The sequence below is a fragment of the Pithys albifrons genome, chromosome 8 (genome assembly GCF_047495875.1).
Source record: "Pithys albifrons albifrons isolate INPA30051 chromosome 8, PitAlb_v1, whole genome shotgun sequence".
NCBI classification, from domain to species: Eukaryota; Metazoa; Chordata; class Aves; order Passeriformes; family Thamnophilidae; genus Pithys; species Pithys albifrons.
This window is the reverse complement of record NC_092465.1, coordinates 6,108,002-6,179,940: the sequence shown is the minus strand read 5'-3', so window position 1 is coordinate 6,179,940 and position 71,939 is coordinate 6,108,002. Positions and strand designations below refer to the sequence as shown.

General features: G+C 43.7%; 1 protein-coding gene across 3 annotated transcripts; it reads left to right on the top strand.

Moving 5' to 3' along the window:
- The first annotated feature begins 19,766 nt into the window (after nucleotides 1–19,766).
- On the top strand, nucleotides 19,767–63,848 carry LOC139674985 (histamine N-methyltransferase-like). Of its 3 annotated transcripts, XR_011698394.1 has the most exons (8): nucleotides 19,767–19,863; nucleotides 22,673–22,855; nucleotides 23,773–23,825; nucleotides 27,082–27,189; nucleotides 30,568–30,698; nucleotides 31,241–31,334; nucleotides 60,327–60,421; nucleotides 63,674–63,848. XR_011698394.1 is itself a non-coding variant. In XM_071562100.1 (7 exons), exons 2-7 carry the CDS (start codon nucleotides 22,719–22,721, stop codon nucleotides 60,350–60,352), a joined length of 549 nt encoding a protein of 182 aa, XP_071418201.1. In that variant the 5' UTR covers nucleotides 19,767–19,863; nucleotides 22,673–22,718; the 3' UTR covers nucleotides 60,353–60,433. The 3 variants fall into 3 exon arrangements, 2 of the variants coding, with proteins under 2 accessions (XP_071418201.1, XP_071418200.1); XM_071562100.1 differs by lacking the exon at nucleotides 63,674–63,848 and having other exon boundaries at nucleotides 60,327–60,433; XM_071562099.1 differs by lacking the exons at nucleotides 60,327–60,421; nucleotides 63,674–63,848 and adding an exon at nucleotides 33,671–34,912.
- The last annotated feature ends 8,091 nt before the right edge of the window (nucleotides 63,849–71,939 follow it).

Here is a 71,939-nt window from a genome sequence, read left to right as displayed (position 1 = left end):
TGGTCTGTCATCTTCTGCTTCCAAAATCAGGCTAGAAATAATTTCACAATAATCTGCTGTTAAAAATCTCTCATTTGGCCTTTTAAATATGAGAATGCAAAGGGGAGTACATTTTTGTAATTAAGGGCCAATGCTGTTCCCAGGGGTATCTGTATCTGCACAGGGCCCTGCCATGGCTTTCCGATTCTGGTCATGATCCCTTCATCTTTCTGGGACCCAATTTTCCATCTTTAAAACCTTCTTTCCTTTCCTTTCCTTGCAGGCAGGTCATGAGGCTGGATCCATTACTGTAAGTGAGAGGCTTTATTACTGAGGTGATAAGTGTCATGCCAATACAATAGTAATAATAAATAACTTCTCTAAAAGTGTAAAAGGGTCTGACATTATTAATTGCATTTCAAGCACTTGCAGTGTGTGTGGATTGTGACTGAATGCAGAACAGAACAAAGTTTTTTTTCTTCTTGCATTTTTGCTCTGTGGAAAGAAATGGCTTTTCTCCAGCCAAAATGTCCTTGGTGCATTGACCCTGCAACAAACCTCTCAGCTGTGCAAGCCCCATCACTGTCATGAGGGTTCAGATGGCCCTGCTGGGGTGCAGAGGTGGAGGGACACCCCTCTGAGAGACACATAAAGTCTTGCTTGGTCCTGCAAGCTTTTCAGTTTTAATGCCTTCAGAATTGCTTCCTCTTTTCCTTCCACATTTGTTTCAGTCCCTTCATCTGTGGGCACAGGTCACCCAAGTGAAAGGTTCCCAAAATCCTCCTGTCAGGGCACACAGGTGGAGACTTCTTGCACTGATTCCCCAGGGCCTCTCTGAAATACCTGCCCACAGGAGTCACCCAGGGCTTCAGCATCAAAGCCCTGTCACCTGCTTGCTCTGTGTGGTGTCACCCACCATGAGACACCTCTGCCTTTCTCAGCCCTTTCCATTTTCATCCCATAAGATGGAAATGCAGCCTTTGGCTAACCTGCACCTGGGGTAAACAGGTAACACTTAAATGCTTCATGTTAAGATCTGCAGAAGTAAACCTCGCAGGAGCAGGGTACACTCCTCCTTGTGCAAGGGACACAACTTGTCCTCGAGTGTCCCATGCACCAGCTGACATTTACTCCCTCTTCCGAGGGCTCCATCCCTCCCCTCCAGCCGTGCCAGCAGAGCCACTTGCCACACCTGAGGCTTCTTTCAGCCCTTCAGGCACATGGTGGTCCTCTGGTAACACCTTGTGAAAGCATCTCTCTCCCTCAACTGGGACAACCCCTCCCCACCTCCCCCCATCCCCCCCAGTTTTCCCTTTGCCTCATCTGGAAACGTTTCTATAACCCAATCACTCAATACCACCCTCCTGCAGAATAACCATTGCCCCGGTGATGACCATTTTTACCTTGTGATGGAAGTTCTGAAAGTATTTGTGTGATTTTATTTTTTTCTGGTAAAAGATTAAGCTTAAAGACATTCCCTTTTGTTTTCAAGCATTCCAGAGGCACTTGCTGTCAGGATGAACTGGGCTTGAGAAATTTCAGCTTGGGAAATAAGAATTTGGGAGTTCTTATTAAAGGTGGCAGTTTTCTCCTATTATAACCATGTAACTTAAAAGACATGAAATGCAGCCTGCTAAGTTGCAAGAGACTTCTGAGGTCTATTTTTTTTTCTTCCTAAAATATTTTGCATCTCAGTTAAATCTCATCTGAAAGAGAAGGAAATTGCATTATGAGGTTGCCATCATGGTACAGAAGAACCATCCTGTTGAAATGTTAGGCAAGTACAAATCAAGCACTTTGCAATGTCATTTATGTAAAAAATGGTAAGATCAAACCCTCAGCAAAGTCTGAATTTCATAGGACTGGTTGCACAACAAGCAGGAATACAGCACTGGCACCAAACTCTTCCTTTTCTAAAGAGTTGGAAACTTTCTTTTCTTTTTTTACTTTAACAATAAATGCAGATGCTCTAAATCTTCTTGGCACTAAGTAAAGATGGGGTGGGTTGACTTCAATACCAGGCAATGCTTTAGATACTTACAAAAGTTGTGTTTTCCTGCATCTCTCCTGCTGGCTGTTATTCAGTGATGACTGTGCAGAGCCACTCACAATGCCCAAGAAGGGACTGAAGCTCTTGGATAAAGGCAGAATTTGGTCTCAGCTGCTGCAGCACAAAGCCTGGCACGAGGCTGCAGCCCACCTCGTACATCTGAGCTGAGATGCTCACAGATACGTTCACTGAGCAAAAGCAGGTCACATCAGCAGATTTACTGTGTCCTTTGAACCCCTGGTACCTCATTTTCTGTCCTCTGCTGTAGCATTTATCTCCTTTTGATCATTGAGAAGAGGGTGGTTGTTTCATTACAATGGAAATAAAAATAGTTGACACAAAAGAGTGGTGTTTTGCCTATTCAGAATGACAGTGGAAAGTTGCACTCCCGAGTTGGCTTGAATAGAGTGAACATTATTAAGTACTGACATGAAAAAGACCTCTCAAAGGAGATAATGCCTTCACCCAATTAATCCTTCCTAATGAACTTACCCTTCGGAGGTGGGTAGAGCAATTTCAGCGTGAAGTTTGCTTCCTGTGATCATTTGTGCCAATAAAAGTCTTTTGAGAAAGCTGATGAAAACTGATGTGAAAGTGCCTGAAGTGAATTCATTTTGATATTTGACTTGTCAGGAAAAAAAAAAACGTGGTTTGTACTTTTCAACCTGCTCTGCTATCAGGCTCTCTCCTGATGATTCCTATTTAATAACTCCTCAAATTATAATAAGGCTCCTAGGTATCCACTTCCCTTTGAATTTGCAGCTGAGAAAATTCCATGTTTGAAATACTTGGAAACAGAATTTTATTTGATAGCCTGTATTTTTGAGGTGGATAACTACTTTGCTGAACACCTTGATGGTTATTTCAGTAATAGTAGTCTGAAAATGCTCATCTGCCTCTGAGAAATTCCGACTGAGGAAAGAATCCTTTTTCCAGCCAAGCTATGTTATAATGACACACTGCACTTAGGCAGGTTCTTTCATCAAAACATGTTTTATTCATCAGTGCACCAGACCCTCAATTGGTTTTGTTTAATTGTGACTCTCTTTATACCACATAGGCTTGGAAGTCTAGCTGTGGCAGATTTTTGCTGCTTTTCTCTGTGCCTTGGTGAACTTCAGAAAAAGTACCAGAAAGGGGAAAATAAGTGGGAAAGTTCAAAGAAAGCAGGAGGTGTCAGACTAAAACAAATCCAGAGGGAGGAAAAAATTCAGAACAATTGCTAAGAAGATTTTTGAAATAATGTATTTATGATGTGTTGATTCTTTCATGGAACTGGGAGCTCCTGTTGAACTGCCATTAGAACTGGTTCTAGAACTGGTTCTAAAGCGAGACCATCTCCAAATGAGGACACCTGAAATTATCTCTCTAGTTCTTGCTTCTATTTCAGGAACTCATATTAGTGATCTGATTTTCACATATGCCAGTGAGTACTTTTGCAGCCTTGAAAAAAGAAAACATCCCTGAAAATTAGGACTTAGGTTGATAAACTGAAATACCCAGATTTTAAATGCTGGCCACTGCAGCTTGTCCACTGCTATAAAATGATTCAGTAAAGTCATCATGAATAGCAACTGTAAGTCTTCCCTATCTCCAATTTAACAGCAGAAAGGAGATATTTAATGAGGACAATGGTTCTAATAGCTGGGGAGAAATTATTTTCCAACTGCTACATGGATTTGGGGTCATGATAAAATTAGCCACTTTGAATTTATGCAGCCCAGTTTCATAGCTCAGACAAAGAACTGGGGTCATTTTTGAGCATTGCAAGCTGCTCTTACTTCTCATACTTTTTTGTGGCTGGAAGGACTAGTTTTTAAATTGCACTTTGTTAAATATGGTTGTAGAAAAGCCAGTGTATCAGGTGATGGGCACTGAATTAATATTTCTTTCTGTATTCTGGAAGAGTCTCTCAATCAAAGCGAGACGTTACAGCCTGTTTTTAATTTCACAGTTATAAAGATGAACATGCAACTTTTCCAAAGAAATAATTAGGTATCACAGAATAAAGCACTTCCCTATCAAATAATAACATTACATTTAATTAAATGAAAAACTAGCTAACAGATTTTACCATCTATAATTTATTTCTAGATCAATGGGTATTTTGTAGTCCACCATTCCACTAAGTATACTTAGTGTATATTAATGCTTTTCTTAGTTCTTTCTGCTTCTGTTCCATGTAGACCAGCAACTACTTCATCCTTTTTTTCAATTAATGTCTTAATATAATTTTCCTCTAATGAAAACATATTTCCTTTGCTCATTTTTTCCCAGATATTTAGCCCTGGGACTAAACCAGCCAAAATGCATCTTTCTTTCCCTGGTGGTCTCATTGACACGGTTGGGTCAGAGAGGGTGCTTATGTGAAAAGAAAACACACATAATCACATGTAATTGCTTGAAAACTGGTAACAGATTAATTAGGGCAGACTATGGTCCTGAACTGGCCATGTAGGCAGCGCAAAACCCAAACCTAAGACATTATGAGGTTTAAAAAAAGAAAAGGATATTTCTGCTGGCCCCAGTCTTCAGGCTTCTGTGTTCCTCTCTTATGGGATCTCTCCCTTAGGAGCACTTTGGGCTTGTGCCTTGGAGCAGGAGGAGGAAAATGCTGCTGTTGTCTCCAGAGCACAAGCAGGTTGGAGAAGACACGTTCCCTGAGCTTGGTTTTAAAAGCTTAGACATGCTTTTTGGCTTGTGCTTGAGCTGATGCTTGAGTGACTTCTCTGATCATAAAAGACACTGATGCATCAGCACCAGCCAGTGCCAGAGCCATCCATTTACCCAGGGAAGTGCAGCAATAGATCAATGTTAAATGCTTATTTGCGCTTCACTGCTCCAAGGCACAGAAACTAATTACCAAAGATAAATTAGCCCTTGTGACAATGACTAAGAAACACACGTCCCAGGACAGACCACCTTGACCACAAACACACATAATTCTCCCTCTGACGAGGAGTGGCAGAGGGTTACAAGGCGCATCCTTCAGCCAGAACTCGCTCAGGGTGGAGAGCTGCTACTTTGTCCATGTGCTGAAGAGCTGACAACCATTTTCTGAGCCCCTGACTCTTCCTTTTCACTCACTTGACTCCTCCTTGTCTCTGCTAGCCCAGCTGTGGATTAGCAGCAGTGATAAATAAAATCTTATACAGATACCATAAGATCCAGCTTATGGCAACACCTCTCCAAGGGTTTTGTGTTAACACATGAGCTTTACCTTTACACCTTGACTGCTCAGGAACCACATTTGCCTTTCTCTGTGTCACCTGTACAGCAGTGGGTAGAAATTTGAAAGCTTTCCCTGTTGGATCTGCTTGCAAAGAGTTTTTCTAGCAAAAACCTCTTGGTGGTTCTCATAGCAGCCACAATCAGCAGATGAGAGCTCGGTGTTTAACACCAGACCAGTAATTATTGGGTCAGAACCACCCAGTGAGGTGTGTGTGTGTGTGTAGAGAGAAAGGGATGGGTTGAACCTCATGGATGTGGGGTGGCCCCTATCCCTCATGGCAGGTCCATGGAGCCCACACAAGGAAGCCCTGGAATAGCTGTCAGTGACAAAGAGCCCAGGAAAACTACAACACTGCACAGTTCCTGGAGTCCCTAACGCAGGCTCAGATTGGCAGGGACAGTGAGAACACTGTCCTCACCCTGCCTTGGAACCCCACAGTGACCAGTGGCTCAGAGGCCCCACCTGGGGGGTTTGGCTATGGGGACCAGAGCAGATAAAATTAGGGGCACAGGGGTGTCACCTGTCACAGCCCTGTCATCTGGATGTATGAGAGCTGGTCTGCCACAAAGTTCAGTGGTAGCTCTGTGATCTGTCTCTCCCTCTTTCTCCTTCTCTCTTCTTCCTCCCTCTGCTTCTCTCTCTTTGCTCCTTTCTTGGTGCCTTGGGTGGCTTGGAGCTGGAGGGATTGGCTTTTGACTGAAGTGTTGTGGGTTGGTACGTGCTGGGTCAGATTTCTGGTGGAACATTTTGTCTGGCTTGTGTTGTGCCCCTTTGAACTTATGCCAGCTCCCTTATTTTCTCTCCTAAATTATTCATAAAAAGTACCTCTTGGGAACAAGTCTGTGGCTTACTCTCTTGATGCTAACTTGAGGCATTAAAGAACTCTAAGCATATATGTTGAAGTAAAACTCCTGGCTGAGCCCATGAGCTTGCAGCTCCTGGGGCTGGAGTGTTGCACTCATTCAGGATTGCAATAGGTTTGTAGTGCAACTGCTCCAGTTTTACCTCCCCTGGTCCTTTCGCTTCTCTCTTCTACCCTCAGGAGCTGTCAGATTTGGTGGGTCTGAATCCAGAAGCATCTACCCCATCTTACTCCCTTATTCTCTATCTGGCAAAAGTGTCTGGAGCTGAGTGATGCAGGATGCATCTTCAGGAATGCCTGGGAGGCTGCAGAGCATTTCTCAATTTCCCTGCTAGCTGTTTCCATTAACTTTTTGCTGCTGAGCCCTTACAAAAGAGCTTGCCAGGCTGGGCACTGCACATCCCACAAATTGTGTCAAACCAGAGTACAGGCTATAATGGTTTCAACCCTGCACACTGTGTCCATTGCAACAAGCTCAGGGGAGACCTGCAGGACTGCAGTGGGAATAACTGGAGTGGTGAAATCTCCTGGAACTGCTTCAGGAACGATTTCTGGAGGTGATGTGGCCCTGCACACTCACAGTGCTTGGGGCAGCAAACCCAGCCTGCCTGGGGGTGGGTCATGCTGGTGTCCACTTCTGCAGGAAAGCTCCTCTGCAACCCAAGTCGACCAAACTGCAGCCCTGAAATAACTCCAAAATGACTGTACTCTTCCCTGTCTCCCTGGAAGGTACATCTACACACTGATATATCTTGGCATTCCACTTGCCTTTTTCAGCTGCCTGTATTACTGTGGCACCACAGGCCCATCTCATGCTGCAGCAGAGCAATCCCTTGCCTGTTCCCTTGTGCCATCCCAAATTGTATTTTCAGCTCTCAAAGACATCCCTTCCTCTTAATGTCATATGCCAATTCTCCTGTGTACTGAAGGCATCCCCTGGGTTTGTGGCATCAGTATATATTTTATCACCACACAATTTATTAAGCCATGTGACTGACCCATGAGGAAGATCCTTAAAAACACCTCTGAGGCTGGTGCTCCTTTCAGCACTCCTCATTGTTGGACCTCAAGTATACTTGAGATGAATAACTTGTATTTTTATAATTATGTTCTAAATATGAAAATCTCAGTTCTACCTGAGTAGTTAAAACATTACTTCTGGTTCTGTGACGTCCTCTCTCCATCTGTTTTCCCAGCCAGCAGAGCAAAGCACTGAACCAGTTGGTGCAGGCAGTCTTGTGAGACCTGCCGTGCTGGAGTCTCAGAGGTGAGGACACAGCCCTTGTCTCTGCCTGCCACCGGAGGCAGCCAAGCGTCAGGAATGGGTTTGGCCTCAACTTGTAACCCGGCTGGCTTTTACAGCATCTCCTGAAGATCTGATTTGCAGCCTGAAAGTACAAACCTGGGCTCATTAAAGGTAAGGTGACACAGAAATGATGTTACACCTGGGTGGTGTTACACTCACTCCATCAAAGCCACCTGGCCAAGTTAGTGCTGTCACAGGTAGTTTTCCTTAATTTTTGTTTCTGGCAGCAGAGGTCAGCATTGCCCTGCTGATGGACAGCCACATTCCCACCTGCAGGGAACAGGAAAACATCGCAAAATCAGTTTTTATTAGTCCTTGTTCTTTTGTTGTGATGAATTGTGTCTGACCTACAGCAGCTACTTGAGGGGCAAGTGACCAAGCTGTGTCTCAAAAGAAGTGGCAAGGGAGGCTGTGAAGGAGCTCTGCACATGTTCGGGGCTGTTCAAGGTGCCTGGGGACAGCAGTGACATCCTCAGGGTGTCGCCATGAGACCTGTGGGACAGCTGTATCCACCCAGAGTTGCAGCAGGAGAGAGGCTGATACTGCCAGCACCACAAACATCCCCAGACATGGACAGGTGACGGAGCCTGGGAGTCTTGGCCGAGGATGGGATGTTCTCTTGGTCCTGTTTGTATAAGGGCTGTATTTTGTCAAACTGATTCACATCTCGTTAAATGGCTGAGGGATATTATAAGCATGTGACTGTCCCAACTGCCATTGCATATACATAATGTTAGTACTTCTAAACAACATATTGGACACTCTAGTTAGTTCATTAAATAATTGCTCATTCTTTCTGCTTGTACTTTTGGCATAATGTGGGTAGAGGGCCAGAAAAAGAGATGTGAGTAGATCCTCAGGGAAACTACATAATGCTTTGAAACCCCCTCCAGCACTGCCTGCATGGGGTCAGACAGAGAGAGGAGTTGGCTCTGCTGGGGGAGAAGGGTCTGAGTCCTTCCGTTTGTGACTGAGCTGTTGGATGGACAAGCCTTGTTCTGAACCATGGAGTAGAGAGGGCAGTAAATCTTCCTAGGCCTAAATATACCATGTGGTGCACTCCTGCACCACGGGGTTTGCTCACAATTCCAATCCAAAGAAACAGCTTTGTGTATCGAGCTAACACTGGGCAGGCAAGTGATGGAAACTTTTATGGTTTGAATGTGTGATTTCTAAAAGAGCTCTGGAACTCCCAGGTTGTCTGGGGCTTTTAATACAGATATTTGGTGGTTATGCTTGGACAATGCTCTGTGTGTATGAACACCAGGCTGTCCAGCCATCACTTTCCTGCTGCCTGCCTTTGCCTGGTGCATGTGGCTCCAGCCCATGGTAGATTCCTCCCTTGTAAATGTAGCACTACAGAAGTATTGTAAAAGCTGCAACACTTTTAGAACCATCAGCATGGCACCAGGCAGCCCGTCCACCAGACAGACAACTTAATTGCTGTCCAATGTCCCTAATATTTGTTCCTGAGCTAGGAAATTTATCTTTCTGATTATGGGTAGTCTTTATTTTGAAGTCTTTGGTTTTTTATCTACATTTTGAGGGATTCAGCCAGGCATTTTTTCATCCATATGTTCTGCAACATGCTAAGGTTATACCAATCTTGGCATATAATGAAAATACTGCACATCACCAATCCAGCAGCTGTGCAAGTCAAATTCATTGCCTCAGTGTTGTTGCTTTCATCAGCCAAAATCCCAATCTCATAATAAACCCCAGAGGTTCTTGACAGGATCAGTTTCCATCAGACTGTCCATGCTGTCTGGCATTTATTGTGTGTCTCCTCCTGAAGCAGAGAAAAGGCACAGTGCAAAGCGCCCCCTCAGAAGCCTGAACAGCCCATGGGGACAGCACTGGCAGCCCTGCAAAGAAAAGTGGCTTTGATATCTCCATGGATGGCCAAGGTGCTAGACAGCTTTTAGTCTGGGTTGAGGAAATAGGCTTCTACCTTCCTACTTGCTCTCCAGGAGATACAAAATTTTAGGAGGTAAATTTGGGCTGAATAACTAACAAAAATAAGTAATTTGAAGGTTGGATTCGGTGTATTCTGGTAATGAAAAGGAAATTTATGTGTAGCGGTAAACCTGGTGAGCTTGGCCTTCAGCACTGGCTATTGAACTAAAGATCAACATGAAATTACCTCTAAACTGTGTGTGATGTGACAGACTTTGTGGGATTGGCCAAGTGAAGCTGCCTATGGAGCTCAGCACTGAACTCTGTTAGATGAATGAATGAACTCTTACTGCCATTCCCTCAGCAACCCTTAGACAGTTACTGTGTCTCATACATTTCCATGCTTTCTTTAATTTTATCTCTTGCATGTGGTTGCAATTTAGCAGGACAGACCCATGGAAATCCTACATTAGACCCCAAATGAGGAGTATACCGGTGGGATAAGGACTAACACAGCAGTTTTGGTCTCAAGACATTAGGATGCAGTGCCACATCGAGATGAAAAATCCACTCTGTGGTTGGACCAGCCTGGACCTGGGTGCTCCCTGGTCCCCCCAACTCTCCACCCTGTAATTTCAGAGATATTTTCTATTGAGTTCATAAAAGAAACACGACACAGGTTCCCCTGGACGTGGCAATAGATCCAATCAGTCTCAGTCCATTAGTTTAACTAATCAATAGCTGTAAGTGCCATCATGCTGTCTCCTACTTCATCACAAAAGCTGAAAAGTTACAGAAGGCCACATGTAATTACGGGCACTCTCTCTCGTAACTTCAGGGAAATTAAACAGCCAGTATTTGGGGGTCTGGCAGGTTACTTCTCTCAGTAAACCTGGCACGGTCAACTTAAGTAGAGCTGATTAATGGAAGAAAAATCAAGGCTTTTCATGGTGTTATGTCACTGTCACCACAGTAGTTCAGTATGTGTTTTGGGTGGCACAGCTGCTTTGTTGTACAGACCTCAACTCCAGAGACCTGAGACAGAGATGTGTCCCTAGTTTTGTGTAACTGCTAAAGAAAAGATCCCACTCCCTTATTCTGGAGGGAGAAAATCCTTGATGAAAATTGCAAGAAATACCACCAAGGAAAAAACCGTAAGTAATAGTAATTAATGGTAACAACAAACAACAACAAACAACAACAACAAAACAACAACAACAACAACAACAATAATAATAATAATAATAATAATAATAATAATAATAATAATAATAATAATAATAATAATAATAATAATAATATCCTTTCTTTCCAAATTTTTTGCCTTTTCCCATACTAGAAAACTTGTCTGGAAAAAGGTGACTCCAAAGTTTTATATTATTTTCCCTTTAAAGCAGATGTTTGCCTCTGGAAAGCCAAAGGTGCACCACATTTGCATTTTTCTGCCTGGGGGCTGAAGCTTTAACCTTGCATTTCCAGGAGCATTGTGGAGCCAGGGACTGCGTGCACAGCCCAAGTCTGTCCTCTGGGCTCTGAGAGGCATGGTCAGTGAAGCCCATTGACTAGAGCAAAACTGTATTTTTTCCAACTCTCTTTGCCATAACTGCTACACTGCAGCAAATTTCAGTTCACTTGCATTTTTGTGTAGGGTTTCCATCCTTGTGTAATCCTATCCTGAAAGATGTTCCCTGATGCTCTGCCCTACTCACCCCAGTCCCCATGGAATCTGATATGGCTGCAGCAGGATGACAAGACCTACAGCAAGGAGGGGACTCCTATCACTGAAATCAGGACCAAATTCAGAAATCCTTCTTTTGTCATCCTTATCTTCACCAGGTTCATCAGAGTGGAGACCAAATCAAACCCAAATGAAACACCGAATATGAGCTGCAGAGCAGGCTCGTCCATCCCAGAGTGGAGATTGCAAAGAGAACTCCTGCTCAATAAAAGCATGAATACACCTACATATAAAAACCTTGGAGGCTTTTGTCTGTGGGAAGATGAGAGGTGAATGGGGATCAAAATAACACGATTGCAGTGGAGCTTTCTAATAAAACCCTTTAGAGTAGCAGGTCCTGGGTTTATTTAAGCAGGAAAATAGCTGGGAGTTTAAATAACTTTCAATATACAGCCTGCACAAAGGAGAGAGTGGGCAGGCTGGGGTGGATGTGTCAGTATCTTGCAGGAGGATATGATGCTTGAAAGAGGCAGTGACACAGGGAAATTGCCTACAATGGTACCAGCAGGATGAAGGTGAGAGATAGAAACTGTATTAAAAAAAATTATTTCCAGCAACAGTTGCAGGCTTGCAGGGCAGAAAGGGAAGGGAGAGAAGGAATCATGGCAAGAGATAAGGAGGGGAAGTGAAGAGGTGAGGACACTATGCCAGGAATGGCAATTGCTTGGGCTGTAACGGGAGAAGGAGCTCAAAGGATGCAATCAGGGATGGAGCTGCCACCTTCCAGGTCCAGTCCATGCAAGCTGACAGTCAGGCTACTGAAGACATCCCTCACCACCCCCTTCCATCCCACACATAACCTTGTGAAAGATTCCTTTTCAGACAGAATTCTTCATGTCTGGCTTTGGTGCAAATAAATACACCTTCACTTTAAGGCTTGAGGAATCAAGTGTCATTTCTTTGAGAATGGCTTTTCACAGAGCAGTGGAAACCCACTGCATTTTTACTTCCAGGGAAGTTTTAAGATGGCCTTTTCAACATGTCTTGATGAAGCATGAATGCACTCTGCAGGGTGGAGCTTCCAGTCAAGGCTCCTGTTGGCTCCAAATGAAGCTGTAATTAAAAAAAAATTAAATGACATCACTATCCATGAAAAGCTCTCAAACACTTGTACTCAAGCAATATTACAGTACAATGTCAAGGGCTTTTGCATGATCCATGTACCTAGCACTGATAACTGCTGGCAAGGAAGCAGTGCTTTTGCACTGCTGTTTCACTGTGAAATCCCACATTTACAATGTCTTTTAGCATAGGTGGTACACTCAGCTCCAAAATTAATATATTAGTTCAAAGTGTAGTAAAAAATGTAGTATAAATGAAAACATGGCTGTGTTCAAAGCCAGGCTACAGCCTGGCTTTGGAGAGCAACCTTTTAAATAAAGAGGTACTGATAGAGCACAGGGGAATGATTTTAAACTAAAAGAGAGAAGATTTAGATTAGATGTTAGGATGAAATTATTTTCTCTGAGGGTGGTGAGGCCCTTGAACAGGTTGCCCAGAGAAGCTGTGTCTGCCCCACCTCTGGAAGTGTCCAAGGCCAGGTTGGACAAGGCTAAGATCAACCTGCAATAGTAGAAAGTGTCCCTGCCCATGGCAGGGGGTTTGGAACATGATGATCTTTAAGGTTGCTTTTAGCTTAACCCATTCTATGATTCTATGGCAATACAAGACCCTGATGGGTCACAAACCATCTTGCTTTCCAACCTGAATAGCAGTGTCCAAGGGTCTCATTGCATGAGGCAGTACTTGGTCATAACATCTGGCATTAAAAGAAGTGAAATAATTGTTAATATCAGTTTGAAAAACTACCAGCCTGTTTCTGTGGTCCTAGATGAAGTTAGTTCCATGGTTATGAGGTACACAGTGCCATTAAAACTCTGCTGGGTGTGCTGCTGAAAACCGAGGGCTAGAGAGGCAGAGATCACACAGTGACCAGCCCTCCCTGTCCATCCATGCTGCTTGCAGGAGTATTTGTTCTTTATTTTTCTTATTCCTTCACCTCTGACCTACAGTTAGGCCTGTGAGAAATAACAAGAGCCTGGCTGAGCTTCTCCTCCCATGTGTGCCTCGGGGAAATGTCTGGGGCCATGCAGTTCCCTTGAGAACATCCAGTGCTGCTGAGCCTGCTGCCCACACAGACACTCCCCATGCTCCCTGACCCTCCCTTTTCACACAGATTTTCATCAGCAGCCTGTGAGAACATCTCACCACTGTAATGAAGTTGACAGAAGGGACAAAGACTTGGCAATTGGAAGGAAAAAAGGAAAAAAAAAAAAAGGGAAAGGCAGGTGGCTGGTGTGGAGACTCTGGGCTTGCTGGGTGCAAAGCCCCATGTTCAGGACACCCTCCCGTCCGAGAAAGCAGAACCTCTCCAAAAAAAATATGGACCAGTTTAGATCTTTAGTATATAAAGGTTGCCATGGCAATTTAATGTCCAAAGGGATGCATAGGGTCTGGACTATACAGACACTGGGTGGGATGCCACCCCTGTGCTGGCACTGCCAGTTGCTATCTGGACCAGCATCCCACAGGCTTGAAGACAGTCAATTTGGTCAAAAGGATATGCTTTACCAGGTCAGGGCAATTTAAACACTGGGTTTTGTCATGAGTGATTGCTTACAAACATCTGAAATGTTCCTAATACAGTCATGTTAATGCAAAGATTTTGACTATGAGAGTCCTAAGCTGCTACTGCCATTGGAGGGGACTGAGTGTGCCTAAACCTTTTCCAAAGCTTAACAGAAGTTCCCACAGGAAGAGATATGAAGGGCATGAAAATATTACACTTCAAGCAGAGAGATTTAAGAGGCATGTGAACCACGCCAGGGAGTTCCAAGTGGAATATTCAGTTGTCAAATTAGGCTGTGACGGCAGCCACTGAGCTCCCTGCACTGACATGTCAGAGCGGGGTGCAAGCAGACACCAGCATTATGTGCTCAGGGGGATGAAGCCTTTCCAAACATAGGCTAGAAGAAAGCCTTTCTAATTTTGGTTGATTGCTTTTCAAATGTGGCTTGTTCAGATCCTCTTTGTTGCATGAGCCCACTAGGGAACAGTTGGAGGGGGAGGTAAGGGGAAATTGGTAATATGGGGAAGGTACCAATGGGAAGTGGATATTGCCTGGGTATAGGAAAGACAGTGATCTTCTAAGCCAGGAATACTAGTTTTGGAATAAGTAACAATCTGTTGCTGTTACAAGTGAAAATTATTTAAAACATGAGCAGGTATTAAGAGCTGTACAACTTCTGACCACTTCATGCTTTCATCATTTGTGGGTCTGAAGCTCCACTGAGTGGTATCAGGGGCAGCCCCTTGTGACAGTCTCTGAAAAAAGCCCCAACATCCAGGATGCTATTTTTCATTTATAGGTAGTTGGATATTTCTGTCAGTTCTGTCTTCATATCTCCACGTTTCCAAAAGAGAAAATAATTATTCCCACATATGGGTAAAATGCCCTAAGAATTGCTTTCTTTCATAACAAATGATTATAGCTTGCTAAAATGTGTAGAAAACCTAAATCAGCAGCAAAAGTGGCACAGAATAAAAGCTGTCTCCTCTTCCCTGGTATAATTCTGCTTTCCCATAACATCAATAACCTGAGCCAGGTTTTTGCTGAGTCCTTCATGCTCCTCCAGCACACAATCTACTTTCTTGGCAGAGATTGAAGTCCCCAGGAAAAAAACAAGCTGCACTCCGGGACAGCAAGAAGGTTGGGATCTCTTGTCTGGTCCATCACTGCTCATGGCTTTGCAGGACAAGAGCTGCACCTTCTGGGTGATTTCTAGCAGCATTATCTTCTACCAGCTCTTTCTGGTATAGAGTACCAGGACCCTTTATCACTTCAAAATCCAGGCATTATAATGAATAATGATTTTTTTTAAGTTCACATTTCTTTTTGAGATTAATGCAATTAAGAATTTCAGTTTCGAATTGTTGACTGAAATGCTCTAATTTTTTTTTTCAGTCTGGCAATAGAGCACTGATACATTTCACTAATTGCAAGGCAGATGTTTGGAGTGCTTCATAATATTTCACAAACAATCTTTGATTCAAGTAATTTCAGGGAGGGGGAAACCAAAAATTATTTTAACTAAGGCACACATCTGTAAAAAATTAATCAGTTCCTCAGCTGTACTTGGGAAGATAAAATAACACATTTGTTGAATGAATTGTTCTTGGTAGCCAAGTTCAGGTTTGTCTTGCTGTAGTTGCTCTGTGTATTATGACAAAAAATATGAAAATACAGCCAAGTATTAGTGTTTGCTTTCTTTCCCCCCCGCCCCCCCCCCCCCCATATTTTTTCTAATATTTGCTTGCTATTGGAACTGTTTAAGAGGCATTTCAACAATGCCCTTAATAAGATGCTTTAACTTATAGCCAGGCCTGAAGTGGTCAGGCAGTTGGATTAGATGACCATTGTAGGGCCCTTCTATTCTATTCTAGTCTAGTCTAGTCTAGTCTAGTCTAGTCTAGTCTAGTCTAGTCTATTCTATATTCTATTCTATTCTGTCCTGTCCTTAGGTTATGATAGCTGTGCTGGGTTTGAGGAGGAAGTGTAAATCCTCACCAAAATCATGTGAGCAATTCAAGGGATGCAGATGTGGGAGAGCACATCCCACCCACCCAAGGCTGCTGATGAGGATGGGGGCTGTGAAGACATGGACCCCTTCACCTGCTGCAGCTCCCCCAGGGTACCCCAATGTGTAAGGGCTGCAGCTAACAAGCTGCAAGAGGAAGGGGATGGCTGTGGCCCCTCTCCCCCTCAGACGGAAGTCTGCACCCGTGGCCACGTGTGTGTGCATGCAAAGCTTTGGAAATTTCCATTTTAATAAAAGTAACCTTGGAGGAACATGAGCAATAACCTGTCTGCTCTTTGGCACTGACAGTTCAGTTGTCCTGAAAAATGAGATTTTGCTACCCCAGCGCAGCATTCTTGTTATCACCCCCAGCTTACATCAGCGTGTTTATTAGCAGCCAGCAGAAATAATTCTTTAGACATTAAGCAGCATCTCACTTCTGCTTTATCAGGCCAGCTGGATGTGATTACATCAGATCCAGAGGTAAGCCCAATAAACTGCTGGTTCTCTCAGCTCAGATACTTGGTCCATTTACAGATGCTTAAATCTGGTGGCAGGATAGAAATTAGGTCGCTCATGCCCAGCCTTTTCCACTCTGTCTTCCTCTTGAAAATCCAGTTTCCTGGATCTGACCCATGTACTTTATATTCCTGTTTTATTAAGGCAGGGGCACATTACAAGTGCATCCATCCCCTGCCTGTTCTCTGAATTTGTCACATGATTTGGGTGAGGATTTGCTCTCCCTCCTCAAACCCAGCACAGGCACCATCACCTAAGGATAGGATAGGATAGGATAGGATAGGATAGGATAGGATAGGATAGGATAGAATATTTCATTTGGAACAGCCCTACGATGGTCATCTAATCCAACTGCCTGACAACTTTACTAAGGACTTTACTAAGGACATTTTTCAAATGCTTCTTAAACTGCCAATAGCAAAAAAATAATAGAAAAAATGGGGGGGGGGGGGGGGGGGGGAGGAAGAAAGCAAGCATTAATATCTGGCTGTACTTTCACTTTTTGTTGTCAGAATACACTTAACTATTCTCAGACTCTGGTCCTGCTCCAAAGGGGTGGATCTTCCCCCAAAGGAGGGTTGCTGCAGCCGTTCTCATGATGGATGGTCTATTCCAACACTCCCACCCCTTCCAAGATAAAATCACCATCACACAGCTTTAACCTTTGGTCTTCACATATAAGCAGCACCCAGCCCCAACATCCTGCTTGTCTCTTGGTTTGTGCTAACTTAGATAGCACTTTTCATCTCTGAAGCAAATTGTTTCATGAGTTTCCACAGCTCTTCTGAACTTTCAGTGGATACTTTTGTGCTGCTATTCCCACTTCTGCCATGGGACTGATGAGGCTGCTGGAGCTTATGGATCAGCACAACCTATGGGAAATCCTCTGCTGCAAGTTCCCCTTCACCTTTCATCCTTCAGTGAGGGATGTCTTTCGCCAACACTTGGAGCACACCTGAGAGAAAAGATTATAATGTTTCATTTGGACCAAGACCTTGACATTTAACTCCTTTCTCCTTCTTCCCAGAGTATAAATTTTCATCCCAAACACATGCAGATGTACTCCAAGGAAGGAAATAATCTGCAGATGTTGGCTGTTCCCAGCTCTCAACTCACTTAAGGGGCCAGTGACAACTACTTGGGTTCTTGCCAGATTTCTGTGTGGACTCATCCACAACTCTGTATTTCAATATGACACCACATCACAGTGGGCCAAGTATCTACAGAGCTATGAATTGTCCCTTGAGCTGTCATGACAGAGAGATGTTTGATATTCAATAGCTATTATTTCCCAAATAGTGGTGCCCTCAAGGCTGTAGGATTTCCTTTCAATAACTCAGCCTCCTGTATCTCGAACAGTGTTGTATGTAGGAGGACAAATAATAAAATGGGACAGGAAGATGATTTTTCTGAAATAAATATTAAGAATCTGTGGCTGCCCCATCCCTGGAAGGGCTCAAGGCCAGGTTGGATGGGGCTTTGAGCAACTTGGTCTAGTGAAAGGTGTCCCTGCCCAGGACAGGGAGTTGGAATGATGTGGTCTTTAAAGTCTCTTTCAAAACAAAACATTCTGTGAATCTGTGATGATTCTATGATGTTAAATAGTGTAAAATCATATTAATGAACAAAACCATAGATCTGCCTGAGGGCAGTGTGACCAGCTTCTCTGCAGGGTGTCATTTTAAAGAGTGATGCCAGGCCCCATCCTGGCTCCTGTCCTCTGCTGATTGGTAGCCTCTGGCTCAGCACAGCCTTGCCCTGGGCACAGGTGTCTCTGCAGCACATCATTATAGACACTGTGGGCAAGGGAAGCTACTGGGGGTCAGGAAAATAAGGTCCAGGCAATGGTGCAGCATCCCCACGTCCCCAGTTCCCTGCACACATTTGACAGAAATGGCTGGGATTTAGCTTAAAGCTCATAGAATGTGTCTCCAGGGGAAAATAAAGAAGCAAATTAACGGCAGCATCTTTTATTTTCATAAAGCGCTTAAAAGCACCAGATGCATATAACCTTTATGTTTGGCTCTCTAAACTTAGACTTTCACATTAAATGGCAACTGGCACTTGGAAAACGCATATTTAGTGCTCTACAGAGGGAGAAAAGTGTGGGCCAGATGCACCGAGTTTATTTGCTGTAGATCAGCTTGCACAACTTTGGTGATACCAATTAATACAGATTTCTAGAACTGCATGGAAAAGCAGGCAAACACCAGGGACCTTGTTGTTCAGCTGTGTTTGGACAGCAGAGCTTATCACCAGGATGGAGCCAGGATGAGGCTTTGCACGGCTGCTGCTGCTGCAGGGTTTGCACCCACAGCCTGGCTGGGAGTCATCGCTGCAGGAGGAGCATTTGCTGGGACACTGCAAGCCAAGAGTAGCTGGCTTGCTGTGTAGCTGACAGGGCACTTAGGGTTTTATTTTCATTAAAACACCCCCTGAGAATAAAGTCATAGAATCAGAGAACCTTAAAGACCACCTAGTTCATAGTCATGCTTGTTGATTTGAAATGGCAAAAAAGCCACTGGTCTGCTTGGTCCTCCTGTGTGGCTTTGGCATCACTCTTTGAATCATAGATATGGTAGGTACTAAACACCATTCCTTGCTGAAGGACTTTGTATCTCATTCCCTCAAAGTGGTTTGGCAATGGTGCTATGTGTGGAGAGGAAAAAAAAGGGCAGTGGGTGTTGCCTTCCCAGTCATCATTCTGGCTGAACAATTTTAACTGTTGATATGAAATCTTTATTTCAGTAAACTCTCAGCTAAATGTCAAACTGCAGCCATTCTTCCTGTAACTGTGCCTTGGAAAGCATCGTTATTAATATTACCAGTATTATTTTATATGACTTCTGTAGTGTGAACAGTTCATTTCTCCTTGAACATTTCATTTCTCTGTCTAAGTCCAGAAGGAAAACTTCTTCATCTAACTTCAAAAAAATGACTTCTTGCTAAACATGAAGAAACAAAGATTAATTTGGGGCACACACAGGGCAAATATTTTATTAGTGCCCTGAACACCAAAACATGATGTGATAGCAGACATGGGTCAATGCTTTTATCCATGTTCCCTGGGATACAACTGCTCCAAACAGGGCTGCAGAGGGTGCACATAACTTGGAAAATGTTTCCCATTTCCCTCTGGAAAGTAAGGGATAAGAAGAATAGCTGCTGGCAAAACAACCAGCTAAACGGCAAAGCAATCTGTAATGGTAGGATTCTATAGGCAAACTGCAAATGATGCTGCCCATCACCACGTGCCACACACTGAGACAACTATTTCCAATTTGTCAAGAGCTGCATTTCCTATATACTGGTGGCAGGGCTTCATTTGTCATCCATACTCTAATTAGCACAGTGACAGGGTTCTGGGTCCGAATGCTCCCCGCGTGCTGCTGTCCGTGCCAGGCGTGTCCTGGGGGACAGCTGCTGGGGACCACGCAGAGGGGGCCAGTGGAGGTGGCTTGCAGGGTCGGTGCTGCCCCTCTGCCTCTACAGGCAGCTGCGGCCACACAAGGTTAAAGTTCTGGCGGCTCCTTCCTCAGGCAGCAAAACCTCCCCCGTTACGCCACGTCGCGGCCCCGGGGGTGGGACGGCAGCAGCTGCTGGGGAGGTGCCCGGACAAGAAGGTGGCTGGGTGCGAGCATAGCCCAGGAACTCAGTGGTGTCACCCCTGGGAGCCAGAGCGCCGAGGGACGCGGAGCTCTCCCGTAAGTACGGCCGCCTGCGAGCAAGTGCCAGCGGAGCAGATTCCGTCAAACCCCTCCGAGAGGGATCCCTCCTTCGCTGGCGCTCAGAGACAGTGTAATCCTGTGCTAATAAACCCAAGCTCCCGCTGCAAATAGTTTACAGCTGAAGGCACGCTCACTTTACTTTCTGGCTTCACAGGGAAGGTTTAAAGGGGTTTACAGCGAGTTTAAAGCAGGTTTCATTCTGCTCACGCTGCCGCAAAGCAGGGGCGGATCAAGTAACTGCAGCGTAAACAGTCTCTGCTTTCAAGACTCCTCACTCTTTTTAGGGAGCTACATATAAATTTGATTATTACTGAAAGGAACGTGCCAAAGTGAACATTATTATCCAAAAGTTTCTATCAGCCTAATTCAGAAACAGTCTTTTCCTTCCTGCTTTTTACTCATTTTTAAAGTTAACTGGCTGCAATTCAAACAGCAAAACACATAATGAAATAAATGGGGCAAATTCAAACAGTAATAAAAGAAACGAGAACAATTCCTTGAACTGCACCTAACACGAAAACGAATCTCAGCTGTTCATTAGAGACTGCGAGCAGGGGACATCAGCAAATTAAATCATGGGAACTAGAGGAGAGCATAGAAAAAAAAGGTTGATTATCTAAACTTCCTCTTATTAACTACAAAATATTTTCCAAGATAGAGGGTAGTAAAATATATTAGTGGCAAATGGCAAAGACTCTTTTTGCACTTAAAAGTTAGTAGTTGGGCAGAACAGAAGACTGGGCAAACAAGTAATGCATCATTGTGTTTTCAGAGGGGGTTAGCAGTGAGTAGATCTCACCAGAGATACATCCAGGAGTTTTTTTTCCTTACTCTTTCCAGCAAAATTCATGCTTGGTTTGCCCAGGTTAATTCAGGTGTTTCTGGGGGTTGAAGTGCTGGTTGTCTGGGTCAAGGATGCTGGCAATTTTTAAAGTGCTCCCATCTACTTATTAACAAGTCTTATTCATCAATGCTCTTTAGCATGCTCTCTTTTCTGGTTTTTCCCTTGAAAGCATCCTTGCCATCTGAGAAAGCGGGGAACAGGGAGCTTGCTGAAGCTGCTCTGCCTTGGTGACAGTAAGGGTGGAAGATCACACCTTGGGTCCTGCTCCAGAGGTCACCACTGGTCTTTGGGATGGCCCCAAGAGACACAGTTATCAGACACTGCTTATTGATTTCATGGCTCTTGTAGCAGCCCCTGCTGGAGGAGGTGTGTTGTCACCAATCTTCACCATGCTCCTTCCTGCAGGAACATTTGGGACATGTGGAGATGTGGCTCATGAGCTGCAAAGCCAAAACATGTCATGACTTGAATATTACTTTTGTCATAAGCAGCAAAAGAAAATGGGCAAAGTCAAGCAACTTATGTTGCATTGGAAAGGAGAGGGAACTGGGGAACTGCTGCTGCTCAGCGTGATGGTTGTCCTGAGAAATTGTTCTTCAGGGAGGAGTGAGCACCAGAAAGGGAATGAAGTGACGGCCAGGCAACATGGAGATGTCAGAAAGAAATCACCCCAAGCCTGTCTTTCTGCTGGTGTACAGGGGAGAAGGAGTTGGCACCATCATGTATAAGATTCTTATAAACAGGCAGGGAAGATGTGGCCTTGATGAGATGGATATTGGGTGAATGGAAAACTGGTTGCACGGTTAGAAAATTTGTGAGAGGTTCACTGCCAGAGAGGGACGTTATGGCAAGTATGAACCTGAGCCTGCTACTCTCATGTTTCTGTTCATGATTTGGAGGAGGAACAAGACTGTTGATATTTGTTGTGCAGGTAAGAGGGACTTGAGCACAACAGAGGCCAGAACTGTAATTCAAAGGGACGAGAGAAGTGATCTGGAAAAAGCCCGTGGTTTGTATTCTAGTGGTCATGCTGGTGAGAGAAGGCAAGGCGTGTGGGGTCTCAGTGGGGTCAGGGAAGCCATCCCGACTGTGCCAGGAGTCAGGGGATGTCAGCAGATAGGAGGCTTGGCTGGAGACAGTCCAAAGGGAACAATAAAAATAATGAGAGGTGGTTGGGATGTAACCTCTGCAGGAAAGCCAGAGGAAGTGGTAAGAGATGCTGTGGAAATAAGGTGCAGTCCTTAAGCATGGGGCCTGTGACAAGACATGATAGACTTAAACTGCAGTTTAAGAGAGGATGAAGACATCTTCACGCACTTTTCAAAGTGCAGCCTGATGTTTTCTGGCAGCACAATCTGCCTCCCTCGCTCCTGACTCCGTGTAAGCCGAGTTTAGCACAACATCCATTCCTGTAACTCACGTGACTTTGGTGAATTAACTACTTAGCCCGTGGGAATTGTACTGTTATCTTCAGAGAAACTAGAAAAATAAAGTGCATTTATAAGCTTGTATTGTTTTTACTCCACCATCAACATTCCCTTTAAGAACATCAACAGACTAAAAAAACAGATAGAAACATCTGCCAGCATCTCTGGAGATGGGTGTTGCACTTTCTCCTAATCCAGACCCAGCCTTTGGAGCCTCTCCATGAGTTCACAAAACAGGGGAATTTTTCTTTTATTTAAGAACCATCTAAAGATCCTTCTACTGGGTTTTAACAGAGCCCTGTGTCAGCACAGTTAAAATCTGCTGGCACTTCCTCTGCACAGATTAAAGGTGATATATTACCCTTTGTGCTTGGACCTGATTTACAGCTTCTGCTGCAAAATTTCGTAACACTCCTCTAAGTGCTCTAAGGTACCGTCGCAGGGCTGAGGATGTGGAGCGAAGTCCAGGAACCTGCTGACTTTGCCTCTCCAGCATTTTTCATTCCTTCTGTAGGTCTGAGAGGAGACCTGTCCCCTTCTGCCCCCTTTTGACTCCCAGAATGGCATCACCCATGAGGAGTTTGCTCTCCAATCCTGACAGATACCTCCAGTCATTCCGCCTGTTCCTCGAGAAGTCAACTGAGCATCAGAGCATGCGGCAGTTCATGGAGAGGCAGCTGCCGGAGGTGATAGCGAGGTAACACGGAGGTGGCCACTCTGAGCTGAAGGACAGCCTGGAGTACAGTCCTGTGATGGTGGTGGGCTCGGCTGGGCTCGGGGGGCTGCCTGTGAGAGGCAGATTGCTGGTCCCTGACAGCTGCCCCATCTGCAGGTCTCTGATAGGGCTTGGCTGGAGATTCCATTTGCACACACGGCTGGATGGCGGCTCTGTGGGACGGAGCCTGCTGAGCAGGAAGGAGATAAGGCTGCATTGTTTCCTCGCACACAAATACAGCTTGCCCTGAATCAGCTCTGAAATGCAGTAACAGATACTGCATTCTAACATTAAATCTGATTGAAAGCAGCTTTTTAAAACAAATCTTTTCAGGTAATATTCAGGGTCTCTCTTGTATGGCTGAGTCATTCTGCTTTGCCTGCCAATGTTTGTCCTTTGCTGGACCCCTCTCTTTGCAGGCTGGCTCAGGAGCAGGCAGCCAGCGCCAAATCCTGGCTCTGGGGAGGCTTCCTCAGGGCTCAGGGTTTCATGGCTTGGCCAAAGCCTCACTGAGGTCTTCTAAGAACATCGCAGTCTCCTTTCTTCCTCCCCATTTTGCAAGATGTAAAACTTCTACAATTGGTTTCTACGCTGCTGGTCCAGACCCAGGGATGTCTCTGTTCCTCTGAGCACAGACACAGAGAAGGAGTGTACCTGCTTCTACTTGTATGCACTCATAATGAAAGTCTCTACAAATCACCAAAATAGCTGGAAATGTGGAATCTCCAAAGAGCAAAGTTCTGAATCTGATCCCTCGTGCACACTCACAGGCATGTACAGATTACGTTTTGGTTTTGTCCTACAGATTTTAGTCTTCATGGAATCTCCACTGCTTTACATCTTGCATGAAACCCTCTCTACTGGGAACTCTACTAAAATGCATAAATAATGTTTTTCAGTATTGGAAATGGGAAGTCTACAATCAATGTTCTAAGTGTTGGTGGTGGAGCAGGTATGCTATGTACTTCAATATTCATGTTTTTACCAATTTTTTTTCCAAAAAAATAGAGGGTTAAAAATTGCAGGAAGGAGCAGAGTGGGAAATAAGTCTTTTCATGAAAGATCAGCTCCAAGGGACAGATGGTGTTAGTTGGTTTGCAACCACATCATCTGAAAACAGCTTGTGCTTCCCCACCCTCATTCTTTTATGTCCTCCACAAAAAAATCTTCTGAACCATCACTCCTGAAGGGCAGAGATAAGCTTGAATTGCCCCATAGTGTTTCTATACTAAAAAAAAAAAAGAAAAAATAGAAAAGTGCCATAATGTATTAGATTCCTCAGAATATTAATTTTTACTTGCATTGTAACTATTTACTGAGGTGATAACTCCCCATTGTTGCTATGTCACAGCCGTGGCTGAGCTCTGCTTTGCCTCTATGTATTCGCTGACCACAATCAATGCAGAAACAACTCCTGGAGTTACTGTTCCCCAAAACACTGGAGCTGAACATAAGCTCCAGAAGAAATCCATAAGAAATCAGAAGAAATAAGTATTTTATCTCAAGTTCATTGGGTGGGAAAACAATACCAGTAAGAGTAAGTGGTTTCTTCTCATTAAATTCTTGCTCAAGTTGTCCCATAGGTAAAACCCATGCTTTCTACTCTGTCCATTAAGTCACCACACTTACATTTTATATGAAGGGTTCATTTAGTTTAAATGCTCTAGTCATGCCATTGCCAAGGACTAATCATAGTTTTGTCAATCTTTCCTCCATACAATAATTGTATGTAAATAGTGGGCATTAGTTATAAAACAGACAGTGTGACCGGGCAGGAACATTGCTCTCCAAATGCAGGAAACCATTTTCCTGCCAAAAGAAATGTTTTTAATGGGAGCACTTTACTTGGTGAGGTACTTCACTGCCTGACCAGGGACAGCCCATCCTGGCATGGTGGACATTCAATCAAAAATGTTCAGGCAAAACTCACTTTGTGATGTACAAATCCCAAAATCACCAAACCCCATCTGCTCGCTGGCTCGTTCCCATCACAGGTCCTTGTGAGGTCAGGAGGAAGCCGAATCCCAAATCCCTGCACCAACCCAGGCTGATGTCGGAGGGCAGTGATGGAGCTGCTGCTCCAGCCCCATCCACCTCTGCACTTCACAGGGAGGGAGAATGGAGAGACCATTTCCTTTCTGCTTTTCCACCTCGAGAGACAGGGAAACCATTTAGTGCACATCCCATTACCCGCTCCGGTACCGGAGCCTGCCTTCCCCTACAGCCCCTGCCTTATTAAGGTCACACTCCAGCACGCTGCACTCTGTACCTTTAAACACCATAAAAGCCATCAACGCTGCTATAAAGTAGCAACTGTGCCATAAACTATCCTGTTACGTAAAATGTTTAATTAGAAACTTAATGGTGAACATAGTGGTAGCCTTTAAAAGGTAATTGTGTTGGAGAGTTTAAATAATTCCGATAGCCTAATTGCCAAATTGTTGATAATGCAAGCTGCCACCGATGACTGTAAAATGCCTCGGGACACTTGTTTGCATATAAAAGAGCTGACTGAAGTCAGTTAAAGCTGTGGATTAAATTATGAATCAAAGGGGTGTTTTTTTGGTTAAAAACAATACAAGGCTGGTTTGGCCGCAAAAAAAGTGGAAAGGGATATATGGAAATACAAAATTCAATTTTTTTTTAATCAGGTCCTGCACAGCTTTTTCAAAGGGCTAAATGATTTTATAGAAAGTTGGTAAAGCAATCAAAAGCAAGCTATTGTAGTAGTTTATTACAAATTCTGTTCCCCATGTTTACTGTGGCAGCCCTCACACAACTGGCTTTGCTCTGATTTTTGCAGCAATAGCAAAGCTGCTGCTATTTCTGCTGCTTCAGAAATTCTATTTCCCCTCTTAAAGAATGTGTTGCCACAGATGGCATGTAAATGTTGGTGTTAGTGGTTGCTTTAAGAAAGACATATAAGTCTGAAAAAATGAAACTCTTCCTCACTCTGTGTATTATGTCCTCTGGGCTCTAATGATCAATTTAATGCCCAATATTTTCCTTCTGTATCTGAAATTTTCTGTATAACGGAGCCAGTGCTGCAGTGTTGGAAGTTCAGGGGCACTGAAAATCATGAGGGTGGGCAGAGACTGTGCAGGCCTTCCCTTCACAATCCCTCAGCAAGTGCCTGTCTGGCCATCAGGGCTTACTGGTGATCTTCATTCAGTACATAACTTTATATTTGTAGAGAATTTTATATCATGGAGTTGTCCACAGTTACACCACTCAATATTTGCCTGTAACACAGCCCCTGGATCTATTATTCACCATAGTTACTCTCTGTTTCTCTCTTTCCACCTTAATGTATTTCTCGATTATTTTTTCCACCTGAAGTCTATCCAAGCACAGTAAGCACAAGTGAGCTTGGAGCAAGCTAAGCAAGCCAGTGGGATATTGTCCCTGGACCTGTGCCTCAGTCAGGAGTATCATCTCCCTGAGTTCCTGTATGCAGATGGGGTGAGATGCCAAGGAAGATGGCAGCTATTTTTAAAATGTTAAAATGTTGGATCTACTGGTACATCCATCAGTAAAATAATTACAGCTGGCCTTAACAGTGTTTAGAGAAAACTATTCCTCACAAAAAATAAGTACAGTCATCTGTGAGTCTTCTGTAAATAGAATTTGGATAAACACAAATGGAATGTGCTCTTTTCATTCTTTTGGGAAAAGTCACAGGACACTAAAGACAAATAGACATGAATATTGTCTCTGATTCCAGTGTAAACACATATTCTCTTTGCCTTTCCCTACATGACCTTGTAACCAGTGAGGCATTTGGCTAAAAATGCTCTTACTGACTCCTAAGAAATCCTGCCAGGTTCGCTGGTGACTTGGGACCATCAGGACTTGGCACCATCAGAGTCACTTAGGATCACTCCCAGGAGGTTAAATCCGCATCCAGAAATATGAGGTCAAACCACAGGCATGACTGTGTGTGGTAGTCCTGTGGCACTGTGGCAGTCAGGGAGGAGAAATGAAGGTAGTTGGGACAGATATTTAAATTTTTCTCAAATCCTAGAGCTCAATCTTCAGTGGCAACCTCCTGAGAATACAGAATAGCTGCACGTACCTGTGTGGTACATCATCTGTATATAAATAGCAGGCACCGGTCTTCAAAACTGGGGATGTGATGGTGGTGGAGAGAGTTCACATTTGCCTGAGCTCTGCTTTCATTGTGTGTTTCACATCGCCTGCTTCCCTAGGTGAGATGGACCTGCTGATCCTCTCAAAAGTACAAGCCAGATATCCCGGAGTCACCATCAGCAATGATGTGATAGAGCCAAGTGCTGACCAAATCTCCAAGTACAAAGGTATGTTTACATTAAATAAATAAAATTTACATTAAGTATGCTAAATGCATTAAAAATGTGGAAAGCTGGATGACTTAAAAAATTCACCATTTTATGTTTTTTTGCCGTCATTACTTCTCAACAATGTTCACTCATTAAAATCTTAGTCTCTCACACTGCAAGAACTCTGTGACAAATGCTTGACTACACAGACTTTAAAAGCCAAACAAGGTGGGAAGTGATGGGTGGTTGTATGGGAACAGAGTAAAATCTCCACATTTCAGAAAGTTTTTCTCCTTCAACTTGCACCGAATCAGGATCATCCCTTAGCATCAAAGGGAAAATTTTAGTGTCTCATGGTATTTCTCTCACATCTTAAAAATCGTTTCCAACAAATAGCACAGTGGTGCACTAAATTAGTTACCATGCTTTGAATTAGAAAACACGGACAGGAAAGCAAGACTTGGAGGAAAGACTTTAGCCATGTGCTCTGGGGCTTTGTTTGTTTCCTTCCAACTGCCCAAAGGTCTGAACAACACTCAAGAAAGGAAGCAAAGCATTTTCCAAGGAGGACTGAGTGTCAACAAGGGCACTTTGGTCAAACCGCCCTTCAAAGTGAGCATTAAATAGCAATTCACAGTTTGATTATCACCAGATTAACACCCACCAAGCTTCACCATAGCAGGTAATTACGGTGTTGTGTGGAGGTGACACCGGCTACACCCACGGGCTCTGAGCAGCCCCGAGCAGAGCAGAGCAGAGCAGAGCACACCTTCCCAGAGAGCGGCTGCTGAATGGATGTGACAGTAATGAATGAACCTCATCTGCAGACTGTGTTGCTGGAAATGAGCCAAACCGTAGTAAATACCAGACTGTAAAACCACACAGTAAATCTCCAACTCTTGCTCTTACTTAAGTCCTTAAAAACGAAGCATTTTCAGCATAAAGCAGCTTGTGGAAGTTAAAAAAAAATTATCCCTTTCTTCCTGCAGTGTGGGAGTTCAGAGTCACTGTAAATACCAAAGATTCCCAAGAAACACATAATTTTTTTTATATCTGTCCCTCTATTACATGGACATCTTTTAAAAGATGGCTCGTGCAAAATCCCAGGAGCTTTTCCATTGCTCCAGGCTGAAATGGTGAAGGATTGCCAACAGGGCATTATGAGACAATTTGTGCACTTCCACAAAGCATTCCTGCCCTGCCTGGACTACACAGGGCTGCGTTTGCTCTGAATCTTCCTAAGTAGTCCCACCACCTACCACCACCAGTCCTATTCTACTTCAGTGAGTTCCTTTCCAGAAGAAAGTTAAAAAAAATAAGATGTTGTCCTTAAGTTTTATGCTAATCTAGAAATGAAATATTCATCTGAATTTCTTTCTTTAAACTTTCTTATTTGGTAATTAATCATGTCCCCAGTAGGTACTGTTAATTAGGTTTCTGAGGCCCAGGATTTTCAGCAGAGAATTAGAAACATTATCTGCACCTCTGAGGATTCAGTAGTTATGTTTTGTGCCTCAGCAGATACTTTCTCCTAGGGAAGGAGAAGCCAGGCTCAAGAGGGAAACTTCATACTAGGACATGCAGTGATGACAAACTCAGGTTTCTCTTAGGCTGAGATGTATGATGGAAGCTCTCCTCAAACTCCATGGCCAGGCTGTGGATTTCCTTCATCCCTGGTCCATGGCCAGGTGAAGTCCCTTGGTGACTGTAACTGGAGTGTTGAAGCTCCACAGCTGAGCTGCATTTCCGTTGCAGACCTTTAGGCAGCCCAGTGTTGATGGCACCTGTCAGGGGCACATGACCAGCTTGGATCAGGACAACAATCTGAGGTGAACTCAGGAGGAAAGCAAGGAAAACTTTTCAAAATGCCTTCAGATGAATCTTTGGGCAGAAAATTCCCATAATGAGTTTGCCTTTCCTGAAATTTTGACTTTAAAGGCCGACCCTGGCAAGCAATTCAGTTTTTATCCTAGCTCCTCCTTGCAGGCAGATTAGCAATTGAACTGAACCAGACTGCACCAGATTATTGGTGATGGGGATGTGAACTGCTGCTGGATGATGCCTCAGTTTAAAATAGCAAATGAAATCTGAGCTGCAAGTGCTGGGGCCAGTGACTGATAAATGGAAGCTAACAGAGCTCCAGTGGCAGCATCTGAAAGGGGTGGCCCATTTCCAGCCACAGAAGAGAGGAGATAAACACTGATGGGGCATTTCTCATCTGTCTGACAGGGCTATGTCCTAATCAGAGCGGAAAAGGAGAAACATTGTCGTTAATGGTGTAAAGGCACCGGTCTTAGCAAATTGTGCTGTTTTGAACATGTGTTCTGTAGCTAAGGCTCAGTCTGCCTTTGGGCCATTTAAGTTTTAAATTTATGCTAACTCCAGCGAAGCACAGGAATTGCATCCAGGCTACTTTGTCCTGCAGCAATCCCAAGCACCAGTCAGGAGCGCAGCGAGATGAGCTCCATATGCCAGCAGATGGGCATTAGTATTCCAGCATCCCCTAAATTGTGAAATTATGTCTCCGTTTTGCTCCTATAAAAAGCAAAGAAACGCAGTGATGAGCCAGGCCCTCCATGTAACTTATTCTTCGAATCCACTCCTCCACCTTTCTGCTTTCCTCAGTTGCTGATGTGCACTGCATTGAGGTCTGAAACCTGCCATGTGTCACTGCTTATACTAGTCTTTGATTTAAAACATTTTGCCTGAAGAAGTTGGCCAAAACTGTGGCCTTTTGAAAAATTATTTTAACACAGCAGAAACTGAATGTCAAGAGATGGGTCCTTGTTTATGGAGCAAAGCTCCTTCCCTCTCCTCCCACCCCAGTTATACAATCTCAGAAGGAGACATTTGCTTTCTCTGCCCTTCTCAACCTTTTAATTGTACTTCCCTCTACAATAACCCCCACTTTGATCCATCCTTGAGCATCTGTATTTATTTGGGGAAAACCCTCCACCATAGCCTGGTTTCTGCTCAGCCACATGGGGGTTTTGTGGCACTTTTGGGGGGGTGCCATCAGTTGTTCTGTTCAGCGTGAAATGTGCTGCTTGTGGCCTCATAGTTGCTAATCCCAACCAACATCTTTTAATTCAGCTTGAGCCAGTCATGGGGAAGAATTTCTTTTTTTTTTTTTTTTTAAGTCAGGTAAATACCAGAGGAGTCCAAATGGGGGAGCAAAGGGAAAAGCATCAGACCCTCTTAAGACTTCATCCTGCAAAGCCTTACAGACTCCTCCTCACATATGGGCTTAAGGTTTTAAATATTTCACTGTTGTGTATAACTGGTACCAAAACTCTCTATCTAAATAGGACTTTTGGGTATATTAAAGCTCTGAGTGGAAATCAGTCCCATATTTGCAATTGAAATAACTCTGTCCTGCCTTCTCCTGTATTTCAGAGCGTGTGGCTCAGGCATCAAACCTTGGGAATGTGAAGTTTACCTGGCACAAGGAGACAGCTTATGAATATGAAAGTCGAATGAATGCAGAAAAGAAGTCTAAAAAGTGGGACTTCATTCACATGATCCAGGTAAGAGTCTCTGCAAGGTAAATGCTATCAAAGGCTTGGCTGTTAAAAGTATGCATGAAGTATGTGACCTCATTATCCACTCTAAGGGGAAGGAAGGTGAGTTTACCTCCCAGTAATTTGCAGTACTTCAGCATAAGTGAACTGCAAAAATGAAAAGCAGCTTTGAGCACAGTAGTCCTATTAACCAGGCTGTGGGTGGCAGTCAACTAAAAATACATTTTAACTAGTGTCTTCAAAAGCTCCTTGTCCTCTCCATGAAATTGCCTTTGTATTTCCAAGTTCACTGAAGCCATTACAAGCCATCTTCACCATGAAGAAAGGCAAATCTCTTTATCTCAGGTTAATGAATGAACATGAGCTTGGGCCTGGGAGAGCCAGAGAGCAGGCACAGCAGTAACAGCCCTGAGCCTGGCATCTTGCCTTGTTGTCCTGCTGCTCTTCTGTCAGGATTGCCCCTGTTTGGTTTCTTTTACCAGTGGTACTAGTTATAATAGTCACTGAGGGTGGCACTGTATGTCTGTAAGCACCTCTGCTTTTTCCAGATGCTGTATTATGTGAAAGATATCCCAGCAACTATCCGGTATTTCCACAGCCTCCTGGAGTCACAGGGGAAGCTCCTCATTATCCTGGTGTCAGGTGAGAGCTGCTCCACCAGTGCTGCTCAGTCAGCAAGGGCCATGAGCACCTTTGGGGTTCCTCTGAGTTTAGCACAGGCCATTGATGTGAACTGACATCCACTGAGACCTGCTTGGGTTGTAAAGACCAAAGTGTTAGAGCCACCAAACCCATGTCATGGGCACAAAATACCTTCCTTTTGCCCTGTGCCTTTCCCCATCCTACAGCCTGCCCAGCCATGGACAGCAACAGAGGCTCCATGTCAGGTGAGAGGCTCCATCCTGCAGCTCTCACTCACAGGAGCTGCCCCAGCCTCTGCTGTTTGCTGGAAAAGTCTTTCCAGGCTGGGCACGGTGTTCTCTCACTCCCAGAGCCTTGTGGCATTAAGCAAATGGCTACAGTGGGGCTCGGCTGTGCCATACAGCAGGTGTTAGAGCACATATGGTTCATTTTCTTCTCAAACTACCCATTTCCTTAATATCATCATTTTAGATAGAAAACAGCCTTCTTAGGCTGTTTCAGATCTCACAGAGATGCTCTGTTGTCAATCCAGCAGGAAAAAGCAGGAGCAGAGTAAACAAGGACCTTTTAATACTGTGAGCAAGGTGTGCCAGAGATACTACAATGGTGCAGTCCAATTTGACTCTGGAAAGGCTTTAATTTGCTTTAAAAGCTACGGAAATTTTAGTTGAGTAAACAATCACATCTGATAATTTTGAAAGGGATGTTAAGCATTATTTGTACAGAGGTTTAAGCTTAATTTCTTACTGAATTTGGCCATGTCTGCAAACTGTATTTGACAAAGTTGCTTTTTATTTTGTTCCTGAAGGGTACCCAGAGAAGTGACAGTTTTCTGAACTGAAGTTATTCAAACTACATTTTATCCAAAATGTTTTTGGTTCAAAGTGTTTTCAAGCAGTTCATGACAAGAAATCTGTATTTTAAATTATACTATTTAAAATTATTTTAAAAACTTTGCTTGTTCTTTGGCTGAATAAGAATAGATCATAATGTCAGACTATTGCTGATTGCCTGCACGTATTTAATTGAAACTCTTTTCCAGTTGCTTAACCTATCCCTTTGGATAGTGACAAACTGTGAACAAAGGAAGGAACATGTGCCTATTCAAAATGAAAATTATTAAAGTACTGAGTTCATGAAAAGTATTTGAAGTCCTCTCTGGGCCAGGTGATTCCATATTTTCTGATGGAGCAGAAATTGCTGGGGCTGACCAAAAAGTGGGAGAGAGAAGCAGGACTCAGAATAGGAGAGAGGAAAGGAAAAGAAAACCTTTGGGGAAAACAAGAGAATAGTGAGGAGGAGGAAGAAGTGCCATGACAATGAGCACTGAAGCAAAAAGAGGTACTGAAAGATCAGCAGCATAAAGCTCATTTCAAAAGAGGAAATGTCATCTCCAACACAAACAGATCAGTGTGTGTTAATTGAAAGCCATTCTGGGAGCCGGGTTGGGAGGAGAGGGCTTGGGTAAGTTGGTGGAGGTTACAATCCCTCCTGCTCCGACCCTTCTGGGAGAGCAGGCGAGTTGCAGAAACTGTGGATCTGTTTACATCGCCCTGAAAACAAAAGCAGTGCCATATGCTGAGCCTATCGAGGGCCATTATAATAATGCTGCGTTCAGGTACTGTATAATTGCTCGGCTCCGAGACGGCACTGAGTCACACAACACTGACACCAGCACATTTCCTGCAATTAGTGCTCTGCATTCAATTTCCACCAGGTGAAAGAAAATATTGGAGCCTCTCTTCTAAACACCAAACTGTTTATTTGGCTATAAATAACTGTTTGCAGATAAAGCAACTGCAAAACCGCAGAGCAACTGGTTTTAGTACTTAGGGAGAATTATAGTTGTAACTTTCAAGAGCTGCTCATTAGGCTTGAAGTTATTTTCATCCTGTCCAGTCATTGTGGGTAATCCTTTTAAAAATTATTTACAGCAGAATTACTGAATCAAAGATCCAGGTTGAGGGAAAATAAAGATGTGAAGACATAACTGGGGAGTTTTCAACTTACCCAGCTAGTTTTGCTGTTTAAAATGTCTCTTGAGAAGAGAGTCATGCACAAGGGTGAACTGCTCTGGACACACCTGGGGGCTCTGGGGAGAGGTGCTGGAGCTCCAGGGTGGGTAATGTGTCCTTCAACTCTGGCAGTCCCCAAACCTGAGGTACAGAAGCAGGGAGGCAGCCATTTCCACCATGCCCCAGGACACATCCCAACTCTGGAAAGATCCCACTCACAGTGATGACCACTGGTAAAAAAAAAACAACAGATGATCAGAAATGTGTTCAAATAATGTGTTTCCTTACTCCTGAGCATTTTTCTGCTCATTAATCTCTTAGGAAACAGTGGCTGGGAAACACTGTGGAAGAAGTACAGGTCTTCCTTCCCCCTGGGTGATCTCTGCTCTTATGTTTCCTCTGGTGACTTGCCAAGGATACTGGATTCGGCAGGGCTGAAGTACCAGCTCTATGAGCTCCCATCCCACATGGACATAACAAGCTGCTTTATTGAAGGGGACAAAGATGGGGAGCTGCTGCTGGATTTCCTAACAGAAACTTGTGAGTTTTCTAAAACTGCTCCTCCCGAACTAAAGCGGCAGTTAATGGAAGAGTTAAGGAAACCTGGATGCAGTGAAAGTAGAGATGGGAAGGTGCTTTTCAATAACAACCTGGGTGTAATAGTGATAGAACCGTGAGTTAACCCCTTCTTGTTTCTTAATCCAAAGCAAAAAGTCAGATACAAACTGTAAAGGACCAAAATACCTTTTTTCCATCTTTTTAAATGGCTTAATTCTGCACTAATATATCATTTTTTGAGCTTGTTAAGAAATCAGTATTAACATCTGTTGTTATAAGTGAGCTTTAATACCTGATTAATTCTACACTAATCTATGAATGTGTAACTCACTAAGCAGTAAATTGTGTTTTATTGTATGGATGTTGTATAATCAGCTGTAATTCAGGCCATCCACTCAGGCACTGCAGACACTAACCATTTCCTAAGAAATAATCCAGAACTACATGTGGTTTCATCATCTTCATTTAAAAACTCTCTACAGTCCAAATAAGCAAATTACAACTTCTCAGTGCAGCTGGCAGGAGTGGAGGCTCATAAGGACTGACCATTGTGTGGCTCCTTGATGGGATTTCTTGAGCTTGTGACTTTAAGATCCCAGACCTCCAATTACTGTGGAAGTGGCCTTACACCTACATGTTCAACTGTTATCTTTGCAGCCAACTCTTAGTGGCTCTGCTTCCCTTTTCCTGTATTTTCACTTTAAGATTATGTATCTGCAGAGCAATTTGTGTGCCAGGTCCACACAGGTGCTACAAGAGGGAAGCAGTGGAAGGTGGTTGAGGCACAGAGTTGGTGACAACTGTCCTGGAGAGGAAGATTGATCCCTGATGCAAAGTCTTTGTTAAGAATCAGCTGCTGCAGTCACACAGGGCTTTTTATTTTATATTTTTAATTAACCACACAGACCTTCTGGTCACAGCCTTTCCTTTGCCTGGCAGTGAGGGTCATGAGGGTCTTTGAGCTTTGTAAGAAGGAAAATGTAAAAATAAAATTTGATACCAAACTGACAAGTTCCAGTAGCACTTGTTTCATTTTCAATGGTGTGTCAGGTCAATCTATTCAATATATAGGGAGTTCAGCAGGAAGGTGTTTCACCTCCTTGGTCCCTGCTCCATGTGAGGCTGTTGTGGTTGATGCATTTCTTTTGCTAAATGGTTTTATAGTTTTAAGAATGATTTTGCTGTCTGTGAGGCTGAAGGCATAGTGGGATACAACACAGTCGCTTGAATGGATTTAATAGTCTGAATACACAATTTGTCCCATGAGACTGGTGTGATTTGTGCCATTGAAATAATTTGATTCAGTGTTGAAATGGTTTACTTTAGGTAATACTTTAGCTGCAAGAAATTATGTTTTACTATTGCACACACATTTCTGATACAATATAGATTATTAATGATTTGAAGTGATTTCAAGAGATCGTATTAGGCGTTAATAGCTGTTTATATTCATTTTAGGGCAAATTATTTGAAACAAAAACTTCTCCTAGTGCTCAAATATTAATTCCAGCGCATTTTAGAATGTTTCCATGATATTTCTCAGCTGTTGAACTGAACAAGATCTATTACCACTTTACACAGTTCTGTGCACAGACTCCTGCATTACAAGACCTCAGTATATCTATAAACTGGTACGGTCACATGGCAAAGCAGGAAAGAAAGAAAATCTCTCATTAGAACAGATTGCTGCATGCACTTCTAATGGGAAACAAATTAAAGTTGCAATTATTTTTGTAGCTCTTTTGTGCTGTCAGTGACCTTTTCTAAATGGTGCTTGCAAAGGAGGTGACCGCTGAATATTGCACATCAACTCTGTCAGGAGTGAGATATTTTTGTGAGCCACAGAAATGCCAAAACAAAACCTAAAAGCTTCAAAACCAACAAAAAACCCCAGCAATAAAATGCACATGCAGGTCCTGTCGTTTTCTTTTTTAGCAGACTTAACACCACCCCAACCCCCCAAAAAAAACCAAACACAAAAAAAAAAGGTGTATAGGAGGGTTTGAGAAAGGTTTGTTTTTAAAATGTGTGAGAGATCAGGAAAGATGAGTAGCAGCAGAGCTAATCTGGAGAGAAGAGACGAGGGTATGACCACACACACACAAAAGAGATGTTCATTGTGAATGCACAAGAGAGTTCCTTCACCTCTTTTGCTTCTGAGGAGAATTTCATTTAAAAACTAGGGGGAAAAATACAGTAACCACCATGCTGTATATGCAGCTGCTTCTGCTAAGGGACTGGGGGAAAACTGAATCAGCAGAGCACCCTTGAGGAATAAATTATTTTTAATTTTAAATTTGTAACACACACATTTCCAAGAAGTAAATATTATTTAGGAAATGAGTATGGGGAAGCACAATTTTATGCTCATTTTACCATAAAAACTGAAGGACATTTTTCAGATCTCTCAAACAGCTTCCTAAGAAAGTGAAGAACCACATTTTCATTTGAGAATCACACTTTGTTGAACATTGAGGTACTGCTATTTCACAGCATGGGTTTGGAGGGCAGTTTGTCCACGGACTGGGATTTACATGGCAATTTTGAGTTTACCTGTGTGCTTTCTGCACTGAATTAATTGTTTTCCTCTCAGAAAGTCTGCCTTATCTTAACCAGCAGAAATTGCTTTCCAAAGCATGTCTCCAGACCAGCCTTGGCTGTTGCAAACCCCCAGGTAGATGTGTGGGCCAAATGGAACCACAGAATCATAGATTGGAAGGGACCTTAAAGATCATCCAGTTCCAACTCCCCTGCCATGGGCAGGGACACCTTCCACTATCTAAAGTTGCTTCAAGCCCTGCCCAGCCTGGCCTTGGACACTTCCAGGGATGGGGCAGCCACAGCTTCTCTGGGCAACCTGTGCCAGGGCCTGCCCACCCTTACAGGGAAGAATTTCTTGCTAATAATTAATCTAAGCCTGCCCTCTGTCAGTTTGAAGCTATTCCTCTTGTGCTATCATTACATGCCTTGTAAAAAGGGCAAACTCCAACACTATATTTTCCTCACTTACACCCCCAGAAAACTGGCTTATGAGCTTTATACAGAGATTCACTGAGAGCAATGGTATTAAACCAGCATAATATTGATGGAAACAAGTAAGTCTTCAGGATACCTGTGTTAAAAAATATACCAGAAATGATCCTGAATGTTCTTCATGCATGGGTGTTCCTTTATGGCTAAATACACATTTTAGCTATGAAATGTGACTCTGGGAAATGCAATCCTTAATATTGCACCTCTATATTTCTCAGAGATGGTGTTTGTCTTTAAATTGGGAGACATCCTTTTTTATTTTCATTTCATAGACACATAAACCTGGAATATACAGATTCTAATTCAGGTACAGGAGAAAAATATCTGGCAGGTGGGAGGAGGAGGAAGAGAAGAAAGTCTCTTTTGAAACAGTACACAGACATCCAAGCCTGTGTTGCTCTGATAACTGAAAATGAGCTTGTGGCTCTGATGCTGCATCAGGTGATTCTTTCCCAAAGTAATTCCCGTGGGAGGTTTGCTGTGCAGAAAAGGGAGGGAATAGCCCAATGTCCACCAGGAAGGTGTGGCTCTGGAGCGATGCCACACAGGAAGGCTGGGGCAGAGTCACAGTGGGGATGACCCTCTCCAAAGGAGCTCAGACTTCATGTGTATATCCCCCTACATCAAACACATCTGCCTGAGCAGCTTCAGGGCCGTTACTTTAAATCATATGTGGAAAAACATTCTCCCTGCTCTGTTAATTGCATAGCAAATTGAACAAATGCACTCACAGCTCGGCTGCTGTCACCATTCCTACGTAGGTGTAATTCATGCTTGCAGCCCATGATAGGATTTTTAATGTCATTTCACAGTAGGGCAAAGTCTTCATTTTTAATAAAAATACAAATGCTAAAATGAAATGGATTAATATCTAATTTTATGTCTTCATTTACATGATGTGCAAAATTATCTTAAATATTTGTTATGGATGGAGTGGCTTTCCACCAATTTAGGCTTTTTTTTTTTTCATACTGGAGAATGTTAACAGAAATTGCAGCATAAATCATTGCCTTGTAGAGTACCAGAAGGCGCATATAAAAACCCATATCTTTACTGCACATATTTCCCATTAACCATAATCTATTAGTAATTGAAGTTCATTACAAATTCTTGTAGACTTTACTGCTATCATGCTGCATGACATAGTGAACCTGGCTTGCATAACAAGAAGTCCTTGCTGGGAAATATCCTATTAACAATGACAGTGCATTTGTCATTGTGATAATAAATCCAAAGCTGCCTGTAGATTATAAATTATTGCGGCTCCATTTCCACTGTTGTAGTTTAAAAGTTTTGTCAGCACTTCCATTTTACCCCTGCTTTACAGGCAGTTATAACCTGGCCATAAAAATCTGCACAAAGCTGAATCTTGGCTCACAAGGTCTCAGTCCAAGAGCGCCTTTCGTCCCTCCCTGAGATTCATATTTCATCCACATGAAAACCTTTGAGGCAGAGGCTGTGTTTATGACAGATTTTAGGTCTTGCATTTGCATAGATTTTAATTGGAAAAAAACCCAAGCCATTTGACAAGTAATTTGTCTATAATATTTCTAAAGATTGTGGTAAAATTTAAAAATTCATCAAGACAAAGAAATGGGAGCTGAGCTGAGTGTTCGCTATATTAGCACCTGAAAAAGCCTCAGTCCTTATCTCCAGGTGCCACAGACTTTGGGGAGACATAAGGCACACCCTGCATCTCTTCAAAGGAGAAACTGAAGAGAAAGGATGCTCCCCATATGCCTCACAAAGGTGTTTGGAGCATTAATTACTAACACTGAAATTCTGGCATCCACTCAAGTCATCCTTCATCATGTCTATGCAATTCTTTCAGCTCTATATAGGTTTTAAGTGTTATTAAATAAAATTGCCACAGAGTTGAACTTTAAGTGTTAATTATGACTCGAGATATAAATGACATCAGGTCAAATCTTTCACAGTTTAACTCTGTAATTGACTTCAGCTCTCTACACCAAGGGATATCTATTTCGCTGAATGCATCTGTCTATCACATTTCTCAAGTGCCTATAGCAATGCATCCAATTAGCTGGACGTAACCATAGTGCCTTAGCAGCTCCTAAGGAGTGTAGGATGAAGCCTTCATCTCCCTGAAATCATTGGGAAAACTCCCTCCCACCAGCAAGGCCAGTTTTTCACATCATCCTGCAATACGTGCTCTGTTTTTAACTACTCTTTTCATGGGGTGGACAATGGATTTTGAAGTAAATATAATAATTGTCTTTCCACATCAGTAATGTCTTTCATCTCACAATGCCCCAAATTACTTTAAAATCTTGGTATGCAGAATCACTTCACTTGCCACTGAGGTGCAGAAATCTCCTGAGTGACATTCGGCAGCTGTTGGATGGTTCATGGCACCGTTTCACCACAATTTATGGTGGGATGAGGAGGAGGAGAAAGAGGTGACTTTTAGCAGTCAAAGTGACAATGCCAAGGAGCAAAAAGCAATTTTCTGGGCTGGCACTGTGCAGGGACATGGGCATTAATAAGTCTTCAGCCAAAACTGCAACCAGCTTCCCCTTTTCTGTGGCAGTGGAGTGGTGGGACATTGGGCTGGGATAAGGGGTTTGCTCAAGATGAAGTCCAGCACCCCTCTCAGCTCGGCACATCCAACAGCTCATGCTGGTCGTGGAGCCAGGAGTGTCTACACCAATGGGCTTGACAGCAGCTTTTGTGTTGCAGTCCTACCTGTCTGCAGTGTCCTGGTGCTCCTTCACAGGATGGCAATGGGCAGCTCTGCTACAGCTCACAGTCAGTCCCTGTTAGCTCGTACCTCCCAAACATCACATCCAAATCTTCACAATCTCCTTGCACATCAAGAGTCACTTCACTGCCAGCTTGTCTGTATTGTCGAATCTCTGGGCAAAGAAAACCAAAACCCAATGAACACAGAATTTAATTAATTAAAGACTATGTCATCCTTTCCCGCTTTGAAATCCCTCAGTCCTAATCATGTCATAGTTTTACACTCACACAGAATATAAGGACCTAATACCCTTGGGACTTCTAATGCTATAAATACATTTTGATACTTTTATGACCATGATTTTACAGAGGTCACAATGAGGTACCATTTATTTTGGTGAGGGTAAGCAGGATATTTGTCAGCAGATATAATCTCTTTGTTTTCTTAAAGAAAATGAAATGACAGTATTTGGAGGCTGTTTCAAGGATCTAGTGTGTTACAAAGGATCCTGGCAAAGATGAATTAGTGGCCAGTGTATAGGTGATCTTGCCAAAAATGAATAGCAATGCAATTTATCATACGCTTCTGTAATTTATCTCATGACCATGTATTAGATTAGATAAAGACAGAAAGACATGTGAATTGGGTGGACTGGACTAGTACTGAAAACTTACACCTGCTTTTATTGGGCTTGACAGGAAGATTTCTGTTGCCTACATTACAATCAGAATTTGGTTTCACATTTTTATTTTACTTGGAAGTATGATCTTGTCCAGCAATGAGAAAAAAGCTAACACAACATTAAACTTTGTTGATCGTGTCTATTTCTTATTCAATACAAATTTTTCCATCATATATTTCACATTCAATCAATTAAAAAATGTAAATCTAATAAAAAAACACTTAGAAGCTTAAAAGGAAGAGTAATAAGCTGCTGTGAAACTGCTGCAAACACTCATTCCATGCTGCACCGTTTTCAAGGTAACAAACCAATAGTTTATTTTGTCCCCTTCCAACAAAATCCATACTTCAAACCCCACTTTTCATACCAGATCGGTCTGTCTGTAAGACAAACAGTCTGCAGCTCAGGGTGTTTACCTACAACAGCAAAAAGATGTGCTACACTGCCTTCAAATTCAGGAGTATCACCAGCTACCTTCTTCAGGCTGGTTGTGAGCCAGTGATTGATACCTGTTCTTTTGCATTGCTTTCCTCTCATATCTCTCTGTCCTGCTGCTATAATCGATCACAGATTTTTCCATCAGGCTCCATGTCAGATTAGGACAGTGAACATGACTGGCTTAGAACAAACTGCTTCAAAGTGCACCGAGGCAGGCTCAGGAGTCAAACATCTCTAACAGTGACTGTACTGGGCACATCCAGGCAGACAGCCCAACAGGAAGTCAGTAATGTGCTTTTGTGATAAAGGTTTGGGATTCTCCTCCCTATGAAGCCTGTTGGGATCACATCTGCCACTGTGGGGCTGGTGTTGTAAGTGAGGAGCAATGCCTGGGTCATCATTTTCCTGATTCAGGAATAAATTCCTCCTTAGGAATCAGTGGTTATATCTGGCAGGATGTGCACACATATTCTGTCTGAGGCTGGAGCTGCAAAGTCACACGTGGCTTTTGTGTTTGATGCTTTATGTGTGCTATCAAGAGCTGTAAGGAGTGAGAGCCCAACAACTTTCTCTGCTCTGCATAGAAATAGATTTTAAAGATTCACTGTGACTAGTCTTCCCAGGAGTACTAAACTATCAATCCCATACTTTAAAAGCTCTTTGGGGGATTACTGCTTGTTTTTATAGTGCCTAGCACAATTGAGTCTTCATCTTGGTTAGTGGGTTTAGGTACATCTGTTCTATAAATAACAAATTATTTTTTTTTATGTGAAGAACAGAGCATTATTTAGGGAAGAGGACTCTAAGGGTTTGATCCAAATTTGGGTCAGTGATCATGGATGAGTTTGCTGACAGCAATTGCCTCCCCCATGGCTGCTGTGACTCAGATCTATAAATCCTGAGAAGGAGGTAGCTCTTCCTGTGGCAGCTGAGTGACCTCTGGGGTTCCTTCTGAAAGGGATGTTGAACCTTTACACGAGCTCAGATGGAAGACAAGAACACAGTGAATGAGAAGCATTTTGAGAGGAGCACCCAGTGTCCAGTGCAGGAGGTCCCTGAGAAGAAATAGGTGGAAAAATGCTGAGGAAAACTGTCATATGTGCTTGCCTTGTATATATCAGATGTATAGGATACTGTCTCCTGGGTCCCTATGTGTGACCATAGATGGAGAAGCACTAAACAAATAAATAATCATGACAATCCAACCATTTAGAATTTACTGTAGACCAAGCTGAAATGCCCATCACTGGAGATACTGTATAAGACATTGTGGCCCAGAAGTGCTGCTACTCTTTTGACACACTAAATCTCTTCTTCCGGAATGTCATTCTTTTTTCCTAATAATGACTGACAGCTAAGCTAAGGGCAAGCATTAGACCACTGAAAGCAGTGCTTGCACAGCCCACAGGAGCATGAACTCTGACAACCTGCATTTAATCCCAAGGAAGACACAGGCAGTGGTGCATTAGTGTAATGCTCTTAAACAAATTCTGAGTAAAAGGCTTTTTGCTGTACGTGGATAAAAAACAGGTGCTTTTGGATATTGCCATGTGAGAGAGCATGCTAAGATTGCCTGAAATTATAGTTTTCGGGAAAACAAAACCTGAGAAAGCTTGAGACTCAGCAGATATGGAATATTTCCATTAGAAGCTATTACTAGGACTGGGATCTTTCCTGAAATAGGTCAGGTGAACTGCTGCTCAGGTGGATGTACTGCCAGGGCAGAGGGCAAACTATGAGGTAAATACTCAGGTACCCATGGGCTGTTGTTACATGTCATGCCTGGCAGTGAGTGACTGTATGGGGGAATGAAAAATACTGTTGAAAAAAAAAAAGTAAAATTTTGTACTCTGCCAAAGACAGAGGCTTTTCAGCACAGACCTTGCAGTATTTCTGGGTCCTATGTGTCCTGGCTACTTTTCTTCTTCCCTTGCAGAGGTTTAGAGGCTGTGGCTGAAGACAGAACTTTCCCTAAGGCAGAAATCAGAGTCTGCCAGAAGGCAAAGGATGATGGCCAAAGAAATTTGGAGTTTCTTAACTTGCAGGTGAACCTCAGGCCACCTGGCTGAACAGCTGATTTAACCCCCTGGGTAGCTAACCCACACAGCAGGAAAGCTTAGCCCAGATTACTAAGAGAAACCTCATTCTGGCATGATTTATAGAGAGGGTCTGACTGCCCAGTAACCAAGCAAGGGACACAGATGCCATGGTTTACTGTTCAAATGGTTTATCGGTGTGGAAGGTCATCCATCACACGTTGCTTTGCACTCCCAGGCCAATACGTATAAAAAAGTCTGTCTCACAACAGGCACAGCCTATTCAGCTCCCATCTGCCCACAGCAGCCCTCCCAACGTTGCTAATTACTTCCCTGCAATTACTATAGTGGCTATAACTCCCCTCAAAACCACAACCATACTGGTGTGCCCCCAGGGTGGGTTGTGGTAATGAAAAAAAAAAGCACAGGGTCTCCATTTAAGAGCCTGTTTCAAAGCCCAGAAATTATAAGCTCAACCTCTGGACAACCACACTCCCATTTGGCAGGGAGAGTTGCTCCAAGACTGCTTTATTTGTTTCAATTTGTTTGCTATAATTCATTTTTTCATGGTTATGTGGCAGCATGTTCTCACCAGCAATGGAACATGGTTATGTGGCAGCAATGGAAGGGCTCAGTTTCTTTTGCAGGCAAAAAGGAAACATAAAAAAGAGGCAGAGAAAACAAAAGAGATAAGATTGGGAGGGACCCCAGGAGCAGCAAAGCCAGTGCTGAGACTGGGCTGCAGTGCAGGAGAGTCTGAGAATTCCAAGTCTTCCCAGAAGAGATGTGAGGCAGAGAGTGGCACTCTCAGGGAAGAGTTTCCTCTCAGCTGTTATGAAAAGCATAAAAAGCAATTAAAACAACCTAAAAATAGGAAGGTCTCTTTCTTTTTTTAATCTTTTTTCTTTTTTCAGAGCACTCTTCTGTGCTCCCAAAGCTCTTGCTGACCTAGATGGAGGTGGGGGCACACTTCTGGCCTGATGCACAGGCACAAGTTACTCTGTTTACCTGCCAGGGCCATGCACTGAGGCAGCAGCAGCACCCCCAGCCCTCAGAGGAGCTCAAGGGCTCAGACTGTGGCTCCTGGCAGTGAGGTGCCCTGGGTCATGCCAGGAGCACCAGGGGCAGCAGGCATTGCTCCCCATCCCTGCTCAGGAGAACGGAGAGCAGAGGAGTTAAACCACACCATTTTTAGGACATAGGTGTTTGTCCTGGTCACTGGGCATCTTCATGCCCAGGGGACTGATAAAGCTTCTGCTGGAACTGGGGGAATGGGGCAGAACAGGGTCAGTGGTGCTTCGAATCAGCTTTGGTCATGACTGTACCAGCAGAGGGGGCAGAGGAGCAGAACTGGAGGGAGATAGTGCAGCCTCATCCATGAGTGCACCTGCTTCACAGGTGAGAAACCTCTTCCTTGGGCTCTCTGTGTGATTTGGAGAAGGTTTGTGAGCCAGCCCCTCCCACTGTGATATCCTGACTGCAACACAGTGGTGCTCAGGGAACACACTCTGGGCACAAATAGCCCTGGCCCCACCAGTAGCTACCATGCCCAACAGCCTGATTTTAAGTTACTTTATTGGAAGAAACAGAGAGCTCCACTCTTAGATAAAAGATCTCAATCACCTACTGCTTTTCAGTCATGAACCTCATGCTGAGAGCTGCCTCTCTGGAGCTCTCAGCTGTGCACTCTTGCTTGCAAGCAGTGATGTGGTGTCCTTTTGAGGATTTAGAGAGGGCTTGAGCTGGAACCTGTCACTGTTGTGGTTTTAACCTTAGCAACAACTAAATCACCAGGGAAGGAGAGTGCACAGGAAGGAAGGGAGAAGAGGGCTGTGACACCCAGCCAGGGACATGCAGTGATGTGCATGCAAACACTTATCCCTCCTCCAAATGATGGGAGAAACCACCAAAGCAGTTGGGAGCTATGAGAGTATGATGAGATGTCTGCAATTCATGTGAAAATGGCAATTTTTGCCCACTGAGTGCTACAGCACTGCAATGGCTTTGCAGGCTCACAGCCATGGTGAGTGTTAGGGATGGGGCTGGAGAACAGTAGATATTAAAAAACGAGCTTAGGATGCCTGGAAAGGAAATTTGGTGAGTGCTCATCTTAAAAAATTCTAATTGTACCAACAGCATTAACATAAAAGGAGTAGGGAATAGGAAATTGTGTAATGGAGTTCTAATTATAATTCTTTTTGTTTTCCTAGAGAACATTAAAAAGCCATGATGTGACCAACGACTCAAACCTAAAAAATACTTCCAATTTTATTTTTATACTCGTTGTGGCCCCTTGTTAATTTATAGCTAGTGAAATAATAAACAAAGCCGATCTTCTCATTTGCATCTGACACTATAAAAGTGGTAATTTTTAAAAGGTTACCTAAAATCAGAGCGAAGGTTTGATTTCTGTTATTAGCATATTTAAGTCTAGCTTAGGCAAGGTTTCTTCCCTGAAACACACATTTTGTTAAAAGCTGTTTAGTGCCCATAACCATTCTGCTGTTCTCAAAATATGATCCCCTCGCAGGCCAGAGCTAACCTGTGCATATGAAATGAGTTCAGTTTAATGTTGTGTTAAAACAGTTTGGTCTCTGGAGCAGTCACTCTGTTTAATAACATGTAATCATATGCCTTCTATTTAGTTTTCATTTAACTTGCCCCATACAAGCAATGAATCCAGTTTAATTAAATGTTCTTTTAAACAGCGAAATGACACGGGTTCGTATTTTAAAAAAATCTATATGCCACAGGGCACCCTCAAGACACAAAATCCTAATAAAGAGGATGTAAGATGTACAGCTAATATTACAGAGCAAGTTTGACATTTGCAGGGTAATTTAGTGAACCAAGTGCTTCCTTACAGGCTTCACGCGGCAGCGCAGCGGCTGCAGTGCCATTTAATAGAAGATGAAGAGCCATGTTTGTAATAATGCTAATAAACAGCTAATCTGAAAATTAGACTAGCATGTGGCAAAGGGATGCTGTGCATGTATAATAAATGCTGCTCAGCTGTGGGATGAAGGCTGTCAGGCCATGCTGAAATGCTGCCACAGTGTTCAGCAGCAGTCTGGGGTGGCTGGGCAAGGCTCGGGCTCCTGCAGCCCAGGAGCCCCCAGGCTGCACACTCTGGGGCAAGGAGGGCAAAAATGCACATTAATGCTCAGGGATGGTAATGAGGTGTAGAAAGGGGCACTGCAGGTGCCCCTAACAGAGATTAAAATAGCTCTCAGGTCCTCACATTCAGGGGGATGGCTTTAAGTTCCACAAGTGCTTAGTTCTCATCCCAGTAAGGGGTGAGAACAGGTCTTAAATGTTCAAGGACAGGTTGGACAGGGCTTGGAGCAACTTGGTCTGGTGGAAGGTGTCCCTGCCCATGGTGGAGGCATTGGAATGAGACCATCCTGAAGGTCCCTTCCAACCCAAACCATTCTGTGATTAACCAAGCATCCCATTTTTGTTTTTCTTTTCTCTGGTAATTTAAATCTGGTCTAACCCTGGCCAATATGTAATTTAGCTGTTCTGTTTTTAAGGGCATCATAAGGTAAAGGTGGTAAATGAGGTAGAAAGGAGTGGTAAATGTTTATTTTTCCCTTTAAGAAGAATCAGGACCTTTAATAAAGTAAGTATTAGGGCAATGAAGAAATAAACACTGAAAGCGTTTCACTCATTACTAAAATGAAAGTGCTTGCTAATATATGCAGTGCACCTGGAAATGCCCATTCCAGTAATTACAAAAGGGAAAAACACCGGGGAAACAGGCAAGCATGAAGACAATAGCCATTAGAAACAATATTAAATTAAGCACGCCTTTTGAGATCTACAAATTCACTGATTAAATTGTGCATTACAAACCCTGCCTTGGCTTCACTTAGCTGGAGTCCTGGAGCGAACCTGCAAAATGTGAAAACAGCCTCTTGTTTTGCTCTAAGCAGAAGTTGGGGCTGTTCCTAACTTTGCTTAGCCCTGTTTTGTTTGTTTGTGGTTTTTTTTTAAGATGCAAAAAATAACCTTTTTTCCCCCTCCCCAGATTCCAGTTGGCAGAAGGCATCACACTCCTCCAGTGTGAGCAAAACAAGGGCAGAAAAAGGGCACTTCATGCCATGCAGCATTAAGCTTGGCAAATGGCATAAAGCCCATGAAAATCAGCAGGAACCTTCCCACTGACCGAACAGCCCTTGAGTGTGGCCACCCATGAGCGTTTGGGTGAATTTGGCCACATGGGTCCGTGTGTGCATCCAGGACAGGGAGCTTCATGTTTCCCCAGGCAGCCCCTCCCCAGCCAGCTATAGGGCAGGACAACTTCTGACACTGCATTTTGGCCAAAATGCATTTCACTGTGGGGCAGGGCCAATGGGCAGGGGGATTAACCCTCTGTGATTCCTGTCCCTCAGATATTCCTAGACCAGGGACACCTCCTGGGGTAGCAACTGTTAATTATGGCTCTCTCAAGGCACTCACAGCCATACGGTTGTTTGAGGGTTTGTGCAAAGAAAGGGTGGAACTGAGACCAAGACATGACCTTACCGGTGACAAAACTGTATCCTCTTACAGAGACATGAGAAATGAGTGAGGACAAGGTTATTAATACGTTTCTTGGAGTGCAGGGTTGTTTATAACCATTTTCATATCGTTGATGAGATTTCCAGGGCTAATGGAAACTCACCCACTTTCTCCTGTTCTCTGAGAGATATCCTGAAATTGATTTTGGAAGGCAGCAACCACTTCCAATTGATTTTGTGTCATTAAACATTAAAAACTGCATGCAGCTTTCATAGAGTCCTTTCTGCTGGGCAGGGGGCTTTCACCCACCAGTGATCCCAGTCTGCTGCTAAAACCATGGATTGTCTGGGAGGGAGTTAAAATTGTTAGAAAACTCCTTTGAAGCTAAGACTTTCTTGTAATAACACACACAGAGGTAAACTGTGTTCCTTCCTCTTCTAAAACCCGGGAGATAGGCAGCTATTTAATTTTTCTGACTTTCAGCTTTTTTTAGTGGGAAAAGAAAAGCTAAATGGAGATCACTCATTTCTCCTTCTACCCACACACCCCATTCCTGCTTTTCCCCAGGCAGTGAGATGCTTCTGCTTTGTTCTTAGGGAGTCTCCTAACATACATTTATCTCCCTGTTCCCTCAAAGATTTCCAGTGAGCCAGAAGGAAATGGAACCTTTGAGAAGTCTTTGCTCCCAGGATAGCAGAAGTTGAGGGCTCCTTCCCTGTTTCTCAGCTCATTCCCTCCATACAAACAATCTGGAGGCAATCTGCATGCTGCAGATGGAAATTCCCACTGTAGCTCTTGATGGGCAGTGGGAGGCATTGAGTTCCCATGCAGTTGGAGGCTGCAGGGCTCATACCTGATGCTGATCACAGTGAGGGATCTCCAGAGACATATTATGGGAATACGGGTATGTCAAGGAGGTCTTTCCAAAAACCCAGGGGGATCTGTGAGAGGTCAATTCAGGATGTCTCTATCTCTGTCCTACTTAAAAACAGACCTCTGTGGTCAGAGGCTGACAGAAGACCAGGGGCTAACTGGAGTCCCACAGATCCTTTTTTCCCCCTCTATAAACCCACTGAGAATGTCACAGACATCTCCCACACCTTTATAAGTCACATGACCATGAGCTGTACCAAAATCCCAGAGTACTGATGGACTGCTGAGGGGACTGTGGTTAGAGGACAAATAGCAGGACCATCTACCTTGAATTGTGCTTTGCTCAGATGTCCTGGATACAAATGGAAAGGCACTCTGACTGAGGGACAAAGCCTCAGTGCAGGGAGCACGTTCAAGAGCACAGTTTTGTACACCATTTCTGGCTTTGTAATTAAGGCTGGGATAACCCATAAAGTGACACATAACATATTAAACACCTTCTGTGTCTTAGGAAGTTCAAACTGGGTGTTGCAAATGGAGGCTCATATGGCCCAGCTGCCTCAGGCCATATGGTCACTGTGCTCCTTGCTGTGCCATAGTATGTTTGGGAAAGCAGCAGGGCAGCAGTTGGGATACCAGTGTGGGCAAGGAGCAGTGACACACATGAGGGTGACAACGATGGTGGTACGACAGAGCCCTGCTTGATGTGCTCTCTCTGTTAGTGTTTGTGGACTTGGTTCAGCTACTCAATTTGTGATATGTAGAGCAGCCAAAATAATTCTCTGCAAAATAAAGAGCCGTGAGCAGATGAAAATAGAGCTAATAATACAGTCATTAGGAAGAGAGCCAAAGCCCAAATTGCAGTGTCGGGTGTGAAAGGAGAAGTCAGGGAAGGGAGATGACTGTACATACCCTACACTGCACAGGGGACACAAATACAGCCCCAAATAGCAGCTGTCTACAGCAAAGGGACAATAAGAGGCTGTGTGGCCAGACCTGTTGCCTTGGCACAGGACATCATCCCAGCAGGATGGTGCTCAAGTGCTGGGCAGTTTATTCATGGCCTTGGCTTTTGTTCAACAGCTCTCTGAGGTACACCAGTAGGCAGGGAAGGAACATCTCACACCATAATTTGTGTCACCTGGGAAGATGGGACACCACCCTGCTCTTACAGATGTGCAAGACATGTCTGTGAAGGGGACATTTGCTGGCACCAATATGGGTCGTGACTGAGAGAGCTGTAACTGGATGTTACAAAACAGCCACATAACAGTCCAGGAGGTTCAGAGGCGGTGAGGAAAAATCATTCCTAGCCCTTGGATGAGCATCAATAAGTGCAGTATAGGGTGTGTGACTGATTTGTCCTGTCCTGTGGAGGCAACAGTCCTGCAAGCAGAACTAAGCCTTGGTGTTTTGTAAGACAGGCACAACACCAGAAGTGGTTAACTGCAGCAGAGCACTCAGGCATATTTTACTGCCATCTGCTTGATAGCCAGTGTTTCTGATCCATCTAAGGTCAGACAGTGTATTTCTTTTTACCCTCAGGTAAAATCTAATGATAATGCAGCCTCTCGACTGGCCATTCACAGCACCTATTTAAAGCTGCTCAAAGAGGCTGTGAACGGCATGTCCTTAAAGAGAAAAATTCAAGTGCCTTTTTGTGCCAAGTGCTCTTCAGTTTAGACCAACCTTCAACTTGAAATGGGAGGAAAGTCCTTCCAGAGAGCAACAAGAGGGCAATTAAATACACACTTCATAGAATTGTAGAATGGTTCAAAGGGACCATAAAGACCATATTGTTCCAACCTCCTGCCATGGATAGGGACACCTTCCAGTATCCCAGGTTGCTCAAAGCTCCATTCAACCTGGCCTTGGACACTTCCAGGGATGGGACAGCCACAGCTCCTCTGGGCAACCTGAGCCAGGGCCTTACCACCCTCACAATAAAGAATTTCTTCCTACTATCTCATCTAACCTTGCCCTCTGTTGGTGTTCTTGTGTTGTCACTCCAGGCTCTTGTCCAAAGTCTGCAGCTCTTGTAGCCCCTTTATGTACTGGCAGGTGCTCTAAGTTCTTGCTGGAGCCTTCCCTTTTCCAGACTGAACACCCCAACTCTCTCAGCCTGTCTCCATAGCCGAGGGGCTCCAGCCCTCTGAGAGTCTTCACGGCTTTTCTCTGGATTTGCTCCAAGAGGTCCATGTCCTTCTCATATTGAGGCCTCCTGAGCTGGATGCAGTACCCCAGGTGGGGTGTCCCCAGAGTGGAGCAGAGGGGCAGATTCACCTCCTTTGACCTGCTGTTCTCACTCCTTTTGGTGCAGCCCAGGACACCGTTGGCTTTCTAGGCTGGAAGTGCACATTGCTGAGTCATGCTGAGCTCCTCATCAGCCAATACTTGTTTATATAACATCCTTCTGCCCAAGATGATCAAGGCAATTCTCCTTTATATGACCGTTTCTGCTGTAATAAAAATGCTGTAGAGCAAACGAGGCAAGCCCACGCTTCAGAAGTATTGACTGGAATGATTTCTCTCCACTCTTCTTGCCATCAGCTTTCTCAGGTGGTTCCAGTCTAGTCTGTTGCATTCTGAAAATGAGAAAAAAAATCCTGATTTCTTAATCACACGTGGAATGATTGTGATTTCCCTCAATATCTCTTTATGCCTCTAGGGAAATATAGTCTGGGCCAATTTCAGGCATCTTGCTTTGCTAATCCCCTCATGTACACCAAGGTGGAGAGTTTATTTAGTGGTGTGAAAATGTCCACAGGTTCAATAATTTTTGCCTGCTTTCTTCTCTTATTGGTGGAAGAAAAATGTTAAAGGATTTTTGGTTTTCTCTCTTTTTTCTTTTCTTTTCTTTTTTTTTTTTTAAGTAACACCATGAACCCAAGAAATTAAAATTTTCCTAAAAAAGTTTTGTTTACAAGTAACACCTAAATTTGCAGTAATAGAAAGAAATATGATTTATATATTCACATGCCCCTGATGTTCTTTGTTCCCTTGAAGCTGTCAAAGTTCCAACCTCTGTTAGGAATTTTCCTGTTTAGCTGGGGCACTCATGTGGCCTCTGCCAGAAGTATCTTATCTTCTAACAAAAGTTTAGGCTAGAGAAATATTTTGTCTCCATAATACAGATGGAGGATCAAGATGTTGATTCTTGATCCAGATTTTTAAAATCATTGTGGCACCTAAACCTGAGAGCAAAAAGTAAATGACAGTTTTAGGAGCTCACATTGTGTGAAACCAAGAGGAGTTAGTAACTATTTTTTAATCTTTACGTACCAGAGTGTCTCCAGACTCTCTCTGGTTCTCCCTGAAGCCTGTGCAGGTTGAACCTGCACTCCCAGCTCTGGCCCAAAGTGAGGACTGAGTCCATATCCAGTGATGATGCAAACATAGCTAAACATAGAGAAAGACCCCCAGAAAAGCACACAAGGGTGATGGGGCTAATTAAGTAGATGTCACGAGGATGCTGTCACATGGCACACTGTTTTGCCCATGCAGACATGGTCCATCTTTGCCAGGGAGGCAAAAGTGGCTCTTCTAAACGATGCTCTGGGTGACTTGAATCAGGTTTCCCTCTTCCCTCTTCATTCCTTGTGCAATGCAAAGCAGGAGAATACTTATGCCAAACCATTTCATTTCTTCCAGTTTTATTGCCAGCCTTCAGGCTGCCTCATTCTGGACCCGCTGCAATCCAATCTGCTCTTGCTAATACTTCAAATATAATATTTATAACAGCCCAGGTTGAATCAAAGGCTACTTGCACTGAGAGATGTCACAGGCTATATCTCTCCTTTCCATTTTATTGTTTGGTAGCTTCTGGCAAAGAGGGAGAGGATCTGGTAATGAAATGCTCCCTCTCTGCTTCAAAAACACAGGAACATTTTGCTGTTCTGCCTGTTATTCGTGGGGGAGTAATCAAGTGGTAGCTGGTTGGTTATCAATGTGTTATGGAAGGGCAGGATACATGATGGCAGTGGATAAGATAAATTTCTGATTTAATTATTGAGCAGCAAACACATATGAAATTTTATACCTGTAGTTTTGGGGATGTGCACATGCAAGACTGTGGACAGAAGGTCCCTATTCTGTAACACAGGAGTAAAATAATTTCTCTGTAACTAAAGATAATGAGTTCTGCAGGACTGTAAATAGCTGTGGGGCTGTTTTGCAGATAAAGCATCTCTTGGTACTTTGCTACAACAGAGCAACAGGGAAAATTCTGCAGGGAACAATCTTCTCCTGGCTGATGGTTGGACCAGGAGACCTGCTCAACATCTTCCATGTCTAGTTTTCATGATTTATACATCATCACCCCTTTGGAAAAGCCATTCTGAGAGGACAATACTGTTCAATGATAATTCACTGTACTTGAAAGAAAAAAAACCCCAAACCAATGTAAATATGTGTATCCTCTACATTTGGAGCTTCAAGTCCAGCCTCAGTTGTTTTACTTTCTTGGCTAGAACCACATGTAGGTTTTTGTTAGATGGCTGATTAAGCAAATTTCCCTGGGAATAATAGTGATTTTGGGGGGACAGGTGAGAATGGGCAGAGGGAAAGACGAGGGGTGATGAAGATGGTCAGGCACCCTGGGCCCTGCACTGTGCAAGAACCAAGCTCAGTCTCTGGTGTGGACCAGACTGAGGTGTTCAGTATATCCTGCCCTGGACATCTGCCATAGCCACTAAGCCACTTATTGTCTCTCTCTGAGCAACAAGGACATGTTTTCACCAATCACAGAATGAAAAAGGTGATGAAATACCAAAACCAACAGCTGAAAGAAAAGTAGCTTTCCTCCAGGCTGCCCGGGGGGAATTCAAGTACCTCAGGAAGAACACTCCTCCTTCTGGTTTTCATTAAAAAGAGAAGAGTGAGTCAAGGGGGAAAATAAGATAGAAGGGGCTGAGCAACAGGCTTCAGGGCAAATTTTTTTGCTCACTACAACTCAGTATAATGTTGCTGGCACTGGGAGAGTTTTGCCTTCCTCTGTTATGAACCATCTCTCCCCATGGCAGAGCTATGGGAAACAGCTGCTGTCCAAGAGCAGCATTTTCTGGAAGTGAAGATGGAAATTACCACGTTCATAAAGACATCAAAGACCAGAAATAAAAATATTTCAGATAAAGAAAATGTTATCAGGCCAAATTGGGAGGATATAAAAGTGTAAAGACCAAAGTGCCCATGATAGCAAATGGCTGGAGACAAATGATTTTAAAATTAACAGTTAGTTTTAAATAAAACTCGTGACTCACTTAGAACCACAGTCTAAACAGAAGAAGACAATTAAGCCAGTAAATACAGAAAAGACATAGAAAAAAATACCAACTTTTACAGCTGCACTTTGTCCCCCTCCCTTTATTTTTCTGTATAACCACAGAGTGAAAACAAAGGCTCAGAGCTTTAGGTGCCACATAAATGCAGAGTGCAGAAACCTGACTGTTGATTTTAGTCTTTCTTGAGGCTGCAGTCCATGGACTTGTAGTCCATGGCTACAGTAGAGTGTCCTCTGGTAACTCCTACTTCATACTTTTGCCCTTTCCTGCAAAGGAGTCATGTTCCTCTAAATACACAGTTTTCTTTCAGGTGAAACACCCTGAGAGCTGGATACCCTCAACTTCTGCAGATTTAATCCCAAACCCAGAGAAAAATAAAAGAAGCTATTCTGAATGCAAAGTAAATAGCAATTACCCTGACACTTCCAGCAATGAACTGCAGCTGTATTTGCTCTTGGGCAGGGGAACTGTTTTCACTTAAGCCATGGGGAGAGGAGGATACAAAACTCAGAATTTCATTGCCTGGAGGAATCCCCACGGCACACACATTTGGGTGTGAATTGCTCGAGTCCTCTGTTGGAAAAGAGCCTCAACTTATTCTTGCTGCTCTTGGACACAACTGGCCAGGACAATTTACATTGCCTAGAAACCAGGAAACAGAACTTATGTTCAACTATTCTCTTTAAAAAGCCCCAGCCTCAACAGTCCTCAAGAGGTCTCTCCTACTCCTTTGATTTCTTAATATATGTGAAACCAAACAGAAGAAAAACATAGCAGAAGGTTCATTCAGTTAAGCTCTAGATTGACTTCATCCAACTTAATGCTTTTTAATCACTCTTTGAACAAAAGATTTAGTCTTCATAATCCTCCTTTTGCTCAATTTGCTGTTTCTTATTTTATGGAATCTACTATTTATTAGGTTTCCCTTATTCCCACCCCATGAATGAATTTACAGGAGAAAAAAATGGCTAACTAACAGATAAAAAGTACTTTCAGGAATAAAATAAACTGCAAATGACAGTTCAAGCTTTTCTTTTATGGCTTTTCATTGGAAAGGTGCACCCAAAAAGACATGGAGCCCTTTTCACTGGGTAACTACGTGAGCTGTGAACACACCAGTCAGAGCTGCCAACCAAAACTTCTCAGCAATCTCCAGGAGCACTAATGCAATTAGACCTGCTGATTTCAAGGGCAATGCAACCCTTCTTTTGGAAGACTGAGATTTGGTTTTAGTGTTAGACTTTTGCAAATAAATTTGAAGGCTCTGCTTCTTGGCTGTGTCTGGCAACATTGCCGCTCATCTCCTTTTCCAAGCATTTGAACCTGCTTATTTTTTGCTACTTTGACTTGACTGTGTTGAAAATTGTCAAATCCAGTCAGCATGGTGGGTTGTGCCTCTCAAGGGCTCCAAGACCTGCTGCAGGAGCCCCTGTCTGCAGGGAATGTGTGGCTTTCACCAGGTGCTGCCTCACGGCTCTGTCAGACAGTGGAGAATAACTGTGCCCTGACAAACAAGTCAGTCTTTCCTTTCCAAACATTTATCTCTGATTCATTGGGCCTTCAGGTCTGCTTAGGAGAAAGTAATTCAACCTCAGGATTTCAGCTGCAAAGAAATACAGTGGGAAATAATGTGAGCAGCAGGAGAGCCAGACCCACAAATCACTGTTTCCCATCACCCCAATCCTGTTCTGTGCTGGATTTCAACTGGTGTGTTATGAACAAAATCCTCAAGACCATTTTGCAAAGCCCAGGGCTCTTTGTGCTCACATCTTTCTTCATTTTTACAATATCTATCCCAGACATGCTGTAGGTCTTCTTAGGAGAGAACATTTGCAAAATAAAAACTTAAATGCACTTTATCCTTCTTAGAGTCTGTAAAGCTAAAAATATATTTCATCTTCCATTAGTTCCTCACTTAAAATAAATCAAATCAATTAAATATCACTTTTAAGATATTATAAACTATTATATACTTGAAAACATATTTATTCTCCAAGTTGATCATAAATAAATATAAGTGCAAATTAATCTAAAGTTCTCTGTGAAATTTTATCTTTCAATTAAACAATTTCAGTAAGGTCCTTAAGAAAAGTTATTGCTGTGTTTCCTACCACCCCATAAGGTCAGACAGGTGTGATCAAACATACACAACACGTAAGATATCTGCAAAATTCTCTTTTTTTTTATGAGAAACAAAGAATATGCCCTTAAACCATGTGAAGGAGAATAGACCATACGCCTGGACTAGAAATGTATCTGGACTCTTTTGGAAAACTGGAACATGATTTCCTCTGAATAACAGGCACAGAGCCCCAGGCACTTTATATGTTCAAAAATTAAACTTACAACTGGCATACATCTGGCAGTGATCCTGTACACCACATCCATTTGGTTGGCCAGATGGCCTGAGACTTGCAGCTTTTTAATCTCACGCACAAAGCACTTTAGGCTGGAAAAAACAATAAATACAACAGAATACAGCATTGTGACAAAAAGCCTCCTTTATAGGTTTTCCAGCTATAGGTATGGAGAAATATGGACAAAGTAAGTAGTACTTTTACAATTTACTTCCTAAAATATATCATGTCCTGTGACTGCATCCTTTCCCCCTCCATTTCTTATAGCAAACTGATTCTCAGCAAATGGTGAGTGATTCCTCGGGTACAACGCTGGATGCTGGAGGGAGAGGAGGGCATGATCTGGCACGCCTCATCTTTGATGAGGAAGAGCAGAACTGTGAGATCTTAATATCTCTTCTACTTCTCCTCTCTTTGGGACAAAAATACCACACTTTCCTTCATTAAAAACAGAAACAGCTTTAAAAAGTGAATTTTTCTAGTGCCAGTATCTTCAAGCAGCCAAAGGTCAAAAAAAAACAAACACTCCTTTTCCTTTACTCTGAGTGCACATTTCTTTTTCTCAAATACTTTTCTGTAAGTTATTGGGGAAAACCTTTCCTCCCACTGACTGCAGAAGCTGCAGTCTTTTCCCTGCATGCCACTGTTCAGTGCCTGTACCTTTATCTGCTTTTTCCCCTTCTGAGCCACATTCCATTAAAATCAGTGTAAACACTCCCACTGAATCCGTGGCTCTGTGAACAGTCACCTACTAAGTCATCACGGTATCACCACAAACTTTCACCTGACCCACATCACTGTTAAATGAGTGACATAAGGACGGGAGCACATTGCTCTGAGTTTGTGTTCAGGCCTTTGGTGTTCTCTGCAGCAACAGCACGAGTGTTTGCCCAGCTGTGTGAGCCAAGCAGAAGCTCAGCCTTCCAGCATTACACCCCTTCCTGTCACTAAGGCTGCCCATTACCGTCACTCATCCCTTCCTGGAGCTATCCCTTCCTCACGCTCTCTTTGGAAAGGGTAATGGAGCAGCTTTGTCTTAGGCTTCAGTTATTCACCGTGCAACTAATTCACTGAGAATAGGAGAGTTTAGAACACACAAATGACTTCACTCATTGGCTCGTTTCATCTTTCCAGTGATGCCTTTTTCGCTGGCAGCTTCAAAGGCATCTTAGTGGATAAACTGCCTGACCTACTAAAAGAAGTACAAAGAGAATCCCCTTCTCAATTAATTCTTGTGCTCCAAATTCATACTCAGATTTGTTTCTGAGCAGCTTTCATTTCTGTTAATCAGCTACGACAGTTTTAGTTCCCTTGAGTTGTCGCTTGGCTGCAGATCTCCTCCCGTACTGTACTTTTCCCAATTGTTTTAGGAAAGGCTGCTGAAATGGCAGAGGCCTGGACTTCAGCTGAACTGAATCAATACCTCCACCAAAGGAAATGATTTCAAATTCGCTAAAGTTAAAGAAAGCAGATTTATGTCACCCGAGGCTCCTGTCCCTACACGTTACAGAGATAGCACATATGTATCTTACTGCCTAAAGACCTGGTCCAAATGCTGTTTCACACTCGTAAATTCCATAAATACAACTAGCTGAGGGAAGAAGATTGCTCTGCCATTTCGTATCAAAGATCCCACAGTAAATTTGTGCTTCAGGGAAAGTAGCTGAATATAACAAGAGATGTCCACAGCAACATGGAAAATAAACGCTGTCATTACAGACAGGAAAGCAGAGCTGGGGAAAATTTCATCCAAAGCATGATGGGTGTTGAAAATGGAGCTGGGAGAAGAGGTCAGGGATCTCCTCTCTGTGCTCTCTGCCCAGAGCAGTGGGCTGTGCTGGTGTTTTCAAGGGATGAAAAGAAAGATGTACTTCAGAGTCAAGATCTGCAGATTTGTTACAAAAAACCCCACAAAACCAAAGGAACAAACTATAATGGTTTATCTACTGTCCAAGGTGGTTACCTGAAGCATCTGAGGCTTGTAGATGAAGTTTTGGGCTGAGAAGCAAAGCCTTTAAATAAATTCTTCTCCTTGTCCCCAGTATTCCCAGTACCTCCATTTGTCGCTTGCTGAAATCTCGTCAGCTGGACCAACAGACATGGAGCACATCTGGAAGTAGAAGACTTTAATTCAGACAACTAACTCCTAATTTATGAACCTAACTTTAGTCAAGCAAGTTTGTCAGCCCTGGCCTCTGCCTTTAATGCTATTAGTATTCTGGAGGGTCCATTGATGACTTCACGCCGAATCAATTTTGGCACACTAAAGTGATTTGTCCAAAATCCAGCAAAAGAGCTTTCCTAATAATTCAGCTCTCAGAGTCTGCAGTGCTGGTGGGAAGGTAATAAGTGCCTGCATAGGTCCCCTCAATTTACTCTAAACATTTCAGAAAGATTTTATTAGAATTTAAAGGATTGTAACACATTTACTTTATTTTAAACCTTTGCTTTTAATTTTTACACTGAGTGATTTGTAGTTTGCTTCGACATAATTTTTAAATAAAAGAAAGGAAAATTGTCTTTGAGGATAAGGTATTACCTTTTGAACTGAAAATCTTTCAGGTATGTCTTTTAGGTATAGCTGTACTTGCACCTGTAACAATGCACATTAGACTGTGGAAATGTACACTACCAAAGTAGCCTTGAACTACTTGGTGTCAGTCAGGCAACATGATTGTCCTTCTGCCACAGAAATGATGGTGCACAAATAAGCAAATTTATCAGAGTCCTTTGTGGAGACTGTATCAGCTTCTCCAAAATATTTCAACTCTTCACCCTTTATGTGGATTCATAAAAATGTGATGACCCACTGTTTTCACATGTGTAAATTATATATCTCTAGGATGAAGGATTATATTTGCTGACTTTATGGGAAAGGTTACTTACCCCATACTCAAAGTTGTGAAAAGACAAAGCATGAAATACAAGGTTCCTCCTGTCTTTGTACTTCGGGTGAGGCAGGTTCAGAGGTTTAGTAAATGCTGACAACCAGGAATGCTAAAGAGCATAAAAGTTTAGTTGCTGTCTGGGTTTGATATGTATGTTGTTAGCAGGCTCTGTGTTTTGGTGAGGGATATCAGCTACCAAAGAAACAGCCAGGGCTGTTAAATAGCTTGAAATGGGAAATGCTCATCACCTGAACTGCCAGCTCAGTTAATGAGTGAGTGAATACACGGCAGCACAGACAGCATTGTCCAGGGGCCATCCAAAACAGTGCCACCCTAATTCACAACAGCCAGCCACAGAGGAAAAGAAAAATAAACATTTCTGCTTCTTTGCATTATTTCTCCCCATTATGAAGTTTATCATCTATCCATCTTTATAGGTCTTGGGTGGGGCCCTGGCACCAGCTGATTGCTTTGGGTCCAGATCCCTGAAATGGCCACACTCTGGCTCTGTCAGCCCAGCCAGGCAGGGGTGGCACCATCTGGCACCACCACCTCGCTGGGTACTTGTCCTGACAACCTCTCCAGAAATCCCCTGGTGTGCTCCATGCTCTGCTCTGGGGCCAGAGGGGCTCCCTCCTCTCTAGGGAATTGTTTACTGCAAAAATTGATTTGGGGGTGACTAAAAACCTCCTTAGGGACCATAAAAATTAACCCTCACAGCCTTGACCACTGTGTAAGAGTCTTCTGGCAATGGATCTGAATGCAAATATGTGTTACCAAAATAGATGTCAGATATGGCAAAAATAAGTATCTTTTTGCTAAGTTTCCACTATGCAAGACCATCAAGGAGACTTACACAAGGGGACGAAAGACGATGTCCCAAAAACAAAAGCACATTTTGCTCTAGGTGAATGTACTGATATGCATGGGTGGCTTCTCCAGTTCTGGCACATTGCTTCAATCTTTTCTTTCCTACCATGTGAACAAATGTTTGTTTGCTTCAAGTTAAAGACAGGCTTTCCAAGGCAAAATCCATCCAGATGGTCACCAGACTAAAGGAGGAGTCTCAGATTTCTCTAAACAGGTTTTAAACTGAAGAAATTGTTTTCTACAATGTTCTTCTCTGATGATGACTTTTCTGCTGCTGCTCACAGCACTGACGGAATAAGCTGCTTTTGTTGATTAAAGCTTTGGAATCCCAAAGGCAGTCTAAATCCTATCAAAAGGTTCATCTTTTCAGATGTTCTTTTTAAGTTCTTTAACTCTGGTTTCTGAATTCTCCCTACTATTTCAATCCTCCATAGCTACGTCCTTCATTGCTATCTTTATGTAGTCCCTGGAAATTACATGATCTCTGTGTGTAGTACATATCTGGTTCAAATTAATATCTATGTTATTGTTGTCCATGTATCACACACAAGAGCACAAAATTGCACCCTTCATGTACTGCACATGTAGATGTGCAGATAGATGTTTGATGAATGCTTGTACACTATTCCTGACTTTATTTCTTCAAAAGCAAAACAATCACCCAAACCTTTAACCCCAAAATCTCACTTTACAACCTCTATGTTGTTTAAAATATTAAATTCTTTTGAGATCCAACCTTCTCGCCTCCTGTTTCAGAAGCAGTCACTTGTGGACACTGGTGACACTGTTTGCTGCAGGCTCACTTGTCACTAGAACTACAGCTGCTTTCATCCAGAAGCAAAACATAACAGGTGAGATATCATTTAGTGTACAAATGAAATGTTGATTCCTGTGGTAAAATCACCAGCTGTGATTGGCCCAAACACATTGTTTAAAGCAGGAGGGTCTTCATCATAACCCAGGCCTCCATGTCCCAAACTGGTGGGCACAATATCCTTTACAGATAGGGAGCTTCATAGCCATTACCAGGGTGTTGCAGAGCACTTTGTGGGCAGGGGAACAGAGCAGCAGTTTTGGGACTGCTCAGTGCTCCAGGGGTGCTGTGGTTCAGGCCGTGTGGGATCTGGGTACCACAAGGCAACTAAAAAACTTGAAACACTCAGCTTCAATTTCTGCTCCATTGCTGTGTATGACCTTGGGAAGCACAAAAAGTCTTTCTCTCCATGAAATGGGGGAAAATGTGCTTCCCCACCTCACACAGTCCTGAGGATAAATTCCTGAAAGCTGCTGAGGTGCTCAGAGCCTACAGTAATGGATGCACCGTAAGTACAATAGATTGATAGTCATTCCATTAACTTTGGATGAGACCTTATAGGCATTGTGCATTTCTCCCAGTGTTCAAAGTAAGCAATTATCATTATTTCCATCTGTTCTTTCTCTGCCTGCATCCTTTAAAAACTATGGCGAAGGCTGACGAGGTAGAAAGACTGTATGCCTCAGAAATGAGCAAAGTGAAACAAAACCCTTCACCATTGTCTGAAAAATATAACACAATCTCAGAGCTGTGTTACACCCACTGAGCAAAAAATATGTATACATAGTACCAGATCTGAAATTTTTGCAAATTATTTAGTGAAGCACCATGAGGATTGTGTCTTGGGCTTGAGTGAATAGCACCTCCACATCAGCGTGTTCAGATCAGTGGCACAGTTGAGTTTTAAATAAGTAATTTCTGAGCATTGGCATGCTTTAGTTTTAAAACACTTTAATTTTAGAATCTTTGTAAAACCAGCTCAGAAATGGACAGTGACATTGACTTCTTTGGGAAGAAAACCACAAAAACTTGCTACAGGTAGAGAAAGCCAATTCAACAGAGGGATCACTTCTGCCTAACAAAGTCATGCTCATCCATAACAACTGGACATTTTACCACATATTGAGAGACCTATAAAATCCCATGGAACTGGACAGCTGAGTATTGACTTTGTACAAACTCAGCTGCAGCAAAAAATGAAGTGGGCTCTTTTTGAGAAGGAGAAAGGCAGATTGGTACCAGCATAACCTCTGAAGGGAGAAAAAAAAATTGTGATGTCTTTAAACTGATGTCTTCATAAACCTTACATATACATTGCCCCTCTCATAAACTCTGTTTAGCCGGTAAAACTTCTCCATAAATCTAAATCCCCTGCTCCAGGGGAAAATACAGGTTGTTAGCAATATTACAGATTCTCAGTTCCTGTGCCTGCAGGTTTATGACATGGTGTTGCAGACCCTTTAAAACACTGCTCTGTTGGTAACACCACAGTCAGATACGAGGAAATATGATCAATGGTTAGGAATAAGTTCACATTTATTGCATTTGAGCCTAGATAACAAATTAGATTTTTTATATGGCATCCTCAGCAAGCTTTAGCATCTTTCAGGTGACAGAAGAAAACATGAGCTCCAGCAAGCACCCTGGGAAAGCCCTTCAGAGCATCTCTTGCCTTGGTTCATCTACAGCAGGTGCAAAGGATGTGGTGAAAGGATGGCCAGGGAGTTACTTGCTCTTTCTCCCAGGTGTCACAGCTCCTTTGGGGAAGTGAACTGCTTTTCCAGCTCTATGTAGTAGAAAGTCACTGCTGGTGTAAAGCCAGACAAGAGACTCAAGAAAGCTCTGAAAAACTCCTGTCTGGGCACTTGAGTGATTTTAAACCTGAACAAAGTAGATGAGAGCACGGGGAATGGTTTCTTTTGCTTCCAGGATGATTTTCAGTGAGTTCAGTGGGATTATGAGATGGTTCTTCCTATTCCTAAGTGTGATGGTGTGAGGGATAAAGGTCAGACACTGAACATTTCCAAAGGACCCTGTTTCTGGCATGCTTTGGCTTTCAAACTGTTTTTGCAGTTGTTCAGACTCTGCTCAGCAAAGAACAGCATCATTGACTTCCTTGATAAGCACTGAAAGAGGAATAAACAGAGATTGGCCCTGACACACACGTTGCTCCTAATCCATATTGCTCTCATTCAATCAGCGTATACAAAACACTCCAGTGCCCATGGAAACATGAATTTCTTCTAAAGGCTTTTATGGGCAACTTCTGCTTCTGTGAAAGAGGTTCAGCTTTAGTTTCCCAAACAAATCAGCTGGCCACCAAGGTGTTAAAATTCCTTAATCAGTACTAGAAACCATGGGTAGAAGTGAAATGTCCATTTGAGAATGTATTTCCATCTATGTGTGGATAGGCCTGTGTGTCTGGAAATGTTATCGAGGTTAATTAGAAAAATTATCTCATCAGAACAACAAAAAAATCAGGTGAGTGGAATCTCTGTGCCTGAGACACGCTAATCTTTCGCAGCTCGGTTTCAAGTGCAACTGTGATCCATCAAAGTCATTTCCTCCTGCAGTCTCTGGAGGACATCAAAAGTTTAAACCAGAGTGGCAATACTTGCATCGTGCCCTCAGTATTAACAAAAATGGTGTTGTCACTGCTTCCTCCAGCAGTGTGCAATTAAAATAAAAACCTAAAAAAAAAAAAAAAAAGCAAGGCTGACATATCCATTCCATTATGTTGTCCCTCTTTGAATAGGTACTAACATGTTGTTTTTATTTGCAGTTTGGAAACACCTTCCTTGACTTAAAAAGAAGTCATGACTATTCTCTGTCTCCATTGTTCTTTGGTTATTCTTGTTCAGTATTTATTTATGTGCTTTTTAAATTATTTTTCTTTCTTCTAATAAAATACAATGCATGTCCAGGCAGGGCAGTGAATAGGAGGTGCATCTTTGTAATAGTGGTTTTCAAGAAGCTAATGATATAACTGATTCTGGCTTCCAGCTCACTACGTTTTTCCTTTGTTCAAGTGGACAGTCATCACCACTGATACCTTGCTGGTTGTTCAGGCCAGTGGTTTTCTAATGTTCCTTGTCCCCTTCAGTAAGGTTTTTATGGATCACTGCTCACCTGATTCACTGCTCACCTGTCATGCAAATTGGGGACTAGTTGGAAAAGTTTGTAACAGAAGCCAGGTATTTCTGTTTTCAGTTATAATATTTCTCATACTCTCCTTTGGGAGGATTTTGCTATGTCTCTAGTTCCCAGGCTTCTCTCTCTTTATTCACAGGACTCATTCCTTTGACTTCAGTTTTCAGGAGATCAAGATTTAGCCTGAGATGTCTCCTCCAAGAAAAATAAACTGTTTGCTGTTTTGTTTTCACATTTGCTTACTTGAGAGTTGCCCACTCATCCGATGCAGGTTGATCCCTCTGCTCAGGCACTGCTACTCACAGAAGGTGGAGCACAGAGCTCCAAAGTGCCAGCCTGAGATCAAGAAGCAGCAAAATTGCCAGCACTGAGATCTATTTTGACATTTTGTTACACAGCATCACCATAAATAAAATGAAAATCACTGCTGCAACTCTCTGGCTTTCTCCCTTTATCAGTCGCTGTCCTTCCTGCTGCAGCAATACAAAACAAGCAAGAGAGAAAACAAATTAAATTACTCTCTGGTGCATGAAAAAAATAAAAGCCATTTAGTCAGAATTCCCACTGGAACCACCAGGCTGCAGCAGGGAGAGAAATCTCATAATACCAGTGCTGCAATGTGCAAGAGCATTAAGGGATTGTTGCCTCTCCTGGCCAAGGACTGAGCATGGGAGGGCAGAATGGTCACCCAGCGCTCCCAGTACTGGTTCCTTTGCAAAGGCAGCCATGGTAGAAACTTCCCAGGGAGTCAGAAGGTTCCCATAGTTGGGAAGAGCCACAACCAGCAATTCATTAATCACAGTCACAACCTCACGACACCACCCATACATATACAAAGCATTGCATGAGGCTTTTGCTAACACTTGCCATGTTCTTTAACTACAAAGGGGATATAACAACTTTAGTCCTATTGAATGAATGGAAGTTGATAGCTAAAGCCCTTCCTTACTTATGCATATAACTATTATTTACTACAACTCTGTTTTATTACCAAAGCAGCCAGGTGCTGCAGTAGTGCAACAAAGAGAAATAAGCTCTGTCTGTTGCCAGTTCCTTCCATCTGAGTATTCCAAGCGGGTTTTCGTGTACTCATTGGTTTCCAAATCTCTAATATCAGTGTAAAGACTTGTGGGTGTCTCGGTTTGAGGGGAAAAACCAAAATGTTTTACCCACAAGCAGGGGAGGGGCCTCCTCCACAATAATCACACCACTCTTTATCAAATTTAAGAAAAGGAATTTTAATACAAGAAGGATAACTGATATATATATATATATATATATGTAAACAGACTAGTGCAACCCACTTCCCCAACACCATAAGAGAAAAAAAAACAACAACAAAACCCAGCAGGTTTTCCTCCGGGAGAAAAGGTTATACTTAAGTGTCCTTGTCACAGCTCGGCTGGCTGCAGAGTGAGTTTCAGTCCCTCTCCAGCGAAACAGACGAGCAGTGGGCTTTCAGATGGACTCAGTCTCTTCCCCCTGTGTTCCCCGTCCAAGAAGCAGAAAAGTACGAGCAACCAGCAGCAAATCCAAGGCAGGCAGCAGCACGGCAGGAAAAGGTGGTCCGAAGTAGGCAGCGGCAAGACAGCCAGGGAAAAACCCCAGCAGTAACCAGCAGGGCAGCCTGCCTCCTTGGAGTCCCCACTCCCCCCTTCCGCCGAGCCAAGACTGAGGAGAATATCCAAAAAAAACCCAAAAGAGACAAACCTGCCCCCACCCCAGCGATCACAGTTAACTGCTTCTTTTGTTAACCGCTGGCCTGGGCAGTTAAGTGGCAGGGGAGAGAATTTACATAATAATCCCAAACTACAACATTATCCACCCCTAAATTCTCTTCCATGCCGATACTCTACATTAAACTTAAATTTTCTTTCAAATAATTAAGTGTTTACAAATACAGTAATATGAGTCGTTTACCCAGAGATAAGTTCCTCTTGAGGTATACATCGTGTCTCTCCATCTTCCTGCATCACCCACCAGGTGGAACCAGATCCTTGAGCAAAGACAACCCCACGAATGGGTTTGCCTTTGCCTGAGGCAGGGTTGATCCAGACTGTTTTCCCTAGCATACCTCTCAGGTGTATTACAGGGACTTTGTCTCCATCTACAGTGTGAAGGGGTTCTGATTGGGCAGGGCCGGCTCGATTGACAGAGCCTCTAGTGTTGACTAGCCATGTAGCCTTTGCTAAGTGTTGATCCCAGTGTTTGAAAGTCCCTCCACCCAACGCCTTCAAAGTGGTTTTCAACAGTCCATTACACCGCTCAACTTTCCCGGCAGCTGGTGCATGGTAGGGGATATGATACACCCACTCAATGCCATGTTCTCTCGCCCAGGTAGCAACTAAGCTGTTTTTGAAATGAGTTCCATTATCTGACTCAATTCGTTCTGGGGTGCCATGTCGCCACAGCACTTGTTTTTCCAGGCCTAGGATGGTGTTCCGAGCAGTGGCGTGAGGCACTGGGTGTGTCTCCAGCCACCCTGTGGTTGCTTCCACCATGGTGAGCACATAGCGCTTGCCTTGGCGGGTCTGTGGCAGTGTGATGTAGTCAACCTGCCAGGCCTCCCCGTACTTATACTTATCCCAGCGCCCACCATACCACAGGGGCTTCACTCTCTTAGCCTGCTTAATGGCAGCACATGTCTCACAGTCGTGGATAACCTGAGAGATAATGTCCATGGTTAAATCCACCCCTCGATCTCGTGCCCATTTATAAGTGGCATCTCTGCCCTGATGGCCCGAGGCATCATGGGCCCATCGAGCCAAGAACAGCTCTCCCTTGTGCTGCCAGTCCAGATCTGTCTGTGATACTTTCACTTGCGCAGCTCGGTCTGCCTGTTGGTTGTTGAGATGTTCCTCATTGGCCCGATTTTTGGGCACGTGTGCGTCTACGTGGCGGACTCTCACAATCAGCTTCTCTACTCGGGTGGCAATATCTTGCCATATATCGGCAGCCCAGATGGGTTTCCCTCTGCGTTTCCAATTGGTTTTCTTCCATCGGTCTAACCATCCCCAGAGAGCATTGGCCACCATCCATGAGTCGGTGTAGAGGTAAAGCTTTGGCCATTTCTCTCGTTCAGCAATGTCCAGGGCCAACTGCACGGCTTTAAGCTCTGCAAACTGACTCGACCCACCTTCTCCTTCAGTAGCTTCTGCAACTTGTCGTGTGGGACTCCATACAGCTGCTTTCCATTTGCGATTAGTCCCTACAATGCGACAGGAGCCATCGGTGAAGAGGGCGTAGCGTATTTCCTCTTTTGGCAATTGATTGTATGGTGGAGCTTCTTCCGCACGTGTCACCTGCTCTTCCTCTTCATCTGCTAGACCAAAATTTTCACCTTCAGGCCAGTTTGTGATGATTTCCAGGATCCCAGGGCGATTTGATTTTCCTATACGGGCGCGCTGCGTAATCAGGGCAATCCACTTGCTCCAGGTAGCATCAGTGGCGTGATGTGTAGAGGCAGCCTGTCCTGACAACATCCACTTCAGCACTGGTAGTCGAGGTGCCAGAAACAGCTGTGCTTCTGTGCCAATCACCTCTGAGGCGGCTTGAACTCCTTCATAGGCGGCTAGGATCTCTTTCTCTGTGGGGGTATAGTTGGCTTCAGATCCTCTGTAGCCTCGGCTCCAGAATCCAAGTGGTCGGCCTCGAGTCTCACCAGGCACCTTCTGCCAAAGGCTCCAAGACAGGCCATTATTCCCGGCAGCGGAGTAGAGCATGTTCTGTATGTCTGGTCCTGTCCTGACTGGTCCAAGGGCTACAGCCTGAGCAGTCTCATGCTTAATCTGGTCAAAGGCTTGTTGCTGCTCAGGGCCCCAGTGGAAATCATTCTTCTTACGGGTTACCAAGTAGAGAGGGCTTACGATCTGACTGTATGCTGGGATATGCATCCTCCAGAACCCTATGGCACCCAGGAAGGCTTGTGTTTCCTTTTTGCTGGTGGGTGGAGACATTGCTGTGATCTTATTGATGACTTCTGTTGGAATCTGACGGCGTCCATCCTGCCACTTCACTCCCAGGAACTGGATCTCTTGGGCTGGTCCCTTAACCTTACTCCGTTTGATGGCAAAGCCAGCTCCCAAAAGGATCTGGATGATTTTCTCTCCTTTCTGAAAAACCTCTTCTGCTGTGTCCCCCCACACAATGATGTCATCAATGTATTGCAGGTGTTCTGGAGCCTCACCCTTCTCCAGTGCAGTCTGGATCAGTCCATGACAGATGGTGGGACTGTGTTTCCACCCCTGGGGTAGTTGGTTCCAGGTGTACTGCACGCCCCTCCAGGTAAAAGCAAACTGTGGCCTGCACTCTGGTGCCAGAGGAATGGAGAAGAACGCATTAGCAATGTCAATAGTGGCATACCACTTTGCTGCCCTGGACTCCAGTTCATACTGGAGCTCCAGCATGTCCGGCACAGCGGCACTCAGCGGTGGGGTAACTTCATTCAAGCCACGATAGTCCACAGTCAATCTCCATTCTCCATCAGACTTATGCACAGGCCAGATGGGGCTGTTGAAGGGTGAGTGGGTTTTGCTGACCACCCCTTGGCTCTCCAGTTCACGGATCATCTTATGGATGGGGATCACAGCATCACGGTTCGTTCGGTATTGCCGACGGTGCACTGTCGTGGTGGCAATTGGCACTTGCTGTTCCTCAACTTTCAACAGTCCAACAGCAGAAGGACTTTCTGAGAGACCTGGCAATGAGTTCAATTGTTCAATCCCTTCTGTCTGTACAGTGGCTATTCCAAAAGCCCATCTATGCCCCTTTGGGTCCTTAAAATATCCATTCCTGAGGTAGTCAATGCCCAGGATACATGGGGCGGCTGGACCAGTCACAATGGGGTGTTTCTGCCAATCTCTCCCTGTCAAGCTCACTTCAGCTTCTAGCACAGTCAACTCTTGAGATCCCCCTGTCACCCCAGAAATAGAAATAGTTTCTGAGCCCACATGTCCTGATGGCATTAATGTGCATTGAGCGCCAGTATCAACCAAAGCCTTATACTTTTGTGGGTCTGATGTACCAGGCCATCGAATCCACACAGTCCAATAGACACGGTTGTCCCGTGCCTCTACCTGGCTAGAGGCAAGGCCCCTCTAACACTGATCCTGGTCATAGCGGTCAGAACCTTTTCTCGATGAGTACACCTGGGAGGTGCCCTCCTGTGGGTCAGATTCTTGCCCGTGGGAAACTGGGACTGCACTTACTCTCACTGACCTTCTTCCATTCTCCTTCAGTTCTTGTACTCGGGCTGCAAGGGCACGGGTGGGTTTCCCATCCCACCGTCCCATGTCTTCTCCATGTTTGGCCAGGAAGTACCACATCTCAGTTCGTGAGGTCTGTCCACTTCCTCTGGCTGGGGGGCGTCTGGCTCTGACTTCAGAGGTTCTCATTCGCACTGGTGCCACTTGGAGACTTTCCCTAATTTCCTCTCTGATCGCTTTTACCTCTGCAGGCAGCGTCTTGAGACTCTCAACCAATGTCTCTACAGCAGAAATACGGGCCTGCATTGGGCTGTGGGTCATGCCTTCATATATCCGGAGCTTATTTGCTACAGCGCCCACTGTTTCATGGTTCTCTTCCCTATACATGGATGCCAGGAAATCGGTGTATTCAGCTGGCCCCGAGCGTGAAAGGTCCCACCACATATGTGGTGTGCATCTGACCTTGTCAGGGTCATTATTGGCTTGCCCACCTCTTCCAAAAAGCACGTCCATCATTGCCATCTCCCTCAGACGTAAAATTCCTTCTTCCATCGTCTTCCAAGTCTTCCTAATATGATGTTCCTGCAGGATTTCTCTATAAACAAACTTCTCTCTTACACTCGTTAGAAGTCGTGCCCAGAGTGAAAGGGGCTTTGATTCCCTCACGAACACCTGTTCAATAGCCACGTCCTGGGCCAGAGCCCCCAAAAACCTGGCTTCAGCACCATCCAGTTGTAAGGTTTCACCCATAAGGTCCCAAACTCGGATCAACCAAGTCAGGATGGGCTCACCCGGGTGTCGAGCAATGTCTTTCCGCAAACTACGGAGATTATCAAATGACAATGACTCAGTGATGATCTCAGGCTCTGGGTCTGCTTGCTGTGGAGGTGCAGCAGCCCCCTCATCGTCTGCTGGATGGTCTAATTTGGTCTTATATTTCCTTTTCTGAATAGGGGCAACTTCCATAGGCTTGGCCTGTCCTCCTGGTTTAGCCTCATCCTTTTCTCCCTTCACTGTGGCATCAGGGGTTTTATTCTCTCGCTTTTCCCCCTTCACTGGGCTAGGTTTCTGAATGCATTCTGGAAAAACCCTGGCCCTACCTTCAAACATTCTGTAAGCTGCAGGGATACAACCCTGCAGAAAAACCATAAAGAGCAAGATATCTCTGGCATCCAGGGAGAATTTAAACATCTCAAAAGCTGTTGTAGCAGACTTGAATGGGGAATGGACAAAGGGTTGGGAGAAGAGATTCCCCTTTGTTCCTTCCCAAGGGTCCGTACTATTATCACTGAATCCCCAGAGGTAGCAGCTTAGGTTGCGGCAGGAAAACAGCCTGGAGAGCACCACCCACATGACATCCAAAGGCATCGAATTCATGGCACCATAAATCCAGAGTAAGAACTCAATAATAATTGCGGCTATTTGAGTTTTGCTCATTGATTTGTTGATAAGACTTAAACCTGCCGCTCCTTTTGGCATGAATTTGTACCAACAAAAAGCCAATATATTATACAGGATGGTCCTGATGAACCCTAAGCTCAAGACCCACATGGTGCCACAAAATAGCAGTTATCCTTCTTTGTTTACAAGCCCCACACGTTGGGCGCCAAGAAATGTCTCGGTTTGAGGGGAAAAACCAAAATGTTTTACCCACAAGCAGGGGAGGGGCCTCCTCCTCAATAATCACACCACTCTTTATCAAATTTAAGAAAAGGAATTTTAATACAAGAAGGATAACTGCTATATATATATATATATATATATGTAAACAGACTAGTGCAACCCACTTCCCCAACACCATAAGAGAAAAAAAAACAACAACAAAACCCAGCAGGTTTTCCTCCGGGAGAAAAGGTTATACTTAAGTGTCCTTGTCACAGCCCGCTGGCTGCAGAGTGAGTTTCAGTCCCTCTCCAGCGAAACAGACGAGCAGTGGGCTTTCAGATGGACTCAGTCTCTTCCCCCTGTGTTCCCCGTCCAAGAAGCAGAAAAGTACGAGCAACCAGCAGCAAATCCAAGGCAGGCAGCAGCACGGCAGGAAAAGGTGGTCTGAAGTAGGCAGCGGCAAGACAGCCAGGGAAAAACCCCAGCAGTAACCAGCAGGGCAGCCTGCCTCCTTGGAGTCCCCACTCCCCCCTTCCGCCGAGCCAAGACTGAGGAGAATATCCAAAAAAAACCCAAAAGAGACAAACCTGCCCCCACCCCAGCGATCACAGTTAACTGCTTCTTTTGTTAACCGCTGGCCTGGGCAGTTAAGTGGCAGGGGAGAGAATTTACATAATAATCCCAAACTACAACAGTGGGATAACCACAGTGCAGCTAAAGCACTTGTTCAGGCACTGACCCCAGCCCTTGTGTGGTCCTGGCAAAGTGAAGGTCATGTCAAAGTCAGAGCAGCATTTCAAGTATAGCATAGGCTGCCCCATAGACACTCCAGCAGCAGTTCAGAAAGTTTCCAGTCTCCAATTTACCTGGCCTGTAGCACAGGTTGACTCCTTAAATGTATTTTTAAAACTCAGTTTTGTTTCCAGTATAATTCACAATTAGAGACCCTCTTCTTCCTTGCAAAGTGTTTGTTTTGTTCCGTGCTGATTTGCAGTGTCCCTAATGAGCAGTTAACAAGATGTCAATTAATCATGCAAATGGGAAGAAATAGATATTCAGATGATTGCATTACCTGAAGCTAAGATTTGGAACTTCAGATAGTTAATTTTCTCTTTTTTTTTTTCCCTTTTTTTTTTTCTTTTTGCTTAATAATTTCCATGACTTTCTGCTTATGGTGTTATCAATCCTTCCACTGCATCCCTGCCTTACTGGTCCTGAAAAGACACATTTCTGGCAAGACTTATTTCACAATAAATACAGGGTAATATGCCTGTGTGTAATGGTTCCATTCCTTCAGAAAGCATGCACCTCCTGCATGTGTGCTGCATAGATGTTGGCCCATGTCTGCAAATGCTGTTTTCCTCCAAAAAAAAGGTGATTTCTGGGACCATACAAAGTAGCTTTGCAGTTCAAGATGGATAAACAAAATTTTACCTCCATACTGGACATTGCACCAACAGGTAAGAGACATTTGCAGTGCCTGACCCCCAGCCAGAGTCCTCCTTAGTCATGGAGTTAGTTTGGAAATACCTTTAAGATTTCAGGACAAAACTCACAAATTCACAACACACATGTGGATAATATTGCCTGGCAAAA

Bases quoted from the DNA above. Each gene is read 5' to 3' on its own strand.
- LOC139674985 (XM_071562099.1), top strand. From the start codon at position 22,719: ATGGCATCACCCATGAGGAGTTTGCTCTCCAATCCTGACAGATACCTC. The intron at 23,826-27,081 runs GTATGCTATGTA...CTGCTTCCCTAG, and splicing joins AAGTGTTGGTGGTGGAGCAG to GTGAGATGGACCTGCTGATC. The intron at 27,190-30,567 runs GTATGTTTACAT...CCTGTATTTCAG, and splicing joins CCAAATCTCCAAGTACAAAG to AGCGTGTGGCTCAGGCATCA.